The sequence below is a fragment of the Suncus etruscus genome, chromosome 1, assembly GCF_024139225.1.
Source record: "Suncus etruscus isolate mSunEtr1 chromosome 1, mSunEtr1.pri.cur, whole genome shotgun sequence".
Taxonomy (NCBI): Eukaryota; Metazoa; Chordata; class Mammalia; order Eulipotyphla; family Soricidae; genus Suncus; species Suncus etruscus.
Window position 1 is genome coordinate 11,523,146 of NC_064848.1, and position 72,089 is coordinate 11,595,234.

General features: G+C 43.4%; 1 protein-coding gene across 2 annotated transcripts; it reads right to left on the minus strand.

Moving 5' to 3' along the window:
- Positions 1-12,484: 12,484 nt before the first annotated feature.
- Positions 12,485-40,130, minus strand: ADPGK (ADP dependent glucokinase). 2 transcript variants are annotated; one of them, XM_049777895.1, is made up of 7 exons: positions 39,856-40,130; positions 32,248-32,473; positions 25,559-25,621; positions 19,486-19,606; positions 14,997-15,193; positions 14,399-14,497; positions 12,485-13,162 (listed from the first exon to the last, which is right to left on the minus strand). In XM_049777895.1, exons 1-7 carry the CDS (start codon positions 40,092-40,094, stop codon positions 12,611-12,613), a joined length of 1,497 nt encoding a protein of 498 aa, XP_049633852.1. In that variant the 5' UTR covers positions 40,095-40,130; the 3' UTR covers positions 12,485-12,610. The 2 variants fall into 2 exon arrangements, with proteins under 2 accessions (XP_049633852.1, XP_049633851.1); XM_049777894.1 differs by having other exon boundaries at positions 12,485-13,165.
- Positions 40,131-72,089: the final 31,959 nt, after the last annotated feature.

The following is a 72,089-nucleotide window of genomic DNA, read 5'->3' on the forward strand; positions in this document are numbered from 1 at the left end:
ATTTTTACAATAAATAAATAAATAAATTTTTATAATAAAGACAGTTTTAAAAGAACTTGTGATTATAGTCTTATTTCTCAGTTTAGTTTGAATCTGAAGGCTTCTTCATGCCAAATTCTTTTGGCCAGCATGGGTTTCATTTGGTGTGAACAAGGGTGCTTCCCCAGTTGACAACCAGGAAGGAACAAGGCCTAGGCTGAAAATCCAAGAGAGTTTTAATTCTTCTGACCATGCTTATATAGCACCCAAAGAGGGAGATATCGGGATAACAGCCTGGGGGTGGGGTGGGGTGCAGGTGAGGAGCTAGAGAATTCATCATGAAAAATGGAGGAGTGTAGATAGGTTTTATGTCCTTTACTAGAGCTCTCTGTGAGGGAGGGACAGGCCAAGCTCAAGCCCAGTTTGGAATCATGGGGAAATAACCCTTCTTTGTGCTGTCCATCCCCATCTCTGGTCAGGTGGTTCAGGAACAATGTCACGGAGGTCATCCAACATGCATGATGACAGAACCTGTTTTGACATTGAAGAAACAGTTTATGGGACAGAACTCTTTAGTTTTCATAGGTCAGAGATCAGCCTCAGAATATCAGAAGGGATTGTCCAGGTATATAGCAGAACTTGAATCGAATCCCCAACAAATAAGAAAGCTCATTTCTGTACTGCATCTCCAGTCGCCCTGGCCCCTACTCTGAGTGTTCAGGTGAGGTGGTGAAACCCCTCCCATAGGCCCTCTGTAACCCAATCTCACGGACCCTATCTTGGCGGGGTGGGGCACAGGGACCCCAAAAACAAGTTATAAACCCTGAGCATGAGTAAATGGGCCCTTCCCCCAAACTTCCTCCACTGTGCCTTCAGCCGCTGCCAGCCGGAAGCTTCTACTCCTGCTCAGTGAGGTCAGTGGGAACTGCATATATACACTCTGCCCATTGTCCTGCTGCCACATAAACTTCACGGAAACTCAGTTTTATTCCAGACGGTTCTAGGCAGATAGGGCCCAACATTTCTGTGCATTAGAAAATATACAGCCAAAAAAAAAAAAAAAGAAAATATACAGCCCCAAACCAGAAGAACCACCTAACAAACTAGTTTGCAACATTTCTACCAGACTTGGATAACCTCGTTTCCCTAGATAACACCTAAAAGAGCTATACTTCTAACCACCTCTTCCACAATTAAACAGACCACTTTTTAAAAACACCCTGAAACTCCAGCATGCCAACCAACCCAATGCAAAGAACAATGGGGAAACTAAGGAAGATACCAGCAGCTGTGGATATAGGAAAAAAAACCTAGCAAATTTCCAAGTCCTCCAAAGTGCACAAACCTTATAGATAAGGACCTAGAATTAGCATTTAATGTCTTAGCAGTGGAATTCAAGGAATCACTAGTCAAAGAAATTAAGAAATTCATAGACGAATAATTCAAACAATTCAAAGAACTCTTATCAGAAGATGAGATAATCCATACAAATGGAACTAAGGGAATTAAAAAACATGCTAGCAAGCTATAGTAGCAGAAATACAGAAATAGAGAATTGCATGGATAAACTTGAAGACAAAATGCAAGGTAGCAAAAACCAAGAAGTCGGGGCCGCGTGGTGGTGCTAGAGGTAAGGTGCCTGCCTTGTCTGTGCTAGCCTAGGACAAACCTAGGTTTGATCCCCCCGTGTCCCATATGGTCCCCCAAGCCAGGTGCGATTTCTGAGCTCATAGCCAGGAGTGACCCCTGAGCGTCACTGGATGTGGCCAAAAAAACAAAAAAAAAACAAAAACAAAAACAAAAAACAAGAAGTCAATTAAAAAAACGAGACAAAACATTGGAAGAAAGGAGCTGGAGTGATAGCTCAGCAGTGATTGCTCAGTAGGGCGTTTGCCTTGCAGTGGACCACCCAGGATGGACCTGGGTTCAATCTCTGGCATCCCAGAAGGTCCCCAAGCCTGCCAGGAGCAATTTCTGAGTGCAGAGCCAGGAGTAACCCCCTGAGCACCGCTGGGTGTGGCCCCAAAACAAAAAAAAGGGGGGGGGGAGAAAATGTAAGGTACTTAATAAACACAAAAGAAATTATCTGACTTATAGGAATAACAGAAGGGGAAGAAAAAGGAAAGGGGAAGAACAAGTAGTGAGGGAAATAATAGCCCCTGCTATTATTTTCCCACTCTCTGGAAAGATGATGCTGTTCAAAACCAAGATGCTAAAAGTACCAAACAAAATAGATCCTTACACGGGGCTGGAAAGATAACACAGCGATAGGGCGTTTGCTTTGCATACAGCAGACTCAGGACAAATGGTGGTTTGAATCCCAGCATCTCATATGGTTCCTCGAGCCTGCCAGGAGCAATTTTTGAGAGCAGAGCCAGGAGTAACCCCTGAGGGCCACCAGGTGTGACCAAAGGAGGGGGGGAGAAAAACTAGACCCTTACAAATCAATACCAAGACATATAGTAATTTAAATGGAAAAAACCCCAGATGAATTCTTCAAAGCAATAAGGGAGAAAAAAAAGCCCTCCTTCAAGTACAAAGGAATGAACATAAGAATCAAACCAGATCTTCCACTTGAAACAATTCACGCAAGAGACAGTGGAATGACAATATCTAAACTACTGAATAAAAACGACTTCTAGAGTTCACTACCCAGCAAAACTCATTTACACAGGAGGGAGAGTTAAAAACATTCTCACACACAAAAAAAAAATAACTCGCAATATTTGCACTTACCAAACCAACTCTAAATGAACTACTCAGAGATCAGGGGTCCTGAGGACCCAAGGGTCCTCAAACTTTTTAAACAGGGGGCCAGTTCACTGTCCCTCAGACCGTTGGAGGGCCAGACTATAGTTAAAACAAAAATTATAACAAATTCCTATGCACAGTGCATATATCTTATTTTGAAGTGAAGAAACAAAATGGTAACAAATACAATATGTGGCCCTTGAGCTGTATTTTGAGGACCACTGAGTTACACAAACCAAACATCCAATTGGAACAACAATCCTACATAATGTAACAGCACAACAACCTCAATAATAATTTCCTTAAATGTCAATGCATTAAATTGTCCCATTAAAAGGCACAGAGTAGGGCCCGGAGAGATAGCACAGCAGTGTTTGCCTTGCAAGCAGCCGATCCAGGACCAAAGATGGTTGGTTCGAATCCCGGTGTCCCATATGGTCCCCCGTGCCTGCCAGGAGCTATTTCTGAGCAGCCAGCCAGGAATAACCCCTGAGCACTGCCAGGTGTGGGCCCCCCCCCAAAAAAAAAAAAGGCACAGAGTAGAGGGTTGGATCAGGAAACAAAACCCAGATATCTGCTACCTACAGGAAACACATAATAGTTCAGGATAGACACAGGCTTAGAGAAAAAGGATCGAAATCAATTATACATGCCACTAGAAAACAAACAAAAACGCTGGGACAGCCATACTTATATCAGACTAAATTGCATTCAACATCAAAAAAGTACTCAAGATGGGGCCGGGCGGTGGCGCTGGAGGTAAGGTGCCTGCGCTAGCCTAGGACGGACCGCGGTTCGATCCCCCGGTGTCCCATATGGTCCCCCAAGAAGCCAGGAGCAACTTCTGAGCGCATAGCCAGGAGTAACCCCTGAGCGTCACAGTGTGTGGCCCAAAAACAAAAAAACAAAACAAACAAAAAAAAAAGTACTCAAGAGACAAAGATGGATACTACTTACTGATCAGGGGAACATGAGACCCAGAAGTACTAACTCTGGTCAACATTTATGCACCAATAGTAGAGCCAGCAAAACATGTAAGATTTTTTGCTTGTAAACCTAGAGAAACATATGGATGGAAATGTGATAGTAGTGGGATATTTCAACAGACCAACTGTTATCACCACTAGACAGATCCACTAGGCAGAACACTAGCAAAGACATAGGAGTCCTAAATGAGAAACTAGAAGAACTAGGACTAATGGACTTATACAGGGCCCTCCATCCTCAGAATACAGAGTACACATTCTTCTCAAGTGCACATGGATAGACTATGCCTTAGCACATAAATCTAACAACATACAGTCACAAATATAAGAATTATTCCAAGCACCCTATCAGGCCACAACACAACAGAGGTCAAGATTGACTGTAAAAAAATGTGAAGAAAATCTAACTGGAGACTAAACAACATGCTGCTCACCAATAGCTGCATCAAAGAGGAAATCAAGAAAAAAAATAAGGGGCCAGAGTTTTGATGCAGTGGTAGGGCGTTTGCCTTGCGGCTGACCTAGGACAGACCCTGGTTCGATCCCCCGGCAACCCATATGGTCCCCAGGCCAGGAGCAATTTCTGAATGCAGAGCCAGGAATAATCCCTGAGCATCACAGGGTGTGGCCCAAAAAGAAAAAAAGAAAAAAAAAAAGACCTACCACATCGTTGGGAGCAAAAATTAATAAAATATTTTGGGGGAAAACAGGGTAGCATGAGGAAAAGCCAAAACCCAAGCAAATAATATCACCTTGAACATAGTTGTAAACTTAAAAAGCTAGAATAGTGAAATCCACCTGAGAAGCAAGGAAATGAACATCTCACCAGTCAGTGGCAGGGTCCCTGTTTGATTCCCAGTTACAGTTTCAAGTCCGAGTTCTGGCTCCATCTTTGAGTGGAGCCCCAGGCTCCAAAATGAGGATCTAGTAAGATTCAGGTCTGGAAGCAAATGTTGACACAAGAAATAATCCACACAGTGAAAGGCACAAGAATGGGTTCAGGAAATCCAGGTTTGAGACAAGGAATCCCACTGCACAAGTCTTCTGCTCCTAAGGAAAGCAGCTTTGTAGAGGAAGACTGAAGAAATGAGCACCTGCCTTCCTCACATCCCTGTTTTCATTCACAAGAACCAGGCCAAACCCTAGGGTAGAAGAAGAATATCAAGTAGGGAATAATTTAATAATTCCATCACCTGATCACACCCTAGGGTGAAGTATGAATTAGGGTGAGACCAGTAATCCAACATCTATGGTGTATTATGCTTTCCCTTCTTTTATTTAGATTTGCTAGGAGAAATCCTTAGAAGATAGTATCCACAAAGTCTTTGTATTTTTTTTGGGGGGGGGGGGCACACCCGTTTGATGCTCAAGGGTTACTCCTGGCTAAGTGCTCAGAAATTGCCCCTGGCTTGGGGGGACCATATGGGATGCCGGGGGATCGAACCGCGGTCCTTCCTTGGCTAGTGCTTGCAAGGCAGACACCTTACCTCTAGTGCCACCTCACCAGCCCCAAAGTCTTTGTGTTTTTAATAGACTCAGGAAGGGACTATTTGGTATATTATCTTCCCTATAGGCCCCAACAGTATCGTATGGCACATTCCTTTTGCATAGGTGTATTAAACTAGGAAAATATTAGAAACTAAGATGAGGGGCCGGAGAGATAGCATGGAGGTAGAGTTTGCCTTGCATGTAGAAGGTCGGTGGTTCGAATCCCAGCATCCCATATGGTCCCCCGAGCCTGCCAGGAGCAATTTCTGAGCATAGAGCCAGGAGTAACCCCTGAGTGCTGCCGGGTGTGACCCAAAACTCCAAAAAACAAAAACAACAACAAAAAAAACCCAAAAACAAAAAAACAAAACTAAGATGAGTTATTACCCATTACAGATGAAAACTCAGTAATTTCTTGCTATAGGGGACTTTCCACCCTAGACATTTGCCTTAGTGAACCTTGTGTCCAGCATGGTTCTCTGCACCTACACCAGGAATCGACCTTCTATCATCAGTATAGACCCTGAATATGCACCAACGGGCCACGGTGTGGTCTCTTCTTCAACATCTAGAAAATTTCTGGAGATTGGAGTCTCTCCCAACCCCGAAGAGGAATGGGAAAGACCCCCTGCTACCAGGACACTAATACAGAGGATGAGAGGTCCAAGGCCACCTTCTGGCTCATCATTTTCACTTGACCTTCACATCTTTACATTGGCCAAGCCTAGGTAACCCTGGCATTACAGGGAGACCATAAAGGCAGGTTGGCCTAGGAAAATTGGAGATAGTCTAGAAATGAATGGAAACTGTCTTGGCACTTATTTGCCCCAGGATGGGCTACCATGCTAACCTGACAATGAAAATTGTGTTTGAGGAGAACCTTTCCTGGGACCTTGAAGAAAGACTATGGGGTTAGAGACAAATTAGTGTGCTGGAACCTGTAGCTGGTCTTAAGGCAGGATGCTTCGTGGGTAGGGATACCCTGTTTTTAGGCCAAAAGTTTTTTTTATATTTCCCCAACTTTTGCTGCGCCTATGCAAAATATTGCCAACCATTATCTTTATCTTTAGAGGCATCCACCCTTTTCTTAGAATCTTGGATGGTGAATTATTTTGTTTTTCTATAAAGTCAATTAGGGGAAAATGATGGATTACTGATCTTAGCCTGATCAATATTCGTATTCCATCCTAGGGTGTGATCTGGTTATGAGATTATAGGATTATTCCCTACTTGGTATTCCTTCTCCACCATAGGATGTGGCCTGGTTCTTGTGAATAAAGGCATAGGTTTGAAGAAGGAAGGCACTCCTTTTTTTGGTCTTCCTCCACTAAACTGCTTTTCTTCTTAGGAGCAGAAAATTGGTGTGACTTGTGTGGTGGGATTCCTTGATTGAGTGCTGGATTTCCTGAATCCATTATTTTACCATTTCACTGTGTGAATCATTTCTTGTGTCAATATTTGCTTCCAGATCCTTGTTTTGGAGCCTGGAGCTCAGGTTATAGAAGTGGTAGAGTACTATGTAACTTTCTCATCAGACTTCTTGTGATATTACTTGGATGACACTATAAATTAGGGTAGTCTCTAACTGCAAGGTTCTGAGTATATAGATCTAAAACAAATTAGGTGGCTTGGATGCTTGACAAGACCAAGTTGAGGGCTGGGCCTATTCTGTTGAAGAGTGTCTGGAATGGCATTGGGCACTGCTTGCAGTTCATGCAGAAAGGGGTATCTACCCCACTACTCCTTTCTGGGATATTCACAGTAGTATCGGCCAAGACCAGACAACCTGGAAAGTTTCAATAGACATTACTCTCTTCTGGAATATGGTGACTGAGTTGGGACATTTTTTTTTTTCTGCCAGAAAGATGGTGGTAGTGGGTGGTGACTGCCAGAGCTTCCATTAATGAGTAGGGTGTAGGAGGTCTTGACTCCACCCGTTTTAGAAGGAAATGCCCAGAACATCCAGCCTCATAATCTGATTATATCTGAATATTAAAATAATTTTTTGTTTTGTTTTGGGCTAAACCTGGTGGTGCTCAAGGTTACTTCTACTTCTGTGCTCAGGCATCATTCCTTGCAGTGCTTGGGGGAACGTACAGAATACTCGGAATCAAACCCCAAGCAGACTACAATATCCAGCACTGTGACTTGGGGCAATGATCCTGGCAGGCTTGGGGAACCATATGGGATACTAGAGAACCATGCCAGCTGCATGCAAGGCTACCCACTGAACTATCACTCCAGCTCCTTTAATCCAATTTCATTTGGGTTTTTTACATGGTGTTTTACATGAGTTTTGAAAGAGGTCTGAGGGTTGATTTTTAGAATATAGAAAATACTCACAAAAGTTAACTCTACAAAACTAAAAAAAAAAAAAAAAACATCAAAAAATGGGGAGAGATGGGGCCGAGAGATAGCATGGAGGTAAGGCGTTTGCCTTGCATGCAGGTTGGTGGTTCAAATCCTGGCATCCCATATGGTCCCCGAGCCTGCCAGGAGTGATTTCTGAGCATAGAACCAGGAGTAACACCTGAGTAGCGCTGGGTGTGAACCACTCCAAAAAAATAAAATGGGGAGAAAAGATAAACAGGCACTTCTCTGAGGACCAACCGATGGCTACAGATACAAGAAAAAACTGTTCATTATCACTTATCCTAAGGGAAATTCAAATCAAGAAAACAATGAGATCTCATCTTACACCAATGAGTGTGGTGCATATCAATACTGGGAACATTCTCTGTTGGTGAGGCTGTGATGAGAAAGGAACTTTCCTACATTGCTGGTGGGAATGCTGCCTGATTCACCCCTATGGAAAACAGTATGGAGGGTTCTCTCTAAACTCAAAATGAGCTGTCATATGACCCAGAAACCCCCCCCCTTTTTTGTTATCTATCCCCAGAACAGAAAAACATTCATCCAAAAGAATTTAGGCACACTGCTATTCATTGTGGAATCAGTACAATAGTTAAGACTTGGAATCAACCTAGATGCCCAACAAACAGATGACTGGATCATTAAGATATGGTACATATATATTATGGAATTCTGCATAGCTGTAAAAAAGGATGCCACCATGCAATTTGCAACAACATGGATGGGACTTGAAGATGTTATAATAAATGAAATAAGCCAGAAAAAAAAAAGAATGAAATCATTTTTATCTGGTATTTAGAATAACTACAGGAAGTAACACAAGGTCTGATTGGTAATTGTTCAGAACACCATTAGCCCCAAAATACGGTCAGGAAAAGAGAAGTAATGGAGTGGAAGAGAAAAACAAAAACAAAAACAAAAAAAAACCGTATCCTCTTCTATACTTCAGAGTCATGCAACGGAAGTAGCTGTTTAGATTGAGCAGTTGTCCAATCATATTCCTTTTAGATAATGTTCTAATGCTTTTATTCACAGAAACTGGTGCAGAATGCGTTTGGAAGATATGGACTCCCACTACAGTATTGTCTTACTTTCACTATGTCTATAATACCATATTTTCTGGCGTATAAGACGACTTTTGAAACAAACAAAAAAAGTCAACCGAAAATTGGGGGTCGTCTTATACGCCGAGTATATCCCGAAAAATGTTTCAATATGCTGCTAAACAAAAATTGTCTGAATATTGCCACAAAACGAATTTTCCAACTCGATCCTGCACCAATCACTGCCAGGCTGCTCGGACCGCCTCTCTAACTCAGCCAATCCAAGCAGGCTTTTGATGCATGCAAATTAGACAATGTTCTGGACCCAAATCTACACTGTAAAAAGCCTACTCAGATTGGCCAGAGTCAGAGAGGAAGTCTATTACAGTAGAACCTTTGAACCTTTGCTTGTTATGATTGGCTCACTGTGGTACATACAGTTGCAGCACAGGAATGTTCTGTCTGATACAGCGAATATAGGCCTAAATCTATATTTTAACAGCAAAATTAGGGGTCGTCTTATATGCCGGCAAATAAGGTAACTCCTTGATCTTTTTTTTTTTTTTGGTTTCTGGGTCACACCCAGCAGCACTCAGGGATTACTCCTGGCTCGACACTCAGAAATCGCTCCTGGCAGGCTCGGGAGACCATATGGGATGCCGGGATTTGAACCACCATCTTGCATGCAAGGCAAACGCCCTTGCCTCCATGCTATCTCTCCAGCCCCAATAACTTGTTGATCTTTCTGTCCACAGTAGTAGTTGGAGATACAGGTTGGTCGCCCTAGTTCCACAATGCAATGCTATATTAGAGTCAGAAAACAGTGCTCATTAAGATAATGTCATGGGGCTGGAGAGATAGCATGGAGGTAAGGCGTTTTCCTTTCATGCAGAAGGTCATCAGTTCGAATCCGGCTCCCATATGGTCCCCCATGCCTGCCAGGAGCAATTTCTGAGCATGGAGCCAGGAGTTTCCCCTGAGCACTGCGGGGTGTGACCCAAAACACACACACACACACACACACACACACACACACACACACACACACACACACACGATAATGTCACAACAAAAATTCTAATTTATTCATTTTCTACTTGATTTTATGCCCGGTAATATAATTTATGTCCACATATAGCAATGGAATATGCAACTACATGTCATAAATTCCTGTTACAGAGCTCATTCATTGAATGTTATTGGAATCTGTTTTTAATTGTAGGTAGTTTACCATTATACCATAATGCTCATTTTACTTTGCTTTTAGGAAAAAAACCTGGATGCTCAAGACCCTCCTAGATAATTGTTTGTGGTGTAAACTCTTCTTACAGTGTTCATTATCTTACCACTTAAATTTTACCTCACTAACGATGATTGGTCTAGACAATGGAAAACCTATTTGACTTGCCAACTTTACATTTATAAATAAGGACAACTAAATATGCAAACCAAAGTCAAGATAACTGAATCAAGGGACCTAAACTTAAAGGGACCTATACTGGCAGGTTGGGGGCAAAGAGTGGTGGTATAGGATCCATTCTGGGGCCATTGGGGAAGGGAGGTTGACAGTGGTGGTGGGAAGGGCCCTGACTCATTGAATATCTCAAATTTCAACTACGAATGATTCTGCTGATCATAATTGTTTCAATAAAATAAAACTGTATAGGATACAGAACTGATTTCTCTACTGATATAGTTTGGGGGGGCTGCAGTCTCCCTCTCCAGGTATTCAAAGTAATTTCAAATGAATGTGTTAGGACTCATTTTCTGAAATTTTGGCTAAATTCTCCTTTATTCCTTGAACTATTTACTGGCATCACTAATAAAAACAGAATTTGGGGGGCCGGGCGGTGGCGCAAGAGGTAAGGTGCCTGCCTTGCCTGCGCTAGCCTTGGACGGACCGCGGTTCGATCCCCCGGCGTCCCATATGGTCCCCCAAGCCAGGAGCGACTTCTGAGCACATAGCCAGGAGTAACCCCTGAGCGTTACCGGGTGTGGCCCAAAAACCAAAAAAAAAAAAAAAAAAAAAAAGTTAAAAAAAAACAAAACAAAACAGAATTTGGGGCCTGAAATATCAGACAGCAGTTAAGTGAAATTGAATCTGGGTTCAATCCCATGGTCTCCTAAGCATTGGCAGGAGTAAACCCTGAGAATACCCCTTGCAAAGAATACCAACCAAAGACAAATGAGAAGCTACTAAGAATTCACCCGGAAAGGAACAATTTACCAGTTCATTGATCAAGTTCACATGGAACTGCTACCTGATGCTTCTTAGGGTTAAAACATCAGTGAGTCAGGAAATTAGAGATCTCTTTTCATTTTAATCTTAATGGTGTTTTTTTAATTGGCCTTGGAGGCAGAGACTCATGAAGTAGCACTCAGATTTATAAGCTTCTTTGAATTCCAAGTTCCAAGAATGGGCCAGAGATGACCACATTTGACCTAGCACACCCTGTTCAGAAAAAAAAAAATCACTCAGTGCTACCTTTTTGAAATTTATCAAGTGACTGAAGTAGCCCCAACTGTACCCAAAGTTACTATGGATTCCTGCATCATTCTAGCACCTGGGAGGGGAATGAATTCACATGGACACATTCTCTGAATAAGATGGTAGTGTCTGCCCCACTCTTGGAAGGGAGGGGGATGCCTCAAATGATGAGCAAAAGGTAACGTTTGAGATTTTAGAAATGGTTGTGAGCCTGGTATGAAAAGATCCCCCTGATTTAAGTAGTGTGCAGCTGCCATATCCACACTGTTCCTAGAACAAACTGAGAAGGCTAATTGGCATTTTCAGGCTGTCGGTTCATGCTGGATGACTACTGGATGCTGTTCCTTTCTGTTTGGGCAGTCAACTTGTCTCAGCTTGAGGGACTTCTTGACCCATACTAGGAAAGACGATCACACCCTTCCAGGCCTAACAACATCATTCCTGTCAGGCATCACATTAAGGAAGGGGCTTATCTGCTCAAGTACCATGGGGAACACGAAATCAATTATAAATATACTTATGCTTCTTAAAATGTAGATTTTTTAATATATTTAAAACCACACTGAAGTCACTTTATTTTTTTTGTCACTTTAATTTATTAAAAAAATACAGAACACGGTGAATTTATTCATGATCCTGGGGCTCTTATGAGGTCAAACTCTTTAATGGATGTGAGGTGTCAATGGGAACACACATGATCTGTTTGTTGTACATAGAGAAGCATATTCCAGTTGCAAAATCAAATTCTTCCAAGGGCCAGAATGAACAAAAATCAATCTCCTAAAGCAGGGTAAGAGCTGGACATGGAGGCTGGACTCTGCTCCACGGAGCAGCCAGCCTATAATCTCCTGCTGGTACAGCCTTTCAAGCTCACAGTGACCCCTCAGGCAGGTTGTGGTCTGACAACTGCACTGCCTAGGACCTGCTCTGGTCCTGGGGTTCCCAGCCTCTGGGAACTGTGATGCATACATAGGGGGGATGATGGTCAGTCCTTGCTTATGGTTCAGTCTGAAATGTGACAGGAGACAGAGATGTGTTCCTTAGATACTGTTGCTATAACACTGAATGGAAACCCTGATCCAAGTGCCAAGATGAGAGCCTTACCCCAGGCTCTAGCAGACACCCAAAGTGTGGGGGATGGCCCACTTCTAGTCTGAAGTGCTGTTTCCAGTTAACATGCTTGCGAAGAATTGTGACTCAAACACTTGACACTGCCTAAATTTGGGTTCAAGTTATTTCCCTGTAATATATAACGTAAAAAAAAAAAAAAATCCAGTCACATTAGTTGATACCTACATTTAGATTAAAACTGGAAATATTTTTGTGAGATCATCAACAGGCTGGAATGTTTCTGGTATACTTCAATCAGCTGTTAGTTCTTTGGCTATCTTTCAATGAGATCTATAAACTGTCCCTCCATCCTAAATTCCAAATTCCTTCATTCCTGGAACTCCAAGCCGGTCAGTTCTCTTTCCTGAGAAAAGCTGCCCACCACCAACTTCCTAGGAGTGTGGGTGAACTTGGGAATAGAAAAGTCCCTCAGCTGAGATGGCATCTCCAAGGCCCACAGTCCGCACAGGGTCTTCACACACCAACACTGGTGTGAAGTGGAAGGTTATTCCCTCCCTGTGCCATTCCACGACTGGCTCATTTGGGTTGAAGGTAACCTTTGAGCCGGCCTCTGAATGGAAAGTCACGAACTCACGGGGCGCCCTCAGAGACACTCGGCTGGTGTCTATGGTCTCTGTGGCGCAGGCCTGTGTTCCCGCCACACGAGCACCGGCAGCCACAGCTGCCCGCTGGTTGGCCCAGTGCCCATCCACGGTTGCCAGGATGTGATAGGCCAGTGTGTGGAAATGAATCCTGGTGAGATCCGAGGCTCTGCTCTTACTCCAGCCATATTCCTTCAGAATCCAAAATAGAATGTCACTGACCATGCCCACATCAGGAAGACCATGCCAGGCAGAGAGAGAAGAGTGAGGTCCAGATGCTGACTGGCTGAGGAACAGCAGCTCTTGCTCATTCAGCCCAACAGAAGTCACAGCAGGAAAGACCTGCTAACAAAAAACAAAGTAACAGGTCTTTTTCTGAGGGACACCTTGGGCCTCAGCCAATGAAAAGGGGGGAGGGAGAGTTCCTTCTTCACAAGACAGACCCCTGAAGTCTTAGTGGGGAAGTGATGGCTTGAGGCGACTGTCTTGGTGATGGCATCTACAACTGTCCCCACTTGCAATAACACTTCTTGTTATTTTGTTTACAGTGGTACTTAGGAATTACTCTAGGCTCTGGACTCAAAAATTATTCTGGTGGTGCATGGGGAACTCTTTGGGAAGTTGGGTACTGAACATGGTTTGGCCACATGCAAGGCAAGTACCCTACCATCTATACTATCTCTCTGGTCCCTTACAATAACACTGGATAAATTTGAAGTTACAACAAAGCCTGTTTTATGCCATTTTAAGATGAAGGGGGAAGGTGTATTTAGGTGGTTTATTTCCCTGGGATCTCACTTTCCCTTTGCACACACATATCTCTTATGTGAAAGGACAGGGCTCTCATTTTGGCTGCCAGCAGCAGTAAACAGGACAAGACCTGGGGTCACGACACAGGACAGCGATTAGGACACTTGCTTAACACCAACCTTGCCTTGGTTTGGTTCCTGACAGCATATAATCCCCTAGCAATGCCAGGATGGCTTAGGTATCCTTAATAGCACAGGGCAGGAGCAACATTATATACTTGGGCCTTTGCATTGAGCTGCCAACTTGGAAAGCTGAGAATCACTGGTGGGACCCCCTAGTGGAGAAAACTCTGGCAACACAGTCAGGATGCCAATGGTTCCAAGCACACAGCACCAAATAGCAAGACCAGTTTCATGTTCAAGCCAGGCTCAGGGAGGTGTGAGTTAGGACTGCCCTGAGAAACCCCATGTGGAAAAGGAGTCACTGGATCAATCTTTAATCCATTTATGGAGAGGACCATACCTTATGGTGCTCAGGGCTGATTTCTGGCTCTGTATTTAGGGGTCACTCCCTGAGGGGTCGAGGGTTCAAGAGACGAGACACTCTATGAGTGGCAGAGATCTATGGAGTTAGCCTTGTGAAAGGCAAGAGTCTTCCCTGCTGTACTTCTTGTGGCTTCCACTGTGCTATCTCTGACTAGCAGGAGAGCTTTTTCCAGTCTAGCCCCAAGTCTACTCTCGATGGATGAGATTGAGAGAAAAAGAGCTGTTCTGCTCTCAACAAAGTCTGAGTAAATGCAAGTGGGCTTCATGCTGCTGGAGCAATTACCTGGTGCACAATGCTGTTCATGAGTTCCCGATTGGTCATGCTTGCCAGCTCTAAATGAATCGGAATACCAGTGGGGATGTCAGAAATGGAGGCAACAACCTGTAGAGATCAGAACACACTTCCATGACACACAACACAGGAAGAAGGATACTGTCCTGAGAGGCCCGAGCCCCTGCTACTGCTTCTCTGTGTCTCAAGACTGTTACCCTCTGAGGGCCACCACGGACTCATGGACAAGGACTAGTTTACCCAGGGGCCCCCAAGCTCTCCAGAGAGACCAGAAGAACATGAAGAGCTGCTCCGTGTGCAGCTGCCCACTTCACACAAGACACCCCCACTGTTGGCTTCAGGGATGAGACTGCCATGGCCACAATGCCACAGATGTGAGATCTGAGATCTTACTAAAGACACAAAAAACTAGATACAACAATCTGCAGCATCAATTTAACACAGAATGCAGATACTTAGAACATATTCTGATTGTTCTATTCAAACAGTTCCCAGGCCCCAGAGAATACTGGGAGTGCCTCATCGGGGAAGAAATTGGGGGAGAAAGATGGCTGAGCAATGCGGTGATAGTGTCATTAAGTGTCGTTACCTGCAGGAGTCTCTTCTTCTGGAACTCCTTGCTTTGTCCTTCCATCATGTGCAATCCAGAGAGGACCACCAGGTCTGGCCGGAACTCCTCCAGGCTGGACACAAACACCTCCAGCATATTCATGGCCCCGTTGGAGAGGTCGTGGGAGAAGATGAATCTGTTGGCATGGGGAGCCTTTAACTGGCCCCACTCCTCCCCTAAAAAAGCCCAGACAACACACAGGAAGAAAAAGGGAAAGGCTTTAAGTCTCCTAGCTGGGGCTGGGCTCACAGGGACATCATTGTTGCACCTTTAAGTCACAGCTGCCCCAGGAGAATGAGGATGGTGGGCAGTAATAAAAACCAGTCCCACTTAAACCTCCTTCCTGGAAACAGACCTCTAGGGGGATTTCATGCTTGGGCAGGGAATGTAATGGCTTACTTTAGAAACCCAGGAAGCCCTACTGCTCCAGGCTCACAAATCCTGGCCTTCCTTGCCTTTCCAAGTGAGGACATAGGCATGAGGCTGGTACCAGGCAGCAGAGAGGCCTCAAGCAAGCCCCGTACACAAAACATGCTACTCTTCCAGCCACATCTCTGCAGTAGGGCCCAAAGTGCTCTGCAAGAAAGTGGATGTATGTGTGTCAAAGCACAAAGCGCACCACACCTCCACCACCTATTTGTTTTTGGACACTTGATCTAAGAGCATCTGTACCAAGTGCAGCATTGCAGGGGTATGTATAGTATTTCAGTCTCTTTTGATACCAAGAAGTGTTACTGCTGGGTCATATGGTTATTCTTTTCCTTTTGTGTGTGTGTGTGTGCCACAACTTTTAATGCACAAGGCTTACTCCTGGTTCTGTACTCAAGGATCATTCCTGGTGGGTCTTGGGGGACTCTGTGTAGTAGTGGGGATCAAACTTGAGTCAGTTTTGCGCAATGCAGTACCCCACCCACTCACAGTACTACCCAGTGGTTCACCAAGCTGAGCATCCCACCTGGGTGTCATCTGTGAAAACCTGCTCCGCCAGACTAGGGCAGCCTCTCCGGGGGTGCCAGTCCACCCCACTTTGACCCAAGCAGATTCGGTTACTTCCTGGCTTTCCCAGCAACTGGACTCGCCTGGAATTTCACAGCAGTTCATTTATTAGCCCATCCTCTGCGGACACCTACAAGTGGAGGGTAGTGCCCCATCTCTCCACACCCTCACACTGCACCTGGCACCTCAACACAAAAAGAAATCAGCAAAAGACAAGCAAAAAGAATAGGACTAATATCTTTTTTTTTTTTTTTTTTTGGGCCACAGCCGGCGGTGCTCAGGGGCTACTCCTGGCTGTCTGCTCAGAAATAGCTCCTGGCAGGCACGGGGGACCATATGGGACACCAGGATTCGAACCAACCACCTTAGGTCCTGGATCGGCTGCTTGCAAGGCAAACACCGCTGTGCTATCTCTCCAGGCCCGAACAATATCTTAAGTGCTCACGATGACAAGAAATATGGCTGTGAACTCCAAATTCAACAATTCTCCAATATTTGCTTATTTGTTTGTTTGTGCGTTTTTGTTTTGGGGTCACTCCTGGTTCTGTGCTCAGAAGTCGTTCCTGGCAGGTTTGGGGGACCATACAGGATGGTGGGATTTGAACCAGGGTCTCTCCTGTGTTGGCCGCATGCAAGGCAAATAAATGCCTTACCGCTGTACTATTGCTCCGGCCCCCATTTCTCCAACCCCTTTATTATTATTATTATTATTATTATTATTATTATTATTATTATTATTATTTTGGTTTTTGGGTCACCCCCAGCAGTGCTCAGGGGCTACTCCTGGCTCTACCTCAGAAATCACCCCCAGCAGGCTCAGGGGACCACATGGGATATCGGGATTCAAACCACCGTCCTTCTGTGTGCAAGGCAAACGTCCCACCACTGTGCTACCTGTTTGGCTCCATTTCTCCAACTCTTAAGAGGAAAAGGGGACACACATGGGACTGAGCTTCTCCACGGGCAAGAGCTGTGCCTGACTGTAGGTTGATGCCGAACAGCACTGCTTATCAAACCTACCCACATGCAAGGCCAATGTTCCTCCACGAGGAGAAAGTAACAGAGGCTTTTTCTAAGGACACAGGGTTGAAGAAGCAGCTGGAGAAGCAAAATAACAAAACATAGACAGGAGGAGTATGTAATGTCAGCTAGTGCTCCTTTCTTCCAAGGTTTGAATTTACTTCTGCAAATGATTCCTTCTCTGAATGTGAAACCGTGCCATTCTGCCTAAAACTTAGCAGAACAGATATGGTGACTTCCTGGTACCTGCAAACAAGGTACCAGGAAGAACCAGCAAGGATGGCACAGTCCGTCTGGGGATTTATGCATCAGACAAAGGACAGGGATAGGACTGACATCTGTCAAGAGAGCTGGCAGACGATCACAGGAAATCTGGTGAGAAAGTTACATAGTAATCTACCAACCTCAATGAGCCTAAACAGTAACAAAGAATGCTTAGTTAGCACCAACAACAACCCAGTAAATCTTTAGAAACACTGACTTTAGTAACACCATGGAGAGATAGAGCAATCATTTCAAATGAACCCTTTTTGTTTTTCTGTTTGTGTGTTTTGGTTTTTTTGGGAATACACCCAGTAGCGCTCAGGGCTTACTCCTGGCTCTACACTCAGAAATTGCTCTTGGCAGGCTCAGGGGACCGTATGAGATGCCGGGATTCAAACCACCGTTTGTCCTGGGTCGGCAGCTTGCTAGGCAAGCGCCCTACCGCTGTGCTATCTCTCCAGCCCCAAATGGAGCCTTTTTGATCTAAGTTTTGATTATTCCATTTGCCTTTGTATAGTAACAAACAATGTGAAGTAACATTGTTTGTGGTTGCATGGAGGCAGGCGGTACTGATAGGTGGGGGATAGGGGACACTAGAGAAGGGAAGTCACACTGGTGGTAGGATTGGTGTTTGAACATTTAATGCCTGAAACAACTACAATGAACAACTTGGTAAATCACGGTGCTAAAATGAAATAAAAATGAGATGATCCAAAGGGCTGTGTCACCACCTACTGGGTCTTCTCCAGGGGCTGATGAGAAGCTGAAAAGGAAAACTGAGGTGCAGAGCTTACAATAATCAGGACAAATAGAGCCCCTTTTCAAGATACACTTTGCTATTCTCAACTCTGCACAAGGCACAGTTGTTTGATTTAACAGGAAAGTCTGACCGAAGAAATTAGTTTTTCAGTGAATCACGGAGGAAAAACAAAACCAAGAGCTAGAAAGTTCCACCCCTGAAGCAAATGCCCATAATCCAGCAGCTCACAGATCTGCCTTTCAGCTCTCCCAGGCCCTGTATACCTGAATCCCACTCTTGTCTCCCAGCTAGGCTCTTAAAGCACACAGGGCCCTTTTTAGTTCTACCACCATCTTCAAGTGAGCATCACTGATTTTCCATTTGTGAAAATGTTAACTCAAAACTTGAGTATTCATGTGAAATGCCAAGTTCAACATCCTATCCAGTTCTCAGACATCCCAATTCCTGACTTCTAAGTCTTACGTAAGAAGCCCAAAAGAGCCAGGGATATGGCACAATGGTAAAGTACATCCTAATATATGTTTTATCCCCAGTATCACTCTGCCAAGAAACACCCAAATCCCAAGAATAAGCAAACAATTCATTTTTTGTTACTTGGAGAGAGCACTGTATTTCTTAGCTTAAAGTTAATTACTCTAGGGATTGAGTTTCTCCAAATGCCCTAACATGAAAGCAGCTACTGAAGCATATTAAGTACTGCTCGAAGGTACTAATTATGTCTGTTTAGGTACTTGAGCCTTTAACTTGAAATAATAATGCGCTGAAATCAGAAAACCAACAGTCTGAATTCAGAGCAAAGGAAAGATACAATAGCAAATAAACAGAAAGTTAACATTCAGGTTATTTCAGGTTCAATCTGACATTCGATCACTAGTCTCGTGATGTCTAAAAGCTTCTCTGGGGATGGAGTGGGGTGCCTAAGGAGGGTAGTTTAGTTTTATAAATATTAGACATTGTCTAGTGGGGAGTATTTGCTACCAAAGAAGAAACATTTCTATACTTGAGGGGAAATAAAATGCTTTAAAGGGAGCTTGCCCAAGAACTGGAATCAATCCTAAGTAGCTTGGATGTGTTGACAGAAAGGCCTAGGGAAGAACTCAGTAGAGCTGAGCAGATGTTACCTGATCTTATAGCTTCACAATGGGAAACTTTATATAAATGTGTGTGCTTAATGCACTCTTGTGATTTACAATGTTTGATCACTCTCCTACAGTCTGATCTTGCCTGTGTTCAGAGCCTTTCTATCTGCAGACCTTAGAATTCACTGTAATGCTCTGATACTGTCATTCTCCATGGAGATAATGACCAAAACCATAGCTCAGTGGAACCAAGGGGTGCAGGAATCTTTGGCATGATGAGAATACAGACACCCACCCAAACAACAGAGTTCCAAACCATTTGGATACTACTACCTCATCCATTTCTTACCTGCCTGATACTCTAAAATGAGGTGGAACTCATCCATTTCCTGCAGTGACTCTGGAGGAACAAACACATTGTCATCAAGAAGCTCATGCAGCTTTGGACCAACTGGACCACAAAGAAGAACCTGGAGACAAGAAATATAAAGTGCATCAGGAGGCCTGTCCCTTCCCATGAGACCTCTTTGATGTCTAACAAGACCTGCAGCCAAGCAAGGTCTACACGACAAAGCATCTAATTCTGTCAGCTCATTACCCAGGTGAAGCCACTGGTGAGTATGGCCACAAGGTACTCAGATAGGAGGGGCTGACTAAAGACCAAGTCACACATGTCACACAAGGACCAATACAAAGTCCTGTTGGATCTGGATGCTTAACACCCCCCCCCCCCCCAACTTGCATGCTGAAACTTAATTGCCAACGTATTGGTTTCTTCTTTTTCTTCTTCCTTTTTTTTAAGTGAAGTAGGTGTTTTTTTTTTTTTTTTTTTTTTTTTTTTTTTAATGAAACTTATTTAAGAAGTGTGTGCTCAAGAGGAAATAGAGATTTCTCCAGAGTGGAAAAAAGCAAACAAAGAAACAGAGACAAGCAAGCAATGTTTAAGGGAGCACAAAGGCTTGAAGAGCAAGTCTGTAGTGGTAGATATTGAATCAGGGCCTCTGGGAAAGAAGATCATGTGAGGTCACATGGATAGGATCCTAATCCAACAGGATCAGTGGCTTTATAATAACAGGAGAGGCCAGAGAGCTAGTACAGCAAGTAGAGCCTTACATGAGGAAGCCAACCTGGGTTTAATCCCCAGAACACCATAGGGTTCTTCTAGCACTACCTAGAGTGACCCTTGAGTGCAGAGCCAGACGTAAGCACTAAGCACTGTCAGTTGAGGCTTAAAAACACCCAAACTCCAAAAACAAAGCCCCCCCCCCAAAAAAAAAGAACAGAAAGACACAACAAAACAAAACACCACCTGCAAGCCAATCAGAGTACCCTTTCCCAAGAAGAACCTAGTGGGAACCCCAATCATAGAGTGTCCAGTCTCTAGTATTGTGGGAGATAACATTTCTGAACTTGAAACTACCCATATTACTCTTAGGGAACAGACACCATAACCTGCCTTTTCTTTTCTCACCCTCAATGTAAGTAAATAGTATGGGATGCCATCACCTCCAAGTTACCAAAGGAAGAAAAAAAAAAAAAGAATAAAAAAATTTTATTGTAGAAGAGAGCCTCAGAACTGCTATACCAAATGATTTTTTATCAAGATTATTTTTCTTACTCCTTCAAGAAAGCAATTTGTAAGTGAAGACAGAACTTCTTGCAATAAAGAGAAGTTCTAAAGAATTAAGCAAGTTAAAAAAAAAGTATTTCTCAGACTGAAGCAATAGAACACCAGGCAGGATGTTTGCTTTGAACATATTAGATCCCTGGCATCCCATATGGTCCCTTGAGCATTGCCAGGAATAAATCTTAAGTGCAGAGCCAGGGATAACCCCTGAACACTACTGGGTGTCACCCAAAAACAAAACACCAAAATTTTCCTAGTAGGCATACTTCTTTTTTTCCTCCTAGGCATGGCATTTATTTTTAAAGTCAAAATCTATGTGCACAGGTTGGAAAAAAAAACCTGTCAACAAAGTATTTAATATGGAAAGGCTAGAGTTTCATGCTGACAATATGCTCAGCAACCAGAGGACCTAACCTGTGGGACTCAGGTTCATGTTCCAAACATCAGAAGTAAGGAGTTTAGAAAGTGTGCAGGAAATGTGCTCTGTAACTTTTCAAAAATTCTTCTCTTGAGCTCAAGCCTAGGCTTCTCTGTGGCTATTTTTTTCTTGAAAACACTTTCTGTCATTTCTTGGTTCCAAAAGGTCATACTAGCTCTGGGCCCCACTCATGTCCAGGCTAAGAGACTCAAATGACCAAACAACATGGGTGTGTACAGGGATGGGAAAGTCAGTTCCCAGGGAAGATCAGTAGCATTCAACATTTAATAAGCGTCACCTGAAATCTTCAAAAGACATGGAGGCTTACTCATTAACTGCTTGTTTGGACAGAAGAACTTTCATGTCACAAACTGAGAAATCTCAGCTTGTAAGGTGAGAATTTACTTCTCTCGCCCTGCATCTTTTCTTCCTTTGACACATGTCCATTATTTGCTAGTTCTGAAAAACCTTACTTCTAGCACTTAATTCTGTTTTTAATTCTTGGCTGAAACTTCAGTTTTCAAAATGAGATAACCAGGGCCAGATTTATCCTTCTGTTTCAAAAACAATAACAGAGCTGGAGAGATAACACAGCAGTAGGGTGTTGCCTTGCATGCGGCCAACCCAGAGTGGACTGGGTTTAGATTCCTGGCATCCCATATGGTCCCCGAGACAGGAGTGATTTCTGAGCACAGAGCCAGGAGTAAATTCTGAGAGCTTCTGGGTGTGGCCCCCAAACAAAACAAAACGGAACAAAACAACAAGAAAATGGAAAAAAATGAAACTTTTTCAAGTTATTTGGACACTAGGCAAGAAGAACAGTGATTCCTAAGAAACTAAAATTCATGAAGGAAGTCCTACAAATGCTTTAGGAGATTATTTTAAAGAAAAAAGGAGTATATAAAATTTGAAAGAATCAGCAGCAGCAGACCCGCATGCAAGAATGTAAAAGAATTTTCTTTAGGCAGAAGGAAAATAATTCCAGATATAAATATATAACAATATATGTAAACAATATATATAACATAATCATATATAACAATATATAAGCATATAACAATATAAACATATGGGGGACCATATGCCAGGTTTCTAACCAAAATCAACCCCAGGTCAGCTGCATGCAAGGCAAGGGACCATATGGGATGCCGGGATTTGAACCACTGTCTGTCCTGGATTGGCTGCATGCAAGGAAAACGCCCTACTGCTGTGCTATCTCTCTAGCCCCTGAAATAATTTTCTTTATCTCAAGTATTGCTAGGTATCTTCCCTGGAAACACCCTCCAACCCCGAGTGTGCCCCACTAAAGCATATGAACTGTAGAACCAGGCTACTTGGGTTCAAATCCCAGGACCTTGGGAAGTTTTAACCACTCTATGCCTTATTTTTTCTGTCTACAGGATGGGAAAATTCTCTTACAGTACATTATAAAAATTAAATAAACTAATATGTGAGACCCTTAAAATAATGTCTGACATACTGGCATAGGAAAATGTTAGTTGTTATTATGATTACCTTTGAAAATACATAGTTCTTTCTTTCTTTCTTTTTATTTTATTTTTTATTTTTTGGTTTTTGGGCCACACCTGGTGATGCTCAGGGGTTACTCCTGGCTATGCGCTCAGAATTCGCTCCTGGCTTGGGGGACCATATGGGACACCGGGGGATCGAACCGCAGTCCATCCAAGGCTAGCGCAGGCAAGGCAGGCACCTTACCTCTAGCGCCACCACCCGGCCCCCTTTCTTTTTATTTTTCAGGAGACATGAAGCTTTATTATTAATACACCCTAGCCACCTAGGCTAACCTTTTAAGCAGCTTCTCTTCAGCCACCCTGCATCTCAAACCTCTCTCTATCATACCCCCCAGTTCTTTTTTTATAAAACCTATATTATTGTTGTAGGGGCTCACAATTAGCATGATGCTAGGGAGGAGGCAGGGCAACACCTGGTGTTAGTACAGGGGCAGTGCCAGGACCAGCAAGGGAGGAGCTGGTAGTGAAGTATCTTGTGCTTGGGACTGAACCCACGGCCTCAAAATTCAAGGCCCATGCTCTTGTCATCTGAGTTAATCCCTGGCCTAAAAATACCTAGTTCTTAATCTCAGGCAGTTCTCAGCAGTCTACTCTATGAGGAAGTACTTCACTAAGAGCAATCCAGGGTGATGAAGAGCTGGACATAGGCATCCCAGCCCTATCACTCACTGGTTGATACTGTAGGCACTTTACTTAACCTCTCTGGATCTCTTTCTCAACTACAATCAGATGATAAGGTCTAATTTCTCAGACAGATGTCAAGAACTGATTAACACATTATCTGTTTTTCTTTCTCAATTCCTTACAAAGGTCAAGCATGCTTTACTAGAATGTTTTCCAATTACAAGGAGTTCAAGAACACATGCTGATGTCAGGGGAGGTCAATGTTGTCTACAAGATTGCAGGATGCTTTCCATGTCCAGAACTAGTTTTTAGCATGAATAAGCCAGTTTTTATTGGAGGGAGGGAGGCACACATCCAGCAGTGGCACTCAGGGTTTTACTCCTGGCTCTATGCTCAGAAATTGCTCCTGGCAGGCTCGGGGAGGCAGATGGGGTGCCAGGAATTAAAATGGGGTTGGCCCCAGGTCAGCTGGGTGCAAGGAAAATACCCTACCTGCTGTCCTAAGGTTGGACTGGTAAACGTGTGTGTGTGTGTGTGTGTGTGTGTGTGTTGTGTGTATGTGTGTGTGTTGGCTGGGTGCAAGGCAAATGTGTGTGTATGTGTGTGTGTGTGTATTGCCCACTTGGACTGGTAAATGTGTGTGTGTGTGTGTGTGTGTGTGTGTGTGTGTGTCGGCCGAGTGCAAGGCAAATGTGTGTGTGTGTATTGCCCACTTTCCACATTTAAGAACATTCATTCTTGGTTAGTATCTCCATATGAATCTCACCCCACATATCTGAATATGCCATGGGCTATCCTGGAGCTTCAGAATATACAATCCTGAAATGTATTTCTCTCTGTGGTTGATCTCCTAGAATAGAGGATTATTTAGAAGCCACAGCTTTGTGCACTTTTCAAATTTACTCTAGAACCATCTCTCCTAAATCTTTGAGTTCTATATTATACAGTCTAACATCGTATGATTCCATTTCAAATGTTTCTCTTCATCTGGTTGCTCTAATTCAGGGCACAGTCATTTTTACAGCAGTATTAACCTCCTTGTGATTTCCTGTTCAAACCTATTTCATTCACAGCAAAAGAAATTTCTTGCTCAAGTTATTCTGTTTTTGTGTTTGACCCACACCTGGTTATGCTCAGGGCTAACTCCTGACTCTGCACTCAGGGGTCACTCCTGCCAGGGCTCAGAGGATCATATGGGGTGCTTGAGATCAAACCCATATAAGCTGTGTGCAAGGCAAGCATCCTACTGATCTGTTCTATTGCTCCAGTCACTCATGTTATTTTGAACAAAGAACTTTTTTGTTTTGGTTTATATTTTGGGGGCCCATATTCAACTATGCTCAGGTACTATTGCTCTGGCCCCCAAACATAGAAATTCTAGAATTAAACCAAAATGATTTAAGACTAAGAAGTCTCTATTGGCCCCCATTTAGTAGTCTACATTGGGAGGTAGGGGTGCATAGCAATTATTCCAGGAGGCTGGAACCACTTCTGGTTGTATTTGGCTAGCTGAGTCAGGCAGTTCAGTACTTGGATCCAGTAGTGTTGAGGATCTATAAAGGAGGTCTGGGAGTATAAGGGACTTTGAAACCTTGTACATGCAAAACATGTGCTCCTGCTATTTCCCTGGCCCTTACTGGCCTTCGCCAATTTTCATCACTCTAGATCCTGATTCACCAATACAGCCAATTCTAGTCCATGCTTTTCTCATCACTATAAGCTCCAGTCTCAGGCATGGATTTCCATACTCATGTGCAATAAGTTACACAATAAAGCATTTGAAAACTTTGTATGTTACAATAGCAAGGACCAACTAGAAAGAAGGCAGGCGCTCTACTGCTGAATCACATCCTTGGCTTCAAACACAGACCTCACGGTCCTAGGTTAGAACAGATCCATTTTTTTAAAGGTTCCATTTCTTATTAGTGTGGACCTTTCAGTGGTTCAAGTCTCAGATGCAAAGACAAATAATAGCACAACAGCATAGTAATCTTTCATCAACCAGCCTGTGGTAGTTGCACAGATGAAGAAAACTATGTAAAGCACTAAATAAATATAATGTCAGGCAGATGTAAGTAATGTCAGGACAGCATTAATATTTCTTTGCCTCTTAACAAGAAGCCCAGGGTCCGGCACTCCAGACATTTAATCAAGGAATGAGATATTTATTTTTGCTCCTAAAATGATTGTAACACTAGTTCTAATCTGGGACAAGGCTTACCTTTAAATCTGAGTTGGCTGCAAATTTCTGTCCAATTAAAGCTGCATTCCCTCCTACGTAGTGCTGTAAGATAGTTTAAGATTAGAGAGTATTTTAGCACAACTGTATTACCCAAATTTAATAAAGTTTTTATTTTATGAATCGTTTATTTTTTTGGAGGGGTCACACATGGCTGCTCAGGGTTTATTCCTGGCAGGGTTCAGGGGACCATATGTAGTGCCAGGGATAGAATCTGGGTTGGGCATGCATGCGAGAAGTAAGTGCTCTACCCACTTGTACTCCTGCTTCAGACAGCATTTAAACTTAACTAAATTATTTAATAGTCCACCCCCCATTTTGGGGACCAAACTTGGTGGTGCTCAGGGCTTACTTTTGATAGAGCTTGGGATGGTCAAACCCAGGTTAGCTTCATTAAGAGGCAAGCTTATCACTCTGGCCCCTATAGTCCGTTTTTTAAAAAAAGAAATGTGAGTTTGTAACACAGAAGTGAAGTGAATGAAACATTAACCCAGAGATTAATGGCAATAACTGGTAAGGTTAAGAAAATCAAACATGGGGGCCGGAGAGGTGGCACTAGAGGTAAGGTGTTAACCTTGCAAGCGCTAGCCAAGGAAGGACTGCGGTTCGATCCCCCGGCATCCCATATGGTCCCCCCAAGCCAGGGGCAATTTCTGAGCGCTTAGCCAGGAGTAACCCCTGAGCATCAAACGGGTGTGGCCCAAAAAACCAAAAAATAAATAAATAAATAAAATCAAACATGGGCCAGAGTGATAGCACAGTGGTAGAGTGTTTGCCTTACACGTGGCTAATCCAGGGACAGACCTGGGTTCTATCCCTGGCATCCCATATGGCATATGGTTCCCCGAGTCTGCCAGGAGTGATTTCTGAGTGAGCCAGGAGTAACCCCTGTGCACCACTGGGTGTAACCCAAAAATCAAAAAAGGGGGGGAAAAAAAGGAAAAATAGGCAAATCATGAGGTACACAATGAGTGGTACCATTGCCTGATCCATAGATCAAATCTGACCCTAGATCAAAACCAGTGCCAGCTGCATCATGCATCTGGTTGTTTCATTTTGGCCATGTGTTTTCAGGAAACTTGATGGAACAAAGGAAATATGAAGAGTGGGTGGGTTATTATCCCCCTGAAGGATCCCTTCTAAAATGAGGGCACACAGATGATTATTCTTTTCCAGAAAAGACGTATTTTTAATGAGGTAAACAGGCCTTTATTGCCCTAGTCTTTTCTTCCAACCCTGTTCCCTGGCCTTCTCTTCTGCAACAGGCCTGGTGCTCTCCCTGTCAGCCTTCTGCTATGTCTCTAGGCCCTCGCTCTTCCCATGTTTGGAACAGAACTTTTTGCCCCCTTGGACTTCGGCAAATCCCTGAGCACATCTCAATAGGTGGTTGCAGAGTCATTTCTTCTGTAAGGCCTCCTAGCAACCTCCTCCACTGACTCCCATCCAGACAGGATGACAGGCTCCCTGGTAACTCTATACTCTAAACACAACTCTAAAAAGGCCCCTGTCTACTTGAGCTATTATCATCTGAGCTCCTAACAAGCCCCCTTTCAAGGCTAGGACTGTCGAATTACAGTAAGTGAACCATAATGTTGGTCGTGACAGTTTTGGAAAGGAACAGAGGAAATACAGTAGCTTCCTGGGAGTAAATTCTAAAGGTAATAATAGGCCTTAAGAGAGGATGACGCTTTCTCCTAGTGAAACAGGGCCTCAGCTAGTCAGATGTGGCACTGGAGTGCAGACACCATGAAAGGTATCCATAAGGATGGATTTGCGTGCTCTGGAAATCTGACAGGCAGATAGAGGTGGTGTTTTATTTGAATGTTGAGAAGTCCAATCAACAGTCTTGCTTACATGAAAGCTACCATTTTGACTTTGAACTGCTCAGCCTTACCCAGAAGCACAGACTAAAAATTTTTTTTTCTTTTAGACTAAAAAATTTAATTCAAAATACTTTTCATCATTTCTGTCTTGCATTGACCAATCCCTGGCTTCCAGTGTTAATAATAACAGCTTTCTACAGATAAATGAAAATGTCCTGCATTAGGCTGGAATTTTGTCTCTTAATATGTTAGTCTTGCCAGAGCCATTGTACAGCAGATAGAGTACTTGCCTTACTGGTGGCTGACCCAGCAAACATGGCATCATATATGGTCCCTCAAGCACCACCAGGAGTAATTCCTGAGTGTAGAGACAGGAGTAAATCCTGAGCATCACCAGGTTCCCCCTCTACCCCCAAAATGTTACAAATGTCAGTCTTTTTTTTTTTTTTTTTTTTTTTTTTTGGTTTTTGGGCCACACCTGGTGACGCTCAGGGGTTATTCCTGGCTATGTGCTCAGAAGTCGCTCCTGGCTTGGGGGACCATATGGGATGCCGGGGGATCGAACCGCGGTCCGTCCAAGGCTAGCACAGGTAAGGCAGGCACCTTACCTCTAGCGCCACCGCCCGGCCCCACAAATGTCAGTCTTAATTTTATTTATTTAAAAAAATTTTTTTGGATTTTTGAACCCCACCCTGTGACGTACTCCTGGCTATGAGCTCAGAAATTGTTCCTGGCTTGGGGACCATATGGGATGCCAGGGGATCAAAGCGCAGTCCATCCTGGGTCAACTGTGTGCAAGGCAAATGCTGCGTCATTGCTCCAGCTCCATTAATTTTATTAATATCTAAAAAAATGTACCAAAAAAACTTGGAAAAAACCATTAAGAATTCTATCAAGGGGCTGGCGAGGTGGCACTAGAGGTAAGGTGCCTGTCTTGCAAGCACTAGCCAAGGAAAGATCGCGACAGCGGTTCGATCCCCCGGCGTCCCATATGGTCCCCCCCCAAGCCAGGGACAATTTTTGAGCGCTTAGCCAGGAGTAACCCCTGAGCATCAAACGGGTGTGGCCTGAAAAAAAAAAAAAAAAAGGATTCTATCAACTGGGCTTTACATAGTTTAAACACCACCACACAGAGTTATAAACTGCTACTTAACAGTTTAAGAGTTTGAAAAGGCATCAAATCAAGTAAAAGGCTTAAAATTAAGAAGGCACAGACTTAAATAAGTCTGATTTTTTAACATATAGAAGTAACTTAGGGCAATGGCGAGCAAGCACAATAGTACAGCAGTAGGGTGTTGCTTTGCATGTGGCCTATCTGGGATGGACCTGGGTTCAATTCCCAGCACTCCATATGGTCATCCAAGCAGCCAGGAGCAATTTCTGAGCGGAGTCTGGAGTAACTCCTGAGCACAGCTGGGTGTGGCCAAAAAATAGAAAGAAAAGGAAAAAAAGGAAAAACTTAGGGCAATGAGATATTAAAGGGGTTGGGGCTGGAGAGATAGCATGGAGGTAAGGCGTTTGCCTTCCATGCAGAAGGACAGTGGTTCAAATCCTGGCATCCCATATGGTCCCTTGAGCCTGCCAGGAGTGATTTCTGAGCATGGAGCCAGGAGTAACCCCTGAGCACTGCCTGAGTGCTGTCGGGTGTAACCCAAAAACCAAAAAAAAAAAAAAAAAAAAAAAAAAAAAAGAGAGCGATATTAAAGGGTTTAAGGTGTCTGTCTTACATGTAGCTGACCCAATTTGATCCCCAAGCACCACATATGGCTCCCAAATCCCGCCAGTATGATTCCTGAGCACAGAGCCAGATCTGAACAATACAGAAATGGGGAAAGATTTCAAGGCAAAAGAAACAGACTCATATATGTGGTTTAAATACCATGATCATAAGATATTTAAGCAACAAACTCATCTTTATATAAGTAAGAAGTCTGAGATCTCACAAGGGATCACACTACCTCACTACTGGGCTTGGCTAAATAATGGCATCTGAAAATATATTTTGTTATTTATTTATTTAGGTTTTTTTTGGGGGGGGCCACATTTGTTGACACTCAGGGGTTACTCCTGGCTATGTGCTCAGAAATTGCTCCTGGCTCAGGGGACCATATAGGATGCTGGGGATCAAACACAGGTCTGTCCTGGTCAGCCGTGTGCAAGGCAAATGCCCTACCACTGTTATTGCTCTGGTACCGGCACCTGAAATTTTAACTTGCTGCCTCCTTTGGAAATTCAGCTGGTAAAGTTCTATGATCACTATTCTAATATTCAAACAGGTAGCTTCAAAGGGGGGGAAAATCAACCTTTAAAATCTTAATAGTAAAATAAAATTGGTCATAAAGAGTGGCCTGTGAAAGGTACCCATTAAAATGTCATTAAGAGGTTCCCTAGTGAAACCACACCTAAACTGAGGGAAATAACCAAAAGGCCTTAGTTAAGAATGGCGCTGGGGGGAGGGAAGTAGAAGAGATGCTTCAATGAACAAGAGCTGTAAGGTCCAAAGACTCATGAAGCAGCAGCGCTCAGAGCCCCATGCTATTCCTAGTGAATCTCACTGTCCTATGCAGAGTCGAGATGTGAGTTTGTGACCAAGGCAGGCCTGGGAACCTTCAGCTTCTCTCCTCCTGACACTCTGCCCTGCAGATCTCTGGTTCTCAAAACAAGATCCTTTGACCAACATCAATACAGGCAGGAAATTTGGCATAAAGGTCCAGTTCCATAGCAATAGAAGCAGGAACTCTGGGATAGGGCCCAGGGATCTGTTTCAATAACCTCTCCAAGTGATTCCAATGTGTGCCCAGGTCCGAGAAGCATCAAGCCCATACTAGTGGTCCTTAACCAGGGCTGACTTTGTATCTCTTCTCAACCTAGAACAATGCTTTATTTATTTTTTAATTTTAATTGCTTTATTTAAGCACTGTGGTTAGAAATTTGTTCATTGGGGCCGGAAATATAGCATGAAAGTAAGGCATTTGCCTTGCATGCAGAAGGACGGTGGTTCGAATCCTGGCATCCCATATGGTCCCCCGAGCCTGCCAGGAGCAATTTCTGAGCATAGAGCCAGGAGTAACCCCTGAGCGATGCCGGGTGTGACCCAAAAACCAAAAACCAAAAAAAAGTTCATTGTTGGGTTTAAGTCATACAATGTACTCCATCCTTCACCACTGTACCCTTCTCATCATCATCCCTGATGTCTCGTACTTTCCTCCCACCCCTATCCCCCTACCCCTGACTTGCTCTGGGAAGGCAAATTGCTTCCTTCTTCCCCGCTTTCTGACACCGGTTTGCACTATTGTCCATGCTGTGGTACCCTGCTCTTAGTTTCTCCATTTTCAGTGCAGATTTCTTGTCCAGAGTGATCAAGTCCTATCTCTCATTGTCCTAGTAGACCCTTCTTCACTCTAGTTACACTCACTGCTCTTTGTGGCGAGCATTCTACCCTGGGCTGGATCTCTTGACCTTTGTCTCTACTGTCTCTGGGTATTATTACTACACTATCTCGTTTTTCTTATATCCCACAAATGAGTGAGATTATTCTATGTCTATTCCTCTTCCTCTGACTCATTTCATGTAGCATAATAATCTCCATGTCCCTCCATGTACAAGCAAATTGCATGATTTCATTTCTCCTAAAGACTGCATAGTATTTCATTGTGTACCACAGTGTCTTTAGCCACTCGTCTGTTGTTGGTTGTTTCCAGATTCTGGCATTGTAAATAGTGCTGCAAGGAGCATAGGAGTGCAGAGGGCATTTTTTGTATTATGCTTTTGTGTTCCTGATGTATCTCTCTAGGAGTGGTATTGTTGGGTCATATAGAAGCTCAACTTCTAGGTTTTTTTTTTTTTTTTTGGTTTTTAGGCCACACCCGGAGGTGCTCAGGGGTTAATCCTGGCTGTCTGCTCAGAAATAGCTCCTGGCAGGCATGGGGAACCATATGGGACACCGGGATTCGAACCAACCACCTTTGGTCCTGGATCGGCTGCTTGCAAGGCAAACACCGCTGTGCTATCTCTCCGGGCCCAACTTCTAGCTTTTTGAGGAATGTCCATATAGAAACACTGATCTTGCTTGGTTGGTAAAGCTGGGTAGGGAGGAGAGGCAAAGTGCAATTCTCCTCTGGCTTATATAAACCAGAGATTTGCTAAAACATCTTTCAATGTGCAAGATTGGGCTTTCCCAACAGAGATGTATTTAGTTCAAACTGTCAACAGTGATGACACCAAGATATCTGGAGAGCAAGCAGAGCAAAGGTATGGGCCCAGGAGAGGGCCAGAAACAGCTTTGGTTTTAGCCTCACCCTCCTGCTCAAAGGACTCAGTTATAGTAATGTAATGCAAATTAACAACCACAGCATTGACCAAATGGTTAGGAATACATCATCTTTCCTTATTTGTCTCATCAATATATACTTGAATGAAATGGAGAGAGAGCTAATGGATAAACCAGAACCAAAATTTAGTCACTAAACTGAAGCAGCAGAATAAACTGTAGGTCAGACATAGGCTTATATAAAGGTAAAACAGTGGACTATTAGAGTCCCAACAATCTCTTTCATGGGTCAACTTGAAAATTTGAGGGAAAACTTGTTAGGTTGCTTCTCGGAACCACATAAAGTGACCCAGGGTCAGAATGATAGTAGGAGCAGGTAAGCACATGCCTTGCTGATGGCCAACTGTGTTTCAATCGCTGCCAACCCATACAATCTCTCAAGTAGCAATGCCTGGAGTGACTCCTGAGCACAGAGCCAGGAATAAACTCTAAGCACAGCTGGATGTGCACCCAAAACCTAAAAAATGAGTATGACCTTTCCCAACCCATCTTCAATCACTAGAGAAATACCAACAGACCTGGGCTCCAGGGAAGTCAGATGCTGCCTGGGCAATGTTGTGGAAGACCTCCTTGTCACTGAAGAAACGCTCTGCAGCTGCTCCCTTCCCCATGAAGTTAAGGAAGGCTTCCTCTAGATGGGTAAGTGAATGCAGGACAGTATGATCTTTCCCTTTTCCAGGACTCAGGCCCAGAGCCTGCAAGAGCTTCACCCCGGAGAGCACTACATCCACACAGGCATTGACCCTAGAGAGAGGAAGGGAGAAAGGGTGAGGGTAAGTGGCAAAAAGACCTGGGCAGCTACTTCTCATGTTACGTAAGGGAAGAGTTCCTGAGAACTTTCTTCAAGCAGAAAAACCGATGAAGGATATATCCAAGACCTCAATCAGTAAGCAATAGCACTTAACAAGAGATGATCTTATACAGATATAGTAAGTTCTTGAAATAGCAACATGGGACTCCGTTCAACAGTTTGGCGAATGTTTACATGAGTTACAAAGAGTCAAACATTTCAGAACAGTACTATCTTAATAATATAAATACACCACTTCCAAGGAAATGCAGCATGCTGTCTGGACCCATGCCCCTTTAATTTCTGAAACCCAGTTACATCTATTCATGTAAACATTTAACACATAAAGTTGAATTGACTAAACAGATGTTTTGATAAAGGTCTTGTAATAGATGGTGGTGAATCCACTTCTACTCTCTGATGACCTCTGCTTGTCCACTGCTGCTGTCCCGGTAAGGACCCAGGGGGTTAGCCCTAGGAAGTTAAGAAAATACTTCCATGAGGGTCTGGCAGAGGCCTCTCCCATATGTGCATGAAGAAGTTCGGCCTGACAGTGTCTCTTGGCTAAATGTGAGCTCTTCAAAGAGAAGGGACACGTGATAAGGGTGACAAATGAGGCCTTTCTGCTCGCCTTTCCACAGGTCAACCTTTACTACCTCGGCCTGTCAGGGACTCTCACTGCTAAGGTGGCCCAGCTGGCCACATGGCAGCTCCCAACAGAACAGATATTGTGCCCAGCAAGAAACAAAGCTGGGCTTCAGGGTCAATTCACTTAGTTCTGAACCTAGAGGGTAAGCCTGCCCAAACAGCAGGTCTAAAGAACAGGTGGGTGGTTTCTTTTTCTTTTTGGTTTCCAGTGCCATACCTGGTGGTGCACAGGGGTCACTCCTGGCTCTGTGCTCAGAAATTGCTCCTAGCAGGCTTGGGGGACCATATGGGATGCTGGGGATTGACCAACGGTGGTTCAAATCCTGAAATCTCATATGGTCCCCCGTGCCTGCCAGGAGCCATAGCCCTTGCACGTGGTTGACCCAGGACCGAAGTCCGTTCGATCCCTGGCATCTTGTTCCAAATGGTCCCCCAAGCCAGGAGCGATTTCTGAGCGCATAGCCCAGAGTAATCCCTGAGCGTCATTAGATGTGGCCCAAAAACAAAACAAAAAATTACTTTAGGGCCAGGATGATAGCACAGCTAGTACAGCGTTTGCCTTTCATTTGGCGACCTGGGTTTGATTCCCAGCATCCTATAGGGTCCCTGGGGCCTGTCAGGAGTAATTTCTAAGTGCAAATCCAGGAGTGACTCCTGAATGCCGTCAGGTGCAGCCCCAAAACAAAAACAACAAATAAAGATCTAGTGGGTTGTTCATTCATCTTCTTGAAACTCCTCCTTTTCCTTTATTTCTCTGGCTCCTTTCTCCAAGTTCCTGAAATGCTGGTATCTCCCAAAATTTCCACTCATGCCAGTTCCCTTCCCCGCTCCATTTCTTCTCTGACATCTCCTAAGCTTGCAACCCTGCTCCACATAGTACATTCCTAAACTTCAGCCCAGTGTTTTCCCAAAGTGGAAGAACCTCCCCAGTGGAGGATTGGAGGTGGTGGTACTGAATCAACGAGGTGGGCAGCAGTAGTCTTGGGTGTAACTGGGAGTTACTTTGTTCACTTCAAAAATAAAGATTTCGGGGAATGGTAGATGAAAGCTGAGCAATCATTTAAAAGAAAAGTAGACCAAATCATTCTGAGAATCTCCACTAACTTCTGTTTAGCAGTATTTGAAATCCCACAAGAATGTTTATCTCCCCTCTTCTGCTATCAAATGGGTTCTCTTTCGAAGCAAACTAGGTCCATTTCCAGTTTCTCCTAATGACAACAATGTGGTATGAACAAGGATAGATTTAATCTGCATCTCCTGCAAGTGAGAGGTGTGTGATCTTGGACAAATCAATGTTTCAAGTTAAGTTTACTTATCTGTAAAACTGAATGACATTATCTACATTAGATTACTGTAACATGCCCAGTACTAAACACCTGTCAATTTCTGGCAATTTCTGGCAGGAAAATGGCACAGAGTATATGCTTTGCAAGTAGGAGGCCCAGGTTTATTCCCCAGCACAACATGGTCCCTAGAATAAAGTTGGGAATAGCCCTGAGTATCACTGCTTGTGGGTGTGGGCAGCACACACCCACAACAAAAACCCTGTCATGTTTGTATTGGCCCTCTTTGCTCTCTCTCCCACCTCCAACTTATCAAATCTCACTTCTTTAGTGCTAATAGCAATGTGGTTCTGGATCTTTACTCCCTTGAGCCAGGCCCAACACTGACCATTTAACTAATGTCAAGACTTTCTTCCTTTTTGTCTTTGTACCATACCCAACAGTGCTCAGGGCTTATTCCTGGTAGGCTCAGAGGACTATATAGGACGTCAGGGATCAAAGCTGAACAGATCCCATGCAAGGCAAGTGCCCTACCACAATACTATCACATAGGCCAAGACTTTCTTCCTTGAGTCACTTTATGTTCCGAATGAGTATTCTCCAGGGAAGTCCAAGTCCCACCGCATCATAGAGATTCTAGTATGAGTACTGTGTCTTCTCTCATCTCTTCTTTGCACACTCGTCTGTAAGTGTCCCAAATAGATGGATGCCTGTTACCACAAAAGTGATGTGAAGTAGGGCCACAGAGATAGCACAGCAGGTAGTGTTTGCCGTGCATGAAGCCAACTTGGTTTCGATCCCTGGCATCTAGATGGTTCCTTGAGCCTGACAAAAAGTAATTTCTGTGTGCAGAGCCCTGAACACCTGAACACCACAGGTTGTGACTCGCCAAAAAAATGACATGAAGCAGTTTAGGGGGCTAAAACAACTGCTCAAACTCCATTTTTTTTTTCAAACTCCATTCTTTGTACTCCTATCCTTTTGCATTAAGCTCCCAAATGTACAAGGGGACTCAGGGGCAAATCCTGGGTCATTTAGTCAACTGAGCCAGAAGTTAAAAGCCTGGCGATGTAGTGCTGCTCTGGCCCAGAGCCATACCTGGTGGTATTTAGCAGCCACATGGTACTGGGAATTGAACTTGGGGTACTATACATGTAAAACAATCACCCCTACCCAATCTATCTCCCCACAGCTGCCTATAAACTTCCCCATTACCTCCTCTGACATAAAAGGCCCTTCTCAGCATCATCTCTTGACATCTCTCCATCATAAGATTTGTGACCTAAACACAGGGTCAACTAGCCAACTTGCTTTTTCTAAATAACCCATATACTCATTCCAATTCCATCCTCTCAGCCTTGGTGAGAGGTTAACATTCTCCCATGTTAACATAGATAAGTTGCAACCTCCCTGCAATCAGAGATCGTGTTCCAAATTAGTAGACAACAAAATGCTTCAACCAACTTTTTATCTTTTTTAAACAAGTCTGCAGATCACTCCTAGGGATACTCAGCCTTGTGGTTTAGTGCTTGGGCCCAGTGCTGCAGACGTGGCAGTGCTAGGAAGTGAACTCTCAGCTTCATGCATGCAAGGCATGCATTTCACCTCACTGTGCTCTCCTTTGCCCCCAATACTTACAAGGCATTAAAGTTTGTCCTCTCCTCTTGATTCTATAACATTACTGATTTAATTTAGATATCCTGTGGTGAGCAACCTAGTTATCTGAGGTTGTTGCAGAAAAGACCATCAACCTTTAAGAGGTCTCCAGCCCCAACTACCACTTCACTGAAATTGTGAGAAATTCCTAACTGAGTCAATTTGAACCCGAGAATCACATTAAAATGATTATTATTTCACACTACTAAATTGCTTACACATAGCAATAGTAAATAGAACATTGGGCCAGAGTGATAGATAGCACAGTGGTAGAGGCTTGCCTTGCACAAGGCAGATGACCTGGGATAGACCCGGGTTTGATCCCAGGCATCCCGTATAGTCCCCTGAGCCTGCCAGGAGCGATTTCTGAGTGCTGCCACCTGGTGTGCAACCCCCCCCACAAAAGAAAAAAAAATACAACATTGCTTTCTCAGATGAACCTTTTTCCCCTCAAAATCTCCACTTGAGATCATTAGCAATCTTCTTTGGGTCACAAGATAACCCTGGTGTTTTATTTTTAACCAGTACTTCCACAAAGCACTTTTCATAAAATGTCACAAACAACACTGTGCCCCTCCCAAATTCATGTCCAAAGTGCCAACGCCAAATGTGACTGTTTGGAAACAGGGACCACTATAGGGAGTGGTGCTGATCAAGGTGATCTACAGGGCTGAACATCCTTACAAAAGGAAGAGACGGGGAGGGAAGGCTGTAATCTGGAAGATTCACTAGAAACCTGCCCTGCCAGCATCTTGGTATTGAGCAACCAGTCTCTGGGACTGGGAGAAAAGTCATTCCGTTGTTTAAATCACTCAGACTACAGTATTCTATCATAGAAACCCAAACTGAGTAAAATAAAGAATATGTTTCCAACAAATTTACCCAGCTGTGTCCTTAGAACCTATCTGAGTGACTGCAGGAGGATAAGAGGTTTGAGCAACACCCAGTGGTGCTCAAGATACCATATGGTGGTGGGACTCCAAAAAGGGTGGGCTGTGTGCAAGGGCAATGACCTACAAGCTGTACTATCCTTCCCTCCTGAAAAGGGCCAACACTAGAAAGAATTGAGGAGATGGCTCAATGTACTAGGATACAGTTCCTAGGTTCTACAGGCAGGAGTCCCAGGCAATATCTCCAGCACCATATGGTCCTTCCACCCCAGCACCTCTACGAGTGACCTACGAACACGATGGGAGCAGCCTCTAATACTTCTAGGGGATCAAACACAAAAACAAAATAGAAACCAGAAAGAAAAGATGAAAAAAAAAAAGTGATAATACAGTGGGCCGGGCATTTGTTTTGCAAACATACAACCCAGGTTCGAGTCTCTGGCATCCTATGTGAACCCCAGAGCCTACCAGGAGTGATCCCTGAGTATTGTCAGGTGTGCCCTGCTCTAAGGAGATACACATCAGATAAAAACTGTAAGTTATGGGGCCGGAGTGGTAGAACAGCGGGTAGGACGTTTGCTTTTGCACAAAGCCAACCTGGGATTTGATTTTCGGCATCCCATGTGATCTCCTGAACTTGTCAGAGTAATTTCCGAGTGCAAGGCAGGAGTAACCCCTGAGCACTTCCAGGTGTGGCCCCAAAACAAAAACAGGGGTCAGATAGCACAGCGGTTTGCTCAGAAATAGCTCCTGGCTCAGGGGTAAGGTCTCCTTGTACTTAGGCCGAAAGTTTTTCCTTTCCATGACCCCCATACTTTGGTGGGCCCATGCAAACGATAATTGCCACTCTAACATTATTTATACAGTGCTCCTTTGACTCTGTCTAAACCTTTAAGAAACCACTATGGGGCCGGGCGGTGGCGCTAGAGGTAAGGTGCCTGTCTTGCCTGCACTAGCCTAGGACGGACCGCGGTTGGATCCCTCGGCATCCCATATGATCCCCCAAGCCAGGAGTGACTTCTGAGCGCATAGCCAGGAGTAACCCCTGAGCGTCACCAGGTGTGGCCCAAAAACCAAAAAAAAAAAAAAAAAAAAAAAAAAGAAACCACTAGTAAAAATATCTGGAACTGCAAAAAAAAAAAAAGGGTTTACATTAGTGTTAACATATATGCTTTTAGTTAAACTAGCATTCTGGGGAGAAAGGGATATATGCTTGGGAACAGGGATGAAGGGAGGACAACACTGGGGGTGATGGATATTCCCCTGATTCAATGTTAATATGTACCTAAAATACTACTGTGAAAGATATGTAAGTCATTATGATAAAAAAATTGTGCTTTATTTAGAAATGTTCTTTGACTTACATGTATTATATTAATTATATGTTATGTTATGTTACTATATTCTCAATATGTTAATCAATTTTGTCTCTTGAATAAATTCTTACAATGAAAAAAAAAAAAAGAAATAGCTCCTGGCAGGCACGGGGGACCATATGGGACACTGGGATTTGAACCAACCACCTTAGGTCCTGGGTCGACTGCTAGCAAAGCAAACACCGCTGTGCTATCTCTCCGGCCCGAAAATACACTACACTACCGTTTGAGTACTCTTTGAAGAAGATAATACGCTAAATGGATGATTTATTTTTCTCTTCAGGTGACTTAACTTGATCTACCTTCATCATAACATAGGGACTTGAAGAAATGGTACTTTACTATGGTGCCTCTGGGGGGTGATGACAAGATACCCAGAGTGATTGGGCTTCCACTGTAACTTTACCCTGTCCTCTTTCTTTGCATCTTTGTTGTCATAATTAAAATAATAAAAAAAATAATTAATAAAAAAAAAAAAAAAAAAGATACCCAGAGTGAGTCAAGAGCTAGCTTGGGCTCTCTCATGCTCTCTCTCTCTCTGTCATAAGGACTTAAATGGCACTTACTATGGTGCCTCTCAGGGGTGATGGCAAGATACCCAGAGTGAGTCAAGAGCTCTCTATCTCTTGGTCAGAACATAGGGACTTGAAGAAATGGCACTTCCTATGGTGCCTCTAAGGGGTGATGGCAAGATACCCAGAGTGTGGGTCAAGAACTCACTCTCCTCTCTCTCTCTCTCTCTCTCTCTCTCTCTCTCTCTCTCTCTCTCTCTCTCTCTCTCTCTCTCTCTCTCTCTATCTATCTATCTGCCATAACACAGGGACTTGAAGAAGTGGCACTTCCGATGGTGCCTCTGGGGGGGTGATGGCAAGATACTCAGAGTGAGTCAAGAACTAGCTCTCTCTCTCTCTCTTTCAAATGCACTGTCACTGTGTCGGGGTGGTGGTGGGGGGGGGGGAAGAAAAGCCTTTAAAAAGGAGGCGTCGTTTAATGCGGAGAAGGCTGCAGAACTAAATGCTGACCAATAATAATAATAAATTATATATATATATATATACACACACATAAAAAAGCCAACCGATCTGAAATCAACAGGTCCCACAGAGCCCTGACACTAAAGGAGAAGGAAGATGCGACGCCATACAAGACCAGCCCAGATGCCTGCACCGTCCTGCCTGCCCTGCACCTGGGCATCAGGGGCCGTGACCGCCTGCAGAAAGGTGGGTGGGTGGGTGGAGGGCTGAGCTGCAAGCGAGGTGCTGGCGAAGAGAGAGATCGATGGAGGCGCAAGGAAGGAAGGCAGGCAGGCACCGGGGCCGAGCCCAGAGGGGGACACCAGCCTGGCAGGCACTTCCCCTCGGAGTGCAGAAGCAAAGCATCGCAGAATTGCACCCCTGGAGCGGAGGAGCTTGGTGCCCGGCGTCCGGGCTGCCCGGGGACCCGCGGCACCCCATCCGCAGAGGCAGGCGGGACCCCGACTCACCCCACGGCCACGCGGCGCCAGCGCCGGGCCGGCCGCACAATGAGCGCGTCCCAGGCGGCGGCCAGGCGGCTCTCCGGGGACGGGGAGCCGGGTCCCGGCGGGGCGGGCGCCGGCAGCAGCTGCAGCGAGCCCCACAGCGAGCGCAGCGCCGAGCCGGGCAGCTGCGGCTCCAGCAGGAACACGCAGCCCAAGGCCAGCGCCAGGAAGCCCGCGAAAGCCGAGCCGCGCCACAGCGCCATCGGGGACTCGGGCGCGCGGACCCGCCTGCCCGCTCGCCCGCCCGCCGCCGCGGCTTCTAACTAGCCCGACTCCGCGCCGCGCTGCTTCCGGGATCGGCGCGTCGACGTCATCGCGCACGCTTACGTCGCGGCACGTCGGCGCGCCACGGACCGCCCCCCGCCAGGGGAGGGGCTACGGAACCCCGGGGGCGGAGCTTCTGGCGGAGTGATTTCTCGTTTCTGGCACTAGGGGTCGCGTTTCCGTCGGAACGACAAGAGCTGGGACAAAGGGGCGTTGTCCTGGGGCGGGAGAGACAGCACGGAAGTAAGGCGTTTGTCTTGCACGCAGAGGATGGTGGTTCGAATCCTGACATCCCGTATGGTCCCCCACCACCCCGAGCCTGCCGGGGGAGATTTCTGAATGTAAAGCCAGGAGTGACCCTTGAGCCCTGCCGGGTGTGACCCAAACACCAAAGGGAAAAAAAAAATCCCTGCTACAATGACTTGGGTTGGACAACCTAGTATGCCTGGAACCTAGAAATGGTCTTATGCCAGAAAACTTCAGGGGTAAGGTCTCCTTGTATTTAGGCCAAGGCTTTTCCTTTTAATGACCCCCATATTTTGCTGGGCCTATGCAAACAACAATTGCCACTCTAACAGTGTTTTTGCTGTACTTCTTTAGCTCTTATTCTTAAAAAAAAAAAAAAAAAAAGAAGAAGAGGCCATAGAGGTGGCACTAGAGGTAAGGTGTCTGCCTTGCAAGCGCTAGCCAAGGAAGGACCTCGGTTTGATCCCCCTGGCGTCCCATATGGTCCCCCCAAGCCAGGGGCGATTTCTGAGTGCTTAGCCAGGAGTAACCCCTGAGCATCAAATGCGTGTGGCCAAAAAAAAAAAAAGAAAAGAAAAGCTTATTAAACCTTCTGCTAGGCCTTTAATGAGTTAATTGGTGATTCAATGATTTTCAAAAATATACTTGCTACTGAACCTTTTCTTTCTCTTCCATCTGGTTAGTTTTTTTTTTTATTTTTTAAATAATTTTGCCTTTGTTCTTCCTGAAACAAATGTATTATGATCAATTGTGTCAACTATGTGATATATTTCCTTTAAATAAATTAAAAAAACAAAACAAAACAAAACATAAAACCCTGCTAAACCTTCTGGAAAAAACTCCAACCCAACCCCAAAATGGAAGAACTGAAATTTTTTTTTGTTCTATTAAATGAAATGGATGGATTTTGAAGAAGCAGGAAAATTTCATTATCTTATTGGTGTCCTTTGGGTGAACCCTTCCTAAGTCAGTCCCCCTGCCCCCCTCAGTCTGTCAAGCTAACATCCTTGACCAGCCTGATTCTTTTTTTCAGACTTGGCACTTCTGGAGAGAATTGGTTTAGGGTGGCCATAGAGGATGGAGCACCACGTGGCAGGGAAATTTAGCCCATTTGGATGGTGACTAAGAGAGAGACCCTTCAGGATTTATGTCTAGACCGGGACTGCAGTGATCGTCCTTGTGGGATTGGTAGGAGTCAAGCCATAAAAAAAAACCTTTTGAGGTTCACTGTTCTCTTTTAACCAGCTCAGAAAAAGGCACAGATGCACACGAGAATATTGACGTTATAGCAAGTTTAAGGACCTGGTTCTGAAAGCCTTGGTTTTTGCAGTTTTTCCCTGGAGACCAGGCACAATCCCAGGAGGGCCCTGTCTTTGCTGCAACCCCTCTAGCGTGAGCTGCATTGAAAGCTAGTGAGACAGGCTTGCTGCCAGCCCTAGATCTTGGCTGGTCTTGTTCCTGGGACAGTTTCTATTTTTCCAGTCCTGGCTCCTGACCTTAGCTTTGTGTCAGATTTTCCATTTTGCCTCTGACCATTAGAGTTGGCAGTGAAACTTATTTCCCTTGCTTTGATCTTGGGCATGAGGCTTCATTCTCCTCCAAAGCTCCAGAGTAACAGTACAGACATTCCCATCCTGGCAATCTCCTTGTTCTTAATTTGGCCCACCCACCCCAGTTTACCATGCTATCTCCTTTAAAGAGTTACTGGGAAGAGATTTGGGCTACCATGAAAAATGAATTGAGCGGCCCGTGAAATCTGTGCAGAGCAGGAAGTTGTTGCTAGAGTCGCCTGTCCCTTCTCCTTTCTCAGAGAGGCATGTCCCATCCTAGAGAAAACTGTTCTGATGGCCCCAGTCGGCTGATCTCTCAGCCACCTCTTGAAACAGCATATAAATCAAAAGCAACAAAATCTTTGACTAAAAGAGACCAATTTTTTTTGCCACACCCGGTGGCGCTGAGGGGGTTACTCCTGTTCTGCACTCAGAAAATCCACTCCTGACAGACTTAGGGAACCATATGGGATGCTGAGATCAAACCTGGGTCCATCACTGGTTGACCGGAGTGCAAGGCTAACACTCTACCGCTGTGCTATTGCTCCACCCCACCAGAGACCATTTCATATGGAGAATTCAAAGAGCCCAGATTTATTAACTATTGGTTTTTAATTGTGAAACTGCAAGATCATATGAGTTGGAAGCATGATAGGTAGGATCAGATAAATATATTTTCAAAGTGATATTGGGGGGAGAGGCAGAGGAAGCTAAACTGTGGGAAAGCTTTAGACAAACCAAGCCCTGGTGGAAATATGCTACACCAAAGCAACCTGCAGAGAAAGTTCTCTGGATCCTTCTAGAACTCATGAAAGCTGCCAGCACTTTTGTTTGTTTTCTTGGGTCACACCTGGTGACACTAAGGAGTTACTCCTGGCTATACACTCAGAAATCACTCCTGGCTTGAGGGACGTCAGGGATCAAACAGTGGTTCGTCCTAGATTAGTGCGTTCAAGTCAGACATCCTACCGCTTGCACCACCACTCTAGCCCCAGCCAGTACTTTTGGTATCTATTCTGCTCTCCATGCTTGCCATAACTCCATACCAGCATAAATTTTATGGAGAAACAATCGATAAATAGCACTGCAAGTTTAAGTTGTAGACATAATGTCTTTCTTTTTTTTTGGGGGGGGGGCACACCCGTTTGATGCTCAGGGGTTACTCCTGGCTATGCGCTCAGAAATTGCCCCTGGCTTGGGGGGACCATATGGGACACCGGGGGATCGAACCGCGGTCCGTCCTATGCTAGCTCTTGCAAGGCAGACACTTTACCTCTAGCGCCACCTTCCCGGCCCCCGACATAATGTCTTAATACAATGTATATACTTATGCAATGATTGCTAAAAGTTTAATTAGCATCTAGGGACCAGAGAGACAGTACAAGGGCAAGATGCTTTCCTCACATCAAGCCAACCTGTATTCATCCCTGCCATCCAACAGTAGTAATCTAAGAGTTCCGAGCCAGGAGTAGCTATGTATGCCCCCTCCACAAAATAATTAGCACCATTAACTCATATAATTACAGTATTTTTCTTGTGATGAGAACTTAATTTTTGTTGTTGTTGTTTTTGGGTCACACCCAGTGGTGTTCAGGAGTTACTCCTGGCTCTGTGCTCAGAAGTTGCTCCTGGCAGGCTCAGGATGCCGGGATTCAAACCGGGGTCTGTCCTGTGTTGGCCATGTGCAAGGCAAATGCCTTACTGTTGTGTTATCGCTCCAGCCCTAAATGTTTTAATTTAATTTTGAAATTTAAACACAGATTTACAAAGTTCTTTGTGATACAGTTGTTTCAGGCGTTCAATATTTCAACACCAATCTCACCACCAAAGTGACCTTCTTCCACTAATGTCCCCCACTTTCTCACCCACTTTCCAAGCCTGCTTGATAATTTAAAAACATTTTAATACTTTTTAAATATTAACATTTTAATATTTATTACATTTTATGTTAAATATTAAAAACTAATATTTTAATACTAAACAAATATTTTATTTATTTTTAGCACACATCTGGCACTGCTAAGGGCTTACTCCTGGCTCCATGCTCAGGGATCACTCCTGACAGTGCTTAAAGGACTTCTGAGGTTCTAGAGATTAAATCCAGATAATTTTTCTTTTTTGGGGGCGTTTTTGGGCCACACCTGGTGATGCTCATGGGTTACTCCTGGCTTTGCACTCAGAAATCACTCATGGCTTGGGGGACCATATGGTATTCTGGGGTACCGAACTGTAGTCCATCCTAGGTTAGCTGCATGCAAGGCAAATGCCCTAACCCTGTGCCACCACTCTGGCCAGCCCACAAACCCCAGATAATTTGCATGCAAGGCAAGGCCTTATTCTCTATCTCCAGCCTTTCTGATAATAATTTTTTGTTTTGTTTTGACTTTGGGCCATACCTAGCAGTGCTCAGGGATTAACTCCTGTCTTTGTACTAAGATATTTCTCTGGTGGCTCAGGGAACATATGAGATGCCAGGGAATTGAAACCTCAGTCATACCGCATTGAAGGCAAATGTCCTACCCCTTTTGCTACTACTCTAGCCCCCAGTGATGAGAACTTTAAGATCTGCCTTCTCAAGTTAAATAAAGTCACTAATCTCCCCCACTTCCCCAAACAAAGAAGCTATCTAGGAAGCTTGTGGATAGCTCAAGGTCCTAGGGTCAATGTCCAGGGTCCCAAATTCCAGGGTCCAAGGTCCAGGGGTGCATGTCTTTTGTTGTTGTTCACATAAAGTGGTATTTAGGAGTTATTCTCCTGGTTTGGGGCTCAGGAATCACTTCTGGCAGGAGCTGATCAAACTTTAGTTGGCTGCATGCAAGGCAAGAAAGTACATTATCCACTGTACTATGTCTCCAGTCTAGGGTTGTATGTCTTGCATATGTACAGTCCTGAGCAATGTGCCTGGAATTACCTGTCCCTCACCCTTCCTCAACACTGCCAGTTGAGTCCTGGAAGCTCCTAAGCATCATCAGTGTGTCCCTGATGGTCTTCAGTACTGCATTATTGATCCCTAATATTGAACCATTCATCCTGGTTGACCTATTGTCACTGGGATTGACCTCCAGCACTCCAGGCACTACTTGGAAAGACCCCTCCAAAAAGGCCTACTCTAGGGACCAGAGCGATAGCACCACAGTAGGACATTTGCTTTACACTCGGCTGACCCAGGACAGACCTTGGTTCGATCTCCAGCATCTCGTATGGTCCCCCGAGCCAGGAGCAATTTCTGAGTGCATAGCCAGGAGTGACCCTTGAGCATCACCAGGTGTGGCCCCCCCAAAAAAACAAACAAAAAGGTCTACTCTAGCACCTTTTTCACACATTGTGTTAAATTAATTTAGTCACATCACTGACAAACAGTTAAAGTAACCTAATGTAGGGGGACCGGAGTGATAGCACAGGATCTAGAGAGTTTGCCTTGCATGCTGCCAACCCAGGATGGACCCGGTTTGATCCTTGGCATCCCATGTGGTCTCCCAAGCCAGCCAGGAGCTACTTTTGAGCACAGAGCCAGGAGTAGCCCCCTGAGCAACATTGCACCATGTGGCCCCCCAAAACCAAAATACATACATATAATAAAATACATTAAAAAAAAAAGTAACCTAAAGTAAATAGAATTTTTATTTTTCTTGGAAACATCCAAGAAAAATAGGTGCTGCTACTTTGCTGGCTGCACAGCAGGCAAAACCCCATTAAGTCTTGTAGAGGGTGTTTTGAATACTTGCAAGCTGGTTACTCAATGTGAGTTTGCACTGTGGGAGATGTCAAGGCTGGATAAGATGCCCAGAACTGACCTCAGTTCCAGTTGAGAATTAAGTAGGCAGGAACTGCAGATAGTGAGGAGTATCCGTGGCAGTTGCCATCCTGGAAGAACCTCATTTGGCTTCTGATCAGATACAGACAATCACAATGGCCTGAACTTTGCACTTCTCACCAGGGGACATGGGGAGACATTCAGCTCTCTTTACTCTGGCCCCTCTTTAAATCTTTCCTGAAAGAAAAAGTCATTGCAGATTGTGACCTTCTTCTACCTGCCATTTGCTTTTCTACGAGTTAGATTTCTGGGAGGGTGTAAAGGGTGGGAAACATTTATGGCAGCCTCAAGTGAGTGGGGGCCCATTTTCTAGGCTGAACAAAGAATAGAGCTGTACAGGTCTCATACTCTCCCTATAACACCACTCTCCTCCATGCCCCACTCAAATTGTTTACAAGAGTTGCCTTTGCTCTATTGGTTCTTTTTTCTTTTTCTTTGATTTGGGGCCACACCTGGAAGTGCATGGGGGTTACTCTGCCTCTGCGATCAGAAATCACTCTGCTGGGGCTGGGAAGGTGGCGCTAAGAGGTAAGGTGTCTGCTTGCAAGCGCTAGCATAGGACTGCGGTTCGATCCCCCGGCCGTACCCATATGGTCCCCCCAAGCCAGGGGCGATTTCTGAGCGCTTAGCCAGGAGTAACCCCTGAGCGTCAAACAGATGTGGCCCAAAAAGCAAAAAACAAAAAAACGAAACAAAACAAAACAAAAAAAAAAAAAAGAAAGAAATCACTTCTGCTAGGCTCCAGGGACCCTATGGGATGCTGGGATTGAACCTAGGCTGGCCGTGTGCAAGGCAAACACCCTACCTGCTGTGCTAAGGCCCCTATTGGTTCTTTATCCCTAGGACAGTGGTGGGCAACTTTGTGAGCCAAATCTCGCCAAAACCACGATTGAAATTTATTTTGAGAGCCACATTTTTAAAACCGAAAATACATAGGATGGTACACTGTTTTTAGTTTCAGAAAGTTTTTATTGAGAATATTCTGCGTGCAAGTATCCACATAGGTCGGGAGAAATACAAATAACACAACTAATAAAACAAAAACTTTAGAACGATATTATTTATCGATACTTTAAATTCCGTAAAATTAAAATTTGCCTTACAATGTAGAGAAATTACATCCTGACAATGAACTGACAAAGTCACAAACAATAATGTGAACATTGGCCTTGGTTTTTGATCAGAGCTGTGTGCAGCCGGCCGCTGGGCCTGCACACAGGGCGCGCACTGACAGAGGCTAGGAGCAGAGTCCTCGGCACACAGAAGAGCCACATTAGAAGCTCGCGAGCCGGGGCTTGCCAATCACTGCCCTAGGATCTTGAAATGGAGAAGAAAAAGTAACTTGGCTTCAGATAGTTCAGAGGCAAATGTCCCACCCAGCTGTCCAATCTAGGTGTCCATTCCAAGCTTTCCAATTCAAGGAGTACCTCTCAGATACAGGGAATTAGAGTTCAGTTCCTCATCAATTTAAGATTTTTTTTTTGGGTGGGGGTAGGGTCACACCCAGAAGTGCTCAGGGGTTCCTCCTGGCTCTACGCTTAGAAATCGTGCCTGGCAGGTTCGGGGGATCATATGGGATGCCAGGATTCGAACCACAGACCTTCTGCATGCAAGGCAAACGCCTTAACTCCATAATATCTCTCCGGCCCCCAATGTTTTTGATGCTAGTCTGTACCACCTATGTGATATGAAGGGTTTGAAGGAGCAGAGATGTGCCTACATTGGAAGAGAAGCTGGAGGAGGATGCTGAACCACAAAGAGAATCATGAGCACATGTCAAAGGTGCTGCCTGAGTCTGAAATTCCATGCAGTGAGTGGTCTTCAGTATTTTCAGCTGGGGCAATTTATGTAGATCCTACAAACTTTTACTGGATCGGTACTGTAAGCACCAGCATGAGCACTGTGGCAGCAGTGTCATCATCTTCCCTGGGAAAAGAAATGGTCATATATAAGAAGGAAAGACTAAATAGAATATGGACAGACATTACATATAATATGGACGAGCATTAAACATAGAGGTGGCCACCACACACTCTCACAAACACACAATAGGTTAGCCAAAAATCCAATAATGAATCCAAAATGAAATAAAAGAAAAATCAGCTGACATGGTCAAAAGCTCTTCAAAACATACTAGTCGGCAACCTAGGCAACTCACAAAATTGTTTTCCAAATGCTGAGTAGAGAGATCTGAAAGAGAATTACGTGCATAAATACTTGTATAAAACAAGCATGGAGAATTCTATTACAAATAATGAACAGTAACTCTATAACTCTATAATATATCGAGATAAAGGAGCACTTGAAAGAGAGTCCACATCAAAAAGTATCATTTTGCCAAAATTATGCATTCGAATTCCATCCTGAGACTAAACTGGAAAATAAGCAGTAGTATTAGAATATAAAACTAAAAAAACTCGTTTAGAGAAATATACCCTTTAACAAATTGATATGGAAAAACATCAATAAAATGTGGAACCGTCTTGTTTTGGAAAATTCCTGTATAAAAGGAATGAATATGATTATATAAAAATTCATAAGTAGCTACAATCTTGGAGAGTAATAAAGGCAAGACAAGGTTCACCATAAGGATCAGCATTTACAAACCCTTTTCTACAATTATCTGTGGAGAAAACCACAAACCACAAGTTTCCTTCCTTCCTTCCTTCCTTCCTTCCTTCCTTCCTTCCTTCCTTCCTTCCTTCCTTCCTTCCTTCCTTCCTTCCTTCCTTCCTTCCTTCCTTCCTTCCTTCCTTCCTTCCTTCCTTCCTTCCTTCCTTCCTTCCTTCCTTCCTCCTTCCTTCCTTTCCTCATTCCTTCCTTCTTCCTTCCTTCCTTTCCTTTCCTTCCCTCCCTTTTCTCCCTCCCCCTCCCTCTCTCTCCCTCCCTCCCTCTCTCTCTCTCCCTCCCTCTCTCTCTCCCTCCCCCCCTCTCTCTTTCTTTCTCTCTTTCTTTCTTTCTCTCTCTCTCTCTTTCTTTCTTTCTTTCTTTCTTTCTTTCTTTCTTTCTTTCTTTCTTTCTTTCTTTCTTTCTTCTTTCTTTCTTTCTTTCTTCTTTCTTTCTTTCTTCTTTCTTTCTTTCTTTCTTTCTTTCTTTCTTTCTTCTTTCTTTCTTTCTTTCTTTCTTTCTTTCTTTCTTTCTTTTCCCCCTTTTTTGGGGGTGCTTTTTTTTGTTTCTGGGTCACACCCAGCAGCGCTCAGGGGTTCCTCCTGGCTTTATGCTCAGAAATCTCTCCTGGCAGGCTTGGGGGACCATATGGGATGCTGGGGTTTGACCACCGTCCTTTTGCATGCAAGGCAAACACCTTACCTCCATGGTACTTCTCTGGCCTCGGGGGGTGCATTTTGGATCACACCCAGTGGTGTTCAAGGGGTTACTCCTGGCTCTGCACTCAGAAATTGCTCCTGGCAGGCTCAGGGGACCATATGAGATGCTGGGGATTGAACCTGGTTCTATCTCTGTGGCAATTCCTCTTCCCTCTTCCTCTCACTATGGCCTTCTGCTGACATGTGTCTAGTTTTAGCGAGACCCTGAATCCTACCAGAGTGCCTGTCACTGATTCCTGGATAGTGGGGTGCCTTGGTGGTTTACACATGAAGGGCAGGAGTCCACAGGGCTTTGGACATTAGGTCCTTGCTGCAGAGTTTGTGCAGGCGTGAGGTCCTGTGGAGGCAGATGGAATGGGCCAAAGAGGCCAGGGGCTTGTGCAGAAGGTCTCAGTACCTTGATGGTCTGGGATCTGGGGCTTGGTTAAGGTGGGGATCCAGGCAGGCAGGAGCTGTGAGCAAAGAGACAGGGAGATGAGCGCAGAATACAGGCAGAAGAGGGAAGCCCAACCCACACCTTGCTTCTAGAAATCTCTGGATGCAAGTGGGGCTTGTGTCTGCTATATTCTGTGCTGTTTCTCTGTGGCATATTGCTATGCAATTGCTCCAGACCCTTTACTTTCTCCCCCCACCTCTCCTCTCCTCCTTTATTTTCCTCTCCTCTCCTCCCTCCTTCCCCTCTCCTCCCCTTTTCTTCACTCCATTCAGCTTCCCTCCTCTATATCCCCTCCCCTCCCCTTCCTTTCCCTCCTCTCCCTTCCTCTCCTCTCCTTTCCTTTTTGGCCCACTCCAGCAATGCTCATACTTTACTCCTGGTTCTGTGATTGTTTGGGAGACCAGTTCCAGGGATCAAACTAAGATTGGTTATTTGTACTAGTATTATCTCTCATGCCCATGATACCTGGTTTAAAATACTGACTTCTATCATGTGCTAGATAATTCCTATTCTGATGAATGGTTTTGGTAGGTAAAGGTATCTGAAAAAGCCATGCACTGGGTATGTTACATGTTGACACAAAATTCTGTCATTGCTATGGTTCCTGAGAACTATAACTTTCTTTCTGGCCTTGGTCGATTTCTCTCACTCTACAGGAAGGAATGGCATCTCTGTCTACATCACGGTGCTGTGTATTTTTTTGGGGGGGTATGGGATGGGGTGGGGTGAGACACATCTAGCCATGTTCAGGGTTTATTTCTGGCTTTGCACTCAGGGATCACTATGGTTGATGCTAAGGGGACCATATTGGGTGCTGAAGATTGAATACAGGTCGACTACATACAAGGCAGGCATCATACCCACTGTTCTATCAATCCAGCCCCTGCAGTGGTCTATTCTATCTTGGCACAGGCAGCTTAGCATCTAGGTAATATTCACTGAATAAAGTGCTAAAATTTATTTATCCATGTTACTAAAAATTAAAGCATTTGCAATTTCCCCATGTTTTATTATTAGGGATGAGTTTTTCTGTTCACTCTGCTTATATGCCTGCTCAGAAGTTTCTTTAATATATAACGAAGTGAAACTTTTGGGTCAAATACACCTGTCTTGATTCTTCCTAGATATCAAAATTCACTTACATCTCTCCAAAGTGGCATGCCAGATCCTCCCTTCAATATCCAACTAACAAAATTTGTGTCACTGAAGTTTTGCAGGTCCTAGAACAGGCTTATAAAAATGCTGTCATTCTTGTAGGTTGCATGATGGTATCTCACTGTAATTTGTTATTAGATGCAGATATTTTTTCCCTCTCCTGCACTTATCTTTTATTATTTTTTATAATATCTTCAGTGAGTTAAGTTTGTAATTGTGTGGGGTAAGGTGTCAGGTTTCATACCCAGGGCCTCATGTGCAAGGCATGTATGTGGTCTACTGCTGAGCTACAATTCCAACACATTAAAATTTTAATTGAATGCAGTTGATAGGTTTTTATTTATTTTGTTTTTGTGCCAGAGTTTACTCCTGGCTCTGTACTCAGGGATCACTGCTGGCAGGCTCAGGGACCATATAGGGTACTAGGAACTGAATCTAGGTTGACTGTGTGCAAGGTAAACAACTTACCTGTTATACTATCACTCTGACTTTCGTAATGAATAGTTTGTACCTGTTTACTGTTGCCTTTTCTTTTCTCATTCATACTTTCATTATTGGGAGAAAAACATTTCCCCCTATACTATTGTCTCAGAAGTAATGTGGCTTTGCACTTCATATTTAGATATTTCATTCATCTTGGAATGAGTTTGTGTATGTTGTCAAAGGAATCCTTATAAATAATCAGTAGTCACAATGTGTTTTATTGATAATTTCACAAAGATTCTGTGTCCTAACATTTGTCTAATTAAAATGTTTATTCACATGTAAATTTGTTTCTGGCTTTTTTTGTTTGTTTTTGGGCCACACCTGGTGGTTCTCAGGGGTTACTCCTGGCTGTCTGCTCAGAAATAGCTCCTGGCAGGCACGGGGGACCATATAGGACACCGGAATTCGAACCAACCACCTTAGGTCCTGGATTGGCTGATTGTGAGGCAAACGCTGCTGTGCTATCTTTCCGGGCCCTGTTTCTGGCTTTTTAATGCTGTACTATTGGTCTATTTATTTTCATGTCAGCAGTTCCACTGTTAGATATCTGAGATCATTTTCTTTTTTACCATAAAAGATATTGAACCCAAGTCACATACGTAAAGTAAGTGCTCTATCACTGAGCTATATCCTTAGCTAATATAAATTATTATTATTGTTATTATTTTAGGTTTTGGGGTCACATCTGGTGGCACTTAGGGGTTACTTTTTGCTCTGTGCTCAGAAATCACTCATGGCAGGCATGGGGGACCATATGGGATGCCAGGATTCGAAACACAGTCCATCCTGGATAGACCACATGCAAGGCAAATACCCTACTACTGTGCTATCACTCTGGCCCCAATATAAATTATTTTACCTTACTTTTAATAACATCTTGTTTATTGTTGAGTCCTTATACATTTCCAAATTGAATTTTCAAAATCTGAAAAAAAAAAACCAAACAAATAGGAGTTTGATCCGTTTGGGGAGGAATGAAAATTTTATAATATTGAGTTGTCTGCTCTAGGACTATGATACAACCTTCCTTTAGTTAAATGTCTTGCAATAAGGACTGGAGCGGTGGCGAAAACGGTTGGGCAGTTGTCTTGCATGCGCTAACCTAGGATGGACCTTGTTTGATCCTCCAGCATCCCATATGGTCTCCCAAGCCAGGAGCGATTTCTGAGCACATAGCCAGGCATAACCCCTAAGTGTCATCAGGTGTGGCCCAAAACGCAAAGAAAAAAAAAAAGTCTTGCAGTAACAACTTTCCTGTGTAGAGAATTTATGTACTTTAAGAAGGATTTAATATTTTATTGAATATTGATTTCTAGGCTACTCCCTGCTGTTCTTAGGGCTTATTTCTGGCTTTGTACTCAGAGATCAGGAGACCATATATGGTGCCATCTATTGAACCTGTTTGCTACTTGCAAAGTAAGCACTCTACCTGCTATACTATCATGACAGTTCCATATATTTAGCATCTTTAATGAGGTAAAACTGATATACAATAAATTGCACACTAATTAAAATGTGTACAGTTTGAGTTGGATAAGTTTAACACATTTAATAATCCCATTTAACAATTTTAATAACAAGTATAGCATATTTATACACTGCAATCAAGATAATAAATACACCTATTACCCTCAGAAGATCAATCACATTCTTTTGTAATCCTTCCCTGGCTCTCAAACACCCTGCCCAAATACCTCATTTCCTGATCTTTTCTGTGGGAATACGTGATCTGCTTTTTTGTCACTATAGATCAGCTTGTACTTCCTGTAATTTTATGTAAGTAAAATCATCCAAAAGTATTTTGATCTGGTTTCTTTCACCTAGTATAATTATTTTGAATTTTGTTTACTTTGTAGTGTGTCATATACAGTGACTCACTTTTAAAATACTTGTAATTTTTGAGTTGGAAAGATGGTACAATAATTAGGACGCTTGGTTCAATCCTGGCATGCCAGGATTAATTCCTTAGTGCAGAGCCAGGTGCAAGCCCTCAGCATCTACAGGTGTGACTCCCAAACCCAAAAATCCAAAAGACAAAAAACAAAATCCTTGGGCTAGATGCAGTGGCCCTCAAACTATGGCCCGCGGGCCAATATTGTATTTGTATCTGTTTTGTTTATTCATTGCAAAATAAGATATATGCAGTGTGCATAAGAATTCGTTCATAAGTTTTGATTTTACTATAGTCAGACCCTCCAGTGGTCTGAGGGACAGTGAACTGGCCACCTGTTTAAAAAGTTTGAGGACCCCTGCGAGCAGTAAGGCATTTGCTTTGCATGTGACCGAGCCGGGAGTGGCCTGGTTAGATTCCCAGACCCATATGGTCCCCCAGCCTGCCAGGGATGATTTCTGAGTGCAGAGCCAGAGGTAACCCCTGCGCAACTCTTGATCCAACAACCAATTAATCAATAAATAAAATAAAGTTAAAAAATCCACTCCCCCAAAACCAAAATCCTTGTAATTTTGAAACTGTCATACATTTCTAGGAAATGGCAAAAATAGTACAGGATGTCCTGTGCATGTTTCACCCAGTTTCTCTTCTAGATCTTTGTTTGGCTGCTATCTGCCATTCATATCTGTGCTAAAGTGTGACTTGCTTCCTGACTAGCCAATCTTGTATGATCACTGTGTAACTCTCTACCAAATGTACCTCCTTTATTTCTACTAAAAATGTGTTAACATCTTGTCCCCACCCCCTCTGTTACTTTCTTTGGTTTTTGGACTAAATCCAGTGGTGCTTAGGGCTTACTCCTGGATCAGCATTCAGAAATTACTCCTGGCATTGCCTATCACTATGGTCTCTTGTTTCCTAATTTTTTTAATTAAATAATTTGTTTATTGTGATCTCATCCTATGTGACTATGAAGTTCATGGAAACAAGGGCTTGTTTATTCTTTTTCTTCTTTTTTTTTTCCTCCAGTTAGTCAAATTTGTGCGTGAGCAGGAGACAATGTTAAACAGATTAACAATAAGGGGCTTGTTTATTCTACTTGGTTCCTGGCACTCCATAAATATGAGTTAAATATTAAATAGTGAATCTTTCAGAAACTGTATAACATGAATAGTGTTCTATCCACTTGGCAGGTGAGAAGCCAAGCTAGAAAGGAATAAGTGATTTGCCCCAAACCACAATTTATTTTTTTTCAAATTAAATGTATTTAAAGAAAATGCATCACATAACTGATCATAATACATTTGTTTCAGGAAGACAAAAAGCAAAGTTATTTAAAAAATAAAAAATAGAAAAACTAAAGAGGTGAAAGAGAAAGGAAAGAGGAAAAAGTTCAGTAGCAAGTATATTTTTGAAAATGATTAAATTGGGGTTGGAGAGGTGGTGCTAGATCTCCCCAGCATCCCATATGGCCCCCCTAAGCCAGGAGCGATTTCTGAGCACAAAACCAGAAATAACCCCTGAGCACCGCCGAATGTGGCCCTATCCCTCCAAAAAAATAACCAGGTAGTAGGGGTGTTAAAGGCACTTGCCTTGCATACTGCTGACCCCAACTCAATCCCCAATACCACATATGATCCCTTGAGCACAGCCAGCAGTGATCTCTGCGTACAATGCCAGAAGTAATGCCCTGAACACCTCCAGGCAAGGCCCAAAATAGAAAAATATAAATAAGTAAATGAAAAGAAAAGTGTGGCATATCTTTATAACACAGAAACTCAATCCCAGCTCCCACTATCTCCACCACCACTATCAAAAATTGTGGTTTGGCCACAGTTGTCTATAACATCACCAGGATGTAAACCTTTACCAGGGAAGATCTTATTGCTGCCCTGGCATTGACTTACTCCAAAGAGGGTTCTCTGAGCAATGCCAGGGATCACTCTTGAGCATGATGCTGGGAATAGGCCCTGAGCTGTGACCCTCCCAAACAAAATTGGGGTGGTGGTGTAGTGATAGTATGAAAGGGTAGGGCGTTTGCCTTGCACACAGTTAACCAAGGTTTGATCCCCAGCATCCCATATGGTCTTCCCAAGAACTGCCAGGAGTAATTCCTGACTAATGAGTCAGGAGGAATTCCTGAACACCATACACCCAAATTAAATAAATAAAATTCTGAAGCAGGAAACAGATCAGAGTAAAATAGATTGGATCTATCTTTTTCTATGCCATTTGCTAATTTTGGTATCAGACTCAGGTCAAGGTAACTAACACAGGAATAGTTGGCCCTTTAAGTTATCATCTTTCAAGGTTTCTGGCCCTTGACAAAAGTAGCAGACCTCCTCCTACTTTCCAGCATATCGGGCAATTCATTTCCCCTCACCCCTCTTTCACTGACCACCTTTGTGGAAGTGAAATTTATAAAATAGCAATTAATTTATAAATCTTCCTTTAAAAGGGGCACGATAATTCATTACAGCTTATTGCAAACAGATTATTTTATGGAAGTCATCCATAAGTTAAAATGTTAATTCTTTTGCCCCCTCTTATTTCTGGACATTCTTTATTGCTTAACAGGGGTCCTCAAACTTTTTAAACAGGGGGCCAGTTCACTGTCCTTCAGACTGTTGGAGGGCCAGATTATAGTAAAATCAAAAATTATGAACAAATTTCTATTCACACTGCATATATCTTATTTAGAAGTGAAGAAACAAAATGGGAATAAATACAATATGTGGCCTGCGGGCCGTAGTTTGAGGACCATTGGAGAACAATAGAAAATAACTTTTTTTTTTTTTTTTTTTTAGAAAATAACTTTTAAGAGAAAAAGTGGATACTACTCCACTGGGAATATATTCTAACAAGCCAATTTTATCTATCACCCAATATGCTGATATAACCATAGACAAGGTTATATTAAAAAGTTAACCGCCCTCCCCAAAGACACATGCATAGAAAGTCACATGGAAAGCAAGCAGGGTTTTCTCGAGAAAGGAAATTAAAAACAGACTGCACTACTTATTTTTCAGCAAATTATGCTTTGCCCCATTTTGAAGGGCAGAAACTGAACACGTTTAGTGTTGATTCCCTGCCATAGAGAATTCAGAGGATTCCTTCTTCTGTGAAAGACTACTTTGCCCCCACTACTTTCAGTCACACCACGATGACTTCACACAGTGGGGGTTCACAGCCTGGCTGGTGAACATAAATCTTCTGCCTCTTGAATGAAGCTGTGGATTTCAGAGGTTGATATTTGTGTTCTGGTCAATTTGAATGGAGTTAGTACAAGAAAAGAACTGCATCGATTACTATGTGTTTGTCAACTTTCTAGAACAAACATTTGGCCCGTGGGTCAGTGACTGTCCATTATAGCTTGAGTAGGTAGCAAGTAGCAATTGTTCTTTTAGGGCTCATGCTGTGTGGCCAAATATATGCTCAACCCATGGGGTCATGAGGCAAACTGTGCTGTAATACGTGCTTTGGAAAATTTATCACTACTGTCCTGTTCTTTAGAAGGAGAAGTCTTGGTTACTATACTTCCTGTGGCTGTCCTGGGGTTGGAAAAAGGAAGTGTCTTCATAATCTCTAACTCTACTTCTGTTTTGGGGGAATACCCATCTGTGCTCAGTGCTTACTCCTGGCTCTGTGCTCAGTAATTACTCCTGGTGGGGTTCTAAGGACTATTAAACTCATATTAGCCATATACAAGGTACCTGCATGGAATACTTGCTGTACTTTCACCTCGGTCCCATATCCCTACTTGACTTAACTCTTTAGATGCTTCTGTCTTTACTGGAGTGCTTCAGTGAACACTTTCCTGCTTAGAACTATAATCATGGGGCCAGAGAGCTAGTACAGGGGGTTAGATGCTAACCCTCAGCAGCCTAGCCAGGCTTGATCCTGGCACTGCATATGATTCTCTGAGTGAGCCAGGAGTAAACTCTAAGTACTAGGTATGGCCCCTAAAGAAGGCAGATCCTAGGCATAGAAACAAAACACAGATAAGTGGATAAGTATCCCAAAGTTCTCTGAAAAAGAGAGCCCTTATTTAAAAGATAAGAAATTAAAAAAATAAGGTGTGTGTGGCAGTTCTTTTTTTATTTTTTTTATTTTTATATATAGGCATAGCAAAAGACAGGGAAAATAGAAAGGAAAAAAACGTTTGGCCTAAAAACAGGAAGACTCTACCTACGAAGCATTCTTCCATAAGGCCAACTACAGGCTCCATGCACACTAAGTTGTCTAACCCCAAAGTCTTTCTTTGTGGTCCCAGTAAAAGTTTTTCTCAGTCACGGTTATCACTGTTAGGTTTCTTCTGTAGTTAGAGATCCTGGGAAAACACATTTTATTTTTACTTTTTATAACATCTTTATTTAAGCACCATGATTATAAACATGTTTGTAGTTGGGTTTCAGTTATGAAAAAGGGCATTACTCTTCACTAGAGCAGCATTTCCACCACCAATGCCCTCCATCTCCCTCCTCCCCCACCCCTTGCCTGTTTTTGAGACAGGCATTCTATTTCACTCATTACCATTGTGATGATAGTTGTCATTGTAGTTATTTCTCTAAGTGAACTCATCACTCTCTGTGGTAAGCTTTATATCGTGGGCTGGTTCTTCCAACCCTCATCTCTATTGTCTTTGGGTATTATTACAATAATGTCTTTTATTTTTCTTTAAAACCCATAGATGAGTGAGACTATTCTGTGTGCCTCTCTCCCCCCTTTGGCTAATTTATTTAGTATAATAGTTTCCATGTCCATCCATGTATAGGAAATTTTTATGAATTCATTTTTCCTGACAGCTGCATGGTATTTCGTTGTAAATACGTACTACAGTTTCTTTAGCCATTCATCAGCTGTCGGGCATCTGGGTTGTTTCCAGAATCTGGCTACTGTAAATAGCCAGAATCTGGCTATTGTAAATTCTGGCTATTATTGCATTGCAATAAATATATGTGTGCAGAGGCATTTTTATATTGTGTGAAAAACCCACTTTAAAGTTGTTCCTGGTCTGACTTACTGCATGCAGCCAGCTCGCTCTGGCAAAAGATGTTCTAAGCGCCCTGGCTTGGAGAAACCAGATGAAGAAAGGGGTTGCCCTGGAGTGCACAGTAACCCACCGACTCGGTGGCTACTTGAAGATCTCCAGGGAAAAAAGAAAGGGGTACTTAGGCCTAGACAGAAGAACATGGACTAAAATCTCTGAGTACTTGGAATCCCTCTATATGCTCACCATCAGGTTTTTGTCTTTGAGTCTCTGTTTCCCTGTCTGCACAGCGGGGCTGGGCAGCGACATGACAGAGACGAGTGACAGCTACATTTTGGGGGTGCACAGAGCCAAACCCGCTCCTGGAGGGGACCCTCGGTGCTTCCCCAGGGTAGACGCCGCAGCTGGAAAGGCAGTTCGGGGCCCGCAGAGGGCGCTGCGAGGTCATAGCCAGAGCTTCGGCTGTAGTCGAGCCTTGGAACTTCATCCGTTAGGATTTCGTTTCCTGTGCAAGGAAAACAAACAAAAACCAAAACCCCCCCCAAACCCGGATTTGCTCTCGGAGGCCTCTTTTGCACCTTCCCCGAGAACCTGGGCTCCAGATCTTTGCATTAAAGGTGTCAAATCTCAAGATAGTGGCTTCCACCTCCAGGGAGCTCGGCTGGATTCGCTCAACACGTGTAGCCTCCTGCACTCGCTGGTTGTTGAGCAAGCGAATCTCGGCTGAGGATGCAAAAGAATCCTGCCCGTACCGCACCTCTGGCCCCAAGGTCCTAAGAGAAATGCCACCTGCTCTCCCTGCGAGGCTCAGGCGAGAGCTCCTCGCCTGGCTCAGTCCCCAGCCTTTCAGTTGCTAGCAGCTGGATGGGCTGCCCAGGTCCCAGCTGGATTGACTCTGCAGTACCTGCAGGAAAATGCTTTCGAAATGAAAGAAGGGCATGCATGTATCATACACCTAAGTTAAAGTAGAAGGGATTTGTATCTTTATTGTTTCTTTTGGGGCCACACCCAGAGGTGCTCAGGGCTTACCCCTGGCCTCTGCGCTCAGGAATTACTGCTGGTGGTGCTTAAATGGCAACCAAACTTGGGTGGGCCAAGAAACTACCTAAATCAGTATGTGAGTATATATAACATTACATATGTAATATTATATATAATGATATATAATATACAGAGATCAGGATTTCCTCCTGGCTCTGCACTCAAGAGTCACTCTTGGTGAGCTTGGGAGTCATATGGGGGTGGCGTTGGGATCAAACCCAGGTCAGCCAAGTACAAGGTACATACCTCTCTACTCACTGTGGTATCACTCCAACCTCATGCATTTACCATTTTGATATCTATTGCTAAGTTACCTTCCCTAAAGATAGTAGTTCTTTGCTTTTGTTTTATCTATTTGGGGGGTGTGTGTGTTAGGTCATACCATGTGGCGCTCAGGGATCACTCCTGGCCCCACACTTAGAAATAGCTTCTGGCAGGCTCGGGGGGGGGGGGGGACACCATATGGGATGCTGGGAATCGAACTGGGGCCTATCCTGTGTTGGCCTCGTGCAAGGCGAACACCCTACTGCTGTGCTATTGCTCCAGCCCCTGTTTTATCTATTTTTTTTTTTTTTTTTGGTTTTTGGTTTTTGGGCCACACCCGGCAATGCTCAGGGGTTACTCCTGGCTGTCTGCTCAGAAATAGCTCCTGGCAGGCATCGGGATTCGAACCAACCACCTTTGGTCCTGGATCGGCTGCTTGCAAGGCAAACGCCGCTGTGCTATCTCTCCGGGCCCTGTTTTATCTATTTTTATTGATTGAGGTCCCACTATTATTTACATTAAGGAAAGTATTGTATGTATATAATAGGGGACACTTTCAGCAGTGCTGGTTATCCAGAGCCATTCCTCGGAGTGACACATGGTCTGTCCTGCTTGGGGGAACGTCAGGGTTACACCTAGTCATGATATGGTTGTCATGTGTTGTCAGGGATTAAACTCAGAGTCTTGCATAGGCCCACCTATGCTCCACCACTCGAGGTCTCTCCCAGCCTCAGTAACCATTTACTCTTTCTGCCAAATGGCAGTTTTACATCCCTACCAACACTTTGGGTATTATCAAACTCTTTGCTCTTTGCCCATCTGATTAGAGGGAAATGGCACCTCATAATTTCAGTGCACTTTTCTACAATTATACCTAATAGTTAAAATCTTCTCTTTGGTGGGAGATTGCTTCATGGTTTGTGTGACTTTCTTCTGTAGATTTACTCACACGCTTTAATGTAGAGTCCTTGAGCTAGATGAACTCACTGCACTTCTTATGTTCTGAAAGGCTGGTTATCTGAAGGTAGCATTTGGCTCTGTCCTGAGTCAGCATGGAGACTGCACATCACTTAAGTATGCACATGTCAATGGTGTCTGAGAACCTGTATGCTCATATTGGTGAGAATTTATGCCGCCTATGCTATGAGGACAGGGACTCAACCACTCAAAACAGTGCAGGGCTAATAGAGGCAAGTCTGTTTCTGTCTCCACTGTTCCACAACACTGCTTCCTGGAGCTCTATAGTCATATAAACTTGCCTTAGAGCCTGAAACTGTATGACTGACGTGCGTGCCCTTCCTCAGAAAAGACCATTTCTACCTGGAATAGTAACTTGGCTTATCAAGAAATTAATCATTCAGTGCAGCTGGGGCAGAGCAAACAACCACCACCAGCGTGTTAGTTGAGGCAGAAATAATGCTTGCAACTCTCTGTTTCACTTCATGCTCTATTATTTCAGAGGTGGCTGGAAGTTGACTTCTCTGTCCCTGGCTACATGAGCAGAATGTCTGGAAGGAAGAGCAAGAACCCAAGAGGGTGACAAAGTTACGTTTTTACCTCATATCTTACTTGCTGTGGGAGCAAGGACAAACCACTAGGTTTTTCAGAGCCTCCGGCTCTCTGTAGATAGAGTCTCAGAGTGCCCTACTCCAGGAGGGCAGGGCATCTCAGTGGCAAAATCCTCCTCCTTGCAAATGTGAGGCCCTGAGTTTCATGGTCTAGGCTGCACTCACATGCACTGAGCTGGGTTTCCATGTTTATTCTGTGTATGCCCAGGGTCCGGTGCCACTCCTGTATGTATCGCCACTGAACAATTAAGTATGTGCAACCCCCAGTCAACCTAACAACTACAAAGGGAATGGATGAAGCAAAAGTCAGTGCCCTGTCCTGAAGTCATGGTGAGGCCGAAGTGAAATCATAGATGTAATAGATCTTAATTAGTGCTTGTCAGTGCTTCCTGAGAACGATGTCTTGATAAGTACAGTTTTCAAAATGTGGGTTGCAAAGTTCTCCAGACATTGGGGGTACTGGGTGTTTCTTCTTTTGTATCATTCAACAACAATTCTGTTATTCTATCCTTTTGCAAGAATGACAGAATATAGCCCTGCCCCTCTCTGGTGTCATTTGCTGTGGCACTCTTCTACCTTTTGCTGGATTAATCTGGTCCCTCTTGCTTTTTGTCTAAAATAAAGCCAAATGCCTTCTGCTTTACCATATACAAAACTAAACTCCCACATGGATTAAAGTTTTAAAATGAAAGAGATTTTTTTAATTTTTATTGAGACTGAAGTGCATTACACAGAATTATTTACAGTACATAGTGACAATGAATGAAAGGCATTCCCACCACCAATGTTGTCCTCCCTCTACTCCTGTTCCCAGCATGTCTCCCATATCTCTCTCCTTTACCCCTCCCAGAATACTAGTGTAACTGGTCTCCACTTTACATTCTGTTGTCATTGACTTGGGTTTGGTGTTCCAGTCTGATCATTTTTTACTTTTACTATATGTTCATATAACAGGTCCTGGAAAATGAGAGACTTTTAAAAGAGAGAAAATACTTCATTAACAATAGAAGAAATCTGGCAAGACAGAAAACAAGGCTACAGTATCATACACTCACCAGAATGACAATAAGGAAAAAAGTTAGATAATGCCAGAATTGGTCTGACTGCTTTGGAAAACTGGTAAAAACTATAAAAGTACAGACATACCCTGTGGCCTCAGACTTAGACCCTGGGTAAATATCTAACAGAATTCAGGCACATATTTACCAGAAAATGTGCCCAAATATTTATTGCAGTTATAATGATCTAAATAGTCATTAAGAATAAACCAGATCTGGTGCAGTTTGTGTATATAAAGGACTGTGGCACAGCCATGAGAATGAATGAATCACATGAATACATTTCTCAAACAACATGATGCTGAGTGGCAGAAGTCAGACATAAAGGAGTACCTAGAGATGATCCATTGAAACAAAATTTAACTCATAACCTCCAACTTAGAAGTCAGACAAGAAAGCAGAGATGGTAGTAAGGAGACGCAGGGTAGTTGGTAGTGTCACCGTTGTATCTGGGTGGAGATATCAACCAAATTGGAAAGGATTTAGGAAAGTAGAACTTTCTATCTCCACAGACATGCTCATATATACATACATAAAACTTTTTTGGGGGGTCCACACATGGCTGTGCACAGGGGTAACTCCTGGCTCTGTGCTCAGTAAGCATTTCTGGGAGGTGCAGGGAACCATAAGGGATGCAGGGTACTGAACCCAGATTGGCTGCATGCAAGGTGAAAGTCCTACCTCCATATTATCACTCCAGCTATGCAGAATGTATTTTAATGAGCAACAATATTGCAACCAGTGTCATAAAACAAATATTTAGATGTGAAAACATGTTTGTAATGCAAATGGTAGACAAGGGCTAAAAATGGCAACATGCAAAGAGCTTTTATCAATTGATAAAACAATAATCCTATAGAGAATTAGGCAACATAATATGAATAGGCAATTCGGAGAAAAAAATATCCACTGTACAGAAAGATGCTCAGATTCATTAGAACTCTAAGGAATGTAAACTAGTAAGAAATGCCATAATAAGATACTAGATGGCACACTCAGAGTGGCAAAATGAAAAAGGACAGTATATAATTCACACAGGGTGGAAATATGCTCTTAATCATTGCTGGGGTAGATGTAAATTACTGCAGCCATTTTGAAACTCAATCTGGAGAAATCCATTAAAATTAAAAACACATATGCCCTTTGACCCAGCAACCTTTCTCCTGAGAATTCATGTCAGAGAAATAAAAGCATCCAGCTAAGGGTCCCTGGCAAAGGGTACTTATTGTGACATTGATTGTGGAGGTGCATGGTAGTTGCCTGTGTGTGAGATATGTCCCCGCCCCTCCTAACATATAGACCATGGAAACGATGCAAATGCATCTAAGTAGAGAATCTGACATCAATGATGGTACTTTTCATTATCTAAGGATCCCAGTTCACCAGAGAACAGGGAAACAGCAGAACAGCATCTGATGTGGGACATTGGACAGGTGCATAGTTCTGCGTGGTTGAAAGCATCTTCCAGATGTTAATTCTGAAGTAGTACTGACTGTGAGATCATCTAGTATTGTTCCCACCACCTGTCTCTGCAGGGCTAGGATTCTGGCCCTCCATGATCGAAGAAGGCTTATAACAAAGGGGGGGGGGTGTCACAGAAGAGATTGCAGCTATTCCCCACTATGACTTTTTTTTTGAGTCAAAGCCAGGGGGAAAAAAATCTCTACTAATTGAAGACCAAATGAGACATGGGATCAATTATAAATAATTATTTCTTTTTTAAAAAAAATCTCTCATGTCAGCAGTCAAGTCACGTCTCCAGCACCTGAAACACTCTCTTTTAAGTGAATTAAAATGTAGAGTGAACTCACTCACTTATGGTGCTGTGGGGGCAAGGAGGGGCTTCAATGCACTCAGCTCTCAGCAGGAATCTGTGCTGTGGTGATAGAGCTCCAAGACCCCAGTATACATTGAAATTTCAGAGTGCTGAACCTTAGATTTACTGCCTTTCTGCTATCAGTACAACCTTATGAAAAATGTAATGCAAATTAGGTACAGTAATAAACTAGTATCAATGAATAAAATAGAATTATTATGACAATATACTAGAGTAAAAGCTATGTGAATATGACCTCCCTCAAAAACTTTTTTGTATTTGGGCTATGCCAATGGTGCTTTCCGCAGGCTTTACACTCAGGGGTCTCTCATGATAGGCTTGGGGAACATTTGGGTGCTTACATATCTCAGGCATATATATATATCTCATATATATATATATATATATGATATCCTAGATATATCAGGATAGAACCTGAGTTCGCTGCATGCAAAGCAAGTACCTGGTCTGCTATACTATCACTCTGCCCATCAAAACAGCTGTTTGTAAGTAATACTTTTGAATTGTAGTTGTTATGTGTCTAAGCATGCATGTCTATTTGTGTCCTTATGTGTCTGACTATAAATAAAACAAAGAAATGCTTTCACTTTTTTTTGGGGGGGGAGATACATTGTTCTATTGAGGCCCACAGAGCATACATACATACATACATATATGTTTAAATATATAACCCTGAATCAATAGTTATTATTTAAAAAAATTCATCAGGACCACACACAGTGATGTTCAGGAGGCCATGCATTAGCTTAGGGTTATGCCAGTCTTGCAAGGGTGAGGTCTTGAATTTGATCTCCAGCGCTACCCAGAGTGGCTAAGTCTCAGCTTTCTGCTATCTGTGACCTGTAGTGATCCAATAGATTGTATATCTCTAGGGATTGTCAAATAAAAGTATGTGACCCCTAGAGAGCACAAGTGTGAGCACCAGAGTGACCCCTGATGAATACTAATACCAGAATGTGCAGGACCATTCTTTTTTTTGGGGGGGGGCACACCCGTTTGATGCTCAGGGGTTACTCCTGGCTAAGCGCTCAGAAATCGCCCCTGGCTTGGGGGGACCATATGGGACGCCGGGGGATCGAACCGTGGTCCTTCCTTGGCTAGCGCTTGCAAGGCAGACACCTTACCTCTAGCGCCACCTCACCGGCCCCATCAGGACCATTCTTGACCACAACCAGGTGAGTGCAACTCTCAGTGAGTATGTGTGTAAACAGTGGAGTCAAGTGTGTGGGCACTAAGACCCAGCACAGAGGACCCCACCATCAAAATAAAAATGTGAAACTCTAATACCATCAAAATAATTGCAAGGAAAAAGGGAAGGGAAGAGGAAATATTTATGTTGCCTAAACCTGAAAAAATAGTCTCTAAAAATCTTCCCAATTAAAAAAATTGGACTCTATGGTTTACAAAACTGTTACAGATAGAATTGCATGCATGCAACATTCAGCACCACCCAACTATAGATAAGATAAAAATATTTATTTTGTTTTTGGGCTATTGCTCCGGCCCAAGATAAGAAAAATTTTAAGTGTAAGATATTTGTCTTTGTGAGAATAAAAATCAGCAAAGCAGTGGGATATGCAGTTGATTGGCTGTGATGTTTAGGTAAGTATAAAAATAAAGATGTACATAATTAATAAATTAGTATAGAAATACTCACTAACTTAATTTTCCTTTCTTCTCAATGCAAAACTACTTATGTTTTATGATCAAGATTTTTGCACAATTTATGCTCTATTGAGGATGATAAGTTAGATTAGTTTTTTCTGGGTCACTATATATCAAAATAATTTTAAAAATTAATTTCAATTTGGACAGAGGTTCAGTAGTAAGTGGAGCTTACAAATAATCTTAAAACTATGTATAAAATTGACCTAGAAATTCCACTTTAGGGTATCTACCCCCAGGATTTAAGATGTATACATACCTTTATTCATTACTGCAGTTAGTACAATAGCTAAGATATGGAATCAATCTATTATTATTTAAATTTTTTTTTCAGGATCACACATAGAAATACTCAGTAAGCCATGCATGAGTTTGGGGATGTGCCAATAACATTCAACAACAGAAAATGGATTATGAAGATGTGATACATATACACAATAGAATACTATGAAGCTGCAAGGAATGATGAAATCATACAATTTCTGATAGCTTGGGAGATATTGTGTATATTCTTTTTTTTTTTTGTTTTTTGTTTTTTGTTTTTTGGGCCACACCCGGCAGTGCTCAGGGGTCACTCCTGGCTGTCTGCTTAGAAATAGCTCCTGGCAGGCACCGGGGACCATATGGGACACCGGGATTCGAACCAACCACCTTTGGTCCTGGATCAGCGGTTTGCAAGGCAAACACCGCTGTGCTATCTCTCCGGGCCCGATATTGTGTATATTCTATATAGCATTTATCTGTGGTATAAAGAATAATTGAATGAGGAAATATAATATAGTAAAGGGAAGATACCTATATCACCCTTGACCCCAGAGAAGGACAGAGAAGGAAAAAAATCAAGAGGATAAGAAAGAAGATAAAAAAGTGAAGAAGTAATGGGGGAACAGGGCTTAAAGGGGGAATGGGCTTAAGTTATATTGGTGATGTGGGAGAGTGGTATGACTGTATATCCAAAGCACAGACTTAACAAGACTGAAAACATGAAATCTAAGTTGCAATTTAGATCTGAACTTTGTCAAGGTGACAGATGGGTCGTGGAGGACGGCAAAGTTTGGTGGAGGGCTGATACTGGTGGTCGGGTTGGTTGTTGCAAGATAATATGACTAAAACTTAACTATCAATAAATAACTTTTAAATCACTATTCTTTAAATAGAAATTTTTGTAAAGATGTATAAATTTGGACATAATCATGAATTCTACTCTATTCAAATACTTGTAAGTTACATAAATCACCATTATTGCCCCAATTTTATTTTATTTTACTATTTTTTGTTTTTTGGGCCACACCCAGTGGTGTTCAGGGGTTACTTCTGGCTCTGTGCTCAAAAATCGCTCCTGGCAAGCTCAGGGGACCATATGGGATGCCTGTTGGGTATCGAAACTGGGTCCTTCCTGGCTGGGCCACATGCAAGGCAAATGCTTTACTGCTGTGCTATCACTCTGACCCTAAGTTAAAAAAATTCACAGTGTAAATTTGTACCTTTTATAAGTTGTGCCATCCTCTTAAAAATATCTGGAGTCACACAGTGATGTAGCTATAAGTACATGTAGAGATTTAAAGCTAAAATGTTAATATGGCAAAACATTCTCCTCAGACACCATGTGCACCTGTCAACACAGTTTTAATTTGTGAGTATCCCTGAACCATAGCTAGAGCTTACCGAGAAGCATGAAAATGGACATGTGGCTCTACTGGGAAATGGTACCTCACTCTGTGAGACACTATTGCATTCACGCTCTCAGAGAAAAAGGATTTGACAAGTTAATTAATTTGTCTTTTTTCTTTCCTAAGTGCTTCTGTCACTCAATTCTTCCTCTTCCTATGAAGCACTGTCTCTCTCTGACATGTGTAGAAGCAACCCAGAAACCTTCTTGACCTTCTGACAGAGTTGGTTTTTTTGTATAAAGGGGCACAGGGCAGAAGAGGAGGGGCTCTAGCTACGTCCTTGGCCTGGATGGAGTGGCCCCAGAACTGATATTAGGGTTGAAGACTCTTGCCCTTTAACTAGGTCCTTTAACTCCTTCATCAAATACTGTGTGTGTGTGTGTGTGTGTGTGTGTGTGTGTGTTTGTAACACATGAGGCCTTTGAAGGCTGGCCTTCTCTAACCTGGGATATAAGATGAGCTTTTCATTTTCCCATTCAATCCAGAATGCTTCTTTTTGTTCACATCCAATATCAATCACTCACTAGGGAAAAGAAAAAAATCTATACAAAATAGACAAGGCTAAAATTTGCACAGAATTAGCAGATATAAAACTGCTCTTGATGAACCCTGAGCCACTTGCTGTGGCCCAAAAGCCAAAAGAAAATTATTCTTTGTTTCTGTGTACAATCATGAAGAACTAGCAAGGGAACACTTGTGGCCTGGTGTCTGTGGTCTATCCACCAGGCTGAATCTTGTCTGCTGCCTTTTTCTTTTAGTCTCTGTTGAAGCACTTTCTCCTGCATGTGGCTTTCACCCCTGGCCAAGTCTTCTATTTTCTTTATTCTTTTTTTTGTTTTTGTTTTTGTTTTTGTTTTTGGGTCACACCCGGCGGTGCTCAGGGGTTACTCTTGGCTGTCTACTCAGAAATAGCTCCTGGCAGGCAAGGGGGGGTCCATCTGGGATACCGGGATTTGAACCAATCACCTTTGGTCCTGGATCAGCTGCTTGCAAGGCAAATGCCGCTGTCGGGCCTGTCTTCTATTTTCTTCACTCACTCACACACACACACACACACACACACACACACACACACACACACACACACACGTACACACACACACACCACAGTCCTGCAATATCATAATTTTTTTCTTTTTTTTAACATCATAAATTTTTACAGCTCCATATTTCCCCTGAATCACTCCACAGTTGAGTATGACCAGGCTCTCTAAGTGTTAAGAGTTGAGCAGAGCCCTTAGGGCAGCCTGGCAAGGATGTGCAGTTGCTTCCTCAAAACCAGAACCTCTCCATGGCAGGCAGCTACAGAGACTATTAAGAAAGGGGTTGGGCTCAGCAAGGTCCCCAGACTCCGGATTAGTAGTAGTTCCTTCTCTGGCAGGGCTATCCTGAATGGGGCAATGACTTTTTGGAGTTAAATCTTGGCTTTCGGGGCCAGAGAGATAGCATGGAGGTAAGGCGTTTTCCTTTCATACAGAAGGTCATTGGTTCAAATCCCAGCATCCCATATGGTCCCCCGTGCTTGCCAGGAGTGATTTCTGAGCCTGGAGCCAGGAGTAACCCCTGAGCACTGCCAGGTGTGACCCAAAAACAAAAATCTTGGGTTTCCCACTCAGAGGATTTGATGCGAAAGAGTAGAACTGACTTGTCTCACTGCTGTCTCCATCAGAGAAAGCACAGCCAAGAGTTACATGTTCTGAGGGGAGCAGGCTTGAGGTGTTTATGAAGATTAGCCTAGAAAGTTAACAGGCAGAGCTGGTCAGACATAACACATTCTGTAGTGGAGAGAAAATGGGAGGAAAGAAAGGTTCCCAGAATGCATTATTTACATAATTAGCAGAGGTAGGAACTCCCATTTGGTCCCAGTCATCTCTCCACATGCTTCCAGGAAATCCCATATGGGACAGATCCTTGCTTCAAACGTTATCTACATATTTATATGTGTGTTTGTGTGGTGTTGTGTGCCAAGGATCAAATCCAGAGCCCCATGCATATGAGGCATATGCCCTACAACCACTGTCTTTTAAAAAATGATCCAATTTAAACTTTCTGTCCTTATCATTTCTTCTTAGGTGTTTTTGTTTTTAGGCCTCACATTCAGCTGTGCTCATTCTTTATATCTAGCTCTGTGCTCAGGGATCACTCCTGGTGGTATTCAGGGAACCATATATGGGGCTGGGAATTGAACAGGAGGCAGAAGTACACAAGGCAAGTGTCTTAATTCTGTACTATCTCTCTGCCGACCCTCACCTCTCATCCCAGATGAGTTTACAGTGGACTTAAATTTAGTCTTTACTGATGACTGACTAATTGAGATTCCTCCTTTAATGTTTTGAAATTACAGAAGGAATTCAGAAGTATCAGTGGAAATCTACTATCATCATATCCACACATCTCTGCTCCTATTTAAACTCCTAAGAGTTAAAGTTTGACCAGCTATAAATAGTGTACTCTTCTCAGTTCTAATGCATTTACAACCATCTTTCCCTCTTATCACTGGCGAGAGGTGGAAAACAAGGATAATGAACAACTGACACTTGAGAGAGGCCCAAGTGGAGAGGAATTGGTCAGCAGCCATGTGAGCAAGCTTCAGTAGCAGCATGATCTTCACTACTAGCCAAATTTCAGCTGAGAACACAGTCCTGCATTTTAGTCTTCACTACAAGGCCTCATTGCACCCCCAATGGGATTTTAAATCAGGACCCCCGAATTCTGTGACCCCCCAATTACTGATCATAAACTGTGACATTATACATGTTTGTTGTTTTAAGCTGCCAACAGTTGGCATGATGAGCTTTTATGGCAAAAAAGTTATAATTGACCTTTAAACTGCACAGATCCACTTACCTGTAATTTTTGTCATATCCTTGGCTTCTGCATCCATGGGTTCAGCCAACCTGAATTTGGTGATTAACTCCTTAGGCCTGGTATAGACATATGACCAACTATAAATTGTACTCTTATCTTTGCCTATATATCGACTCCACCCCTCTCCAACTAAGCTCCATTGGCATTTAAGATCTCATAAGTACAATTTAAGTACTGCAACTTACTTTTTTTTTTTTAGTTATTGCCATCTGTTTGCTGTTCTTTCTATAGAAAGTTCTTCAGAAGGATTGTCTAGACTCACTATCTTCCTTCCTTCTTTACCCTATCCTATCTATTCTAACATGTTAGCTAAAGTCTACTACCAGCATCAATAGAATATTATAGGGCAATGCGATATTCTGAGTAGTACAAACACTTCTTGGTTTACCGTCCAAGTTAAGTTACCTGTTGTAGATGCTGGAATGAGAGTTTGTGTGTAAGTGATTTATTATGGAAGAGTCTTCAAGAGAAATTGGAAAGGATTGAGAGAATCTGGACACGAAAGAGGATAAAGGGAAACCAAATAAAATTTCAGGCCAGATAACATTTCAGGCAGAATGCAAATCTCAGTCAGAACCTAAATGGCTCTGGAGAAAAATTAAGCAAAAATTAAGCATTAAAGCTTGTTCCACCTTGAGGCAAGAGAGTTGGTGGGTCATTGTGCAAGCTATTCCCAGGAACATAAACTCCCAGCTCCCACTGCTAACTGCCTACATGTACAGGCAGAGCAGCTCCAGTCACTCAAGGCAATCATACAAGATCACAGGTGCAAGCTCTTAGGATCAAAGCACCTGGACAGGGCTGGGGGAGGAGTCCACAAAATCATGGAAAGGATCTAAGGGAATCTGGGCAGAGAAGTGTCAGTATTTGTTATAGCCAAGACTCTTGGGCTTTCATGTGCATTCAGTTCATCAATAGCTCTTGTTAGAATGCAAACTCTAGCATAGTAAATTTGGAATGGGATTAAAATTCTGAATCTCTGATAAGCTTCTAAGTGATACTAAGCTTTCTTTAGTGATGCTTAGCAAGGAAGGACCCATATTCATTGCGGAAACTAATCCATCAGTGAAAGAACTTATATATGGAAATTTACGGCTGTAGCTAATCACCTTAAGAATGCGCCCTGGTTTTAACACCCAGAGCACACACCCTGCTTTTCCTAATCCCCTTACCCTAGACACAGAAGCACACACCCCATTGTAATCCTCTCTCACATCCTATCCAATTGGCTGATATAGTCTACACCTTACTCTCCCCTAATATAAATATTTCTTTCCCACCTACAACAAATGGAGTTACTGTCCTGAAGTGACTAATGGATGCTTCTTTGTGAATGCTCTACTCACTTGAGATCTGACCTCACCAGTGACTTCTACATCTTGGGATCTGACCTTACCCGCTTCATTTACACACTGCTATGGATTCAACCACCACCACCACAATGCAGTGATTTAAAATGTGATTTGTTATTCTGGTGGGTTGCTAGGGCTCTGTTTAGTTGCCTCTTGCAGGGATCCTCTCATGCAATTGGAGTCAGAAATTGACTGGAGGGGCCAGAGTGATAATACAGTGATAATACAGTTGCCTTGCAAGCAACTGACCTGAACTGATTTCTGGCACCCGTATGTTCCCCTGCCAGGAGAGATCCCTGATTTCAAGCCAGGAGTAAGCTTTGAACACAGCTGAGTGCGGCACCCCACCCCAAAGAACATTGTCTGGAACTATAACTGTGGTCTCCCGTGCAGAATGTCCAGTATGTTCACTCATATGGTTGATAGCTGATGGGGCTGTGGTCAGAGAGGCCAGGCAAGCCTCCTGGGACCACTCTGTGTGGCTTAGACTTCTCATGCAACAGTGGCTCTTGTATAATGCACCTAGAATGTGTCTTAATAAGATTTGGAAGGACATGCAGACATGGAAACAATTGTCATAGAGGATAAAATTAACACTCACAGAGACCCAAAGGCAGAAGGTACAGCACAGGATACAAAGAAAACACAGACAGACAAGGGGGCACCAAAGTTGGTTGGGAAGCAGAAGGAAATAGACAGGACCAGGGTTCAAAGCTT

Coding starts and splice junctions, on each gene's coding strand:
- ADPGK (XM_049777894.1), bottom strand. CDS start 40,094: ATGGCGCTGTGGCGCGGCTCGGCTTTCGCGGGCTTCCTGGCGCTGGCC. Junction 32,474..39,855: donor TGGCGCCGCGTGGCCGTGGG/GTGAGTCGGGGT, acceptor TCCTCTCTCTAG/GGTCAATGCCTGTGTGGATG. Junction 13,166..14,398: donor TGAACAGCATTGTGCACCAG/GTAATTGCTCCA, acceptor GTTTTTTGTTAG/CAGGTCTTTCCTGCTGTGAC.